The sequence below is a fragment of the Nicotiana attenuata genome, unplaced genomic scaffold, assembly GCF_001879085.1.
Source record: "Nicotiana attenuata strain UT unplaced genomic scaffold, NIATTr2, whole genome shotgun sequence".
Lineage (NCBI taxonomy): Eukaryota > Viridiplantae > Streptophyta > Magnoliopsida > Solanales > Solanaceae > Nicotiana > Nicotiana attenuata.
Window position 1 is genome coordinate 1,087,928 of NW_017670247.1, and position 72,089 is coordinate 1,160,016.

Genomic DNA, 72,089 nt, shown 5'->3' on the forward strand with positions numbered 1-72,089 from the left:
TCAGAACCAACAAAACGAAACCAGAATTGACATAAATTAAAGACTGAAAAGGCTAAAATATTATGCTATTAAACTTTAAACTAACCCTAAACCTAAATAATTTTAACATGAATCAGTTCTAGAATAAAGAGAAAACAGAAATCGACAAGAAACTACTACCAAAACGGTTCTCACCAAAAGATTGTTAAAACTTATTAATCGAACTATTAAGATGAAGACTAAACAGATTCTAACAGGCACAAACATATTATACTGAAATCAACCTAAATTAAAACATGCGAATTAAGCAAAGAGAACAAATATGGAAAAAGATATTACCCAGAAAGCAATAGGGAACCATGGAACTGAATTGGTCCAACAGCAGGTTTGGATAGATTCCGGTGGGCCTGTCCGAATCGGACGTTCTCGTAATGACTCAAAACTATCGTCAATTGATTGCTTTTGTTGAGAGCAATCTATTAACGTAAGGTTTAAGTTAGAACGAGTCGGAATCTGAACAAAATTAGAGAAGGAGAGGGAAATTAGGGTTTGCATTTTTTTACGTTTTCAGATCCGAAATTGGGTGGGTTTTGCTGGGTTTTAGGGAGGAATACCGATGGAATTGGAAAGAAGGGGTGGTGAGGATTGTATGGTTAAATTTTAAGGTGATTTGGAGGGATTGAAGTTAACGCCGCCGTCTAATGAGTTGAGAGGATTCTGGGGCGGCTAGGTTAGGGTTTCTTTTGGGTGAGACGGAAGGGGGAAATAGGGAGGGGTCTCTAGGTCTAGGGGGTGTTTAGGACAGTTAAATGGGAGGGGAGTTCCGGTCCGTTAGATTATCAAGGATGAAAGGCTAGGATTAAACGACGCCAAACGACGTCGTTTTGGTTATTTAGGGGCGCTGGACCGGGTTAACAGGGTTGGGCTGGGGCAGATTGGGCAAAAATTGTTTGGGTTTCAACCTAATTGGCCCAAATTGGATTTAAAACCAAGCTTTTCAATTTCCTTTTTCTTTTTGTTTGTTTTTTTTCTTTAATTAATTAAAAACCTAAATTAAATTCCTAAATTAATCTAAGTTGTAAAATTAAACTAATTATCAAATTATAAAATTTATAAAAATTAATTGATCCTAAATCAAAAGCGAAGAACTACTGATCTAGAATTAAAACTAAAAAAAATGTAAAAGTAAGCCAATTTTTTGTAATTTTCATTTTTAATAAAGCAACTAATTTACTAATTAATCCTAAAAATATGAAAATAAAATCTCAATGCAATGCATGGTATTTTTGGTATTTTCATGATTTAAGTAATCATGCACAGTTAATGCAGACAATTAATAAAATCCTAAAAAAAATCCTACAAAATGGCAAATAACTGGAAAAACCTATTTTCTTGAATTTTATAGGAGTAATTTATGTAGGGCAAAAATCATGTGCTCACCCTCCTCTTTTGTTTAACCGGATGGAACTTTGGATCCAAACTTAGCTTGTGAGTGGTTATCTCCGGTAGGATCCCTGTCATATCAAGATCGGACCAAGCAAAATAAGATATGTTAGTTTTAAGGAAACTAATGAGTTCTTTCCTGAGCTTGGGGGTCAACCCTGTGCCGAGGTATACCTTTCGATCTGGCAGGTGTTCAGTCAATATAACTTGCTCCAGTTCTTCGACCGTAGATTTGGTGGCGTCGGTATCATCAGGAGCTATGAACGATCTAGGAACCCCGTAATCATCCTCCTCATCGACTTCTCGTCCCTCCGGTCCGACCGGGACTGGCATCGGTAATTGCTTTATAACTTCGGCCTTTCTGGCCGGCTCCCACTTTTTAACATCGAAACAGCGGGTGCTGGGAGTACTTCATCAACTGCGAACATTTCCTTTGCGGACGGCTGCTCTCCGTACACTGTCTTGATCCCTCCCGGTGTAGGGAACTTTAATGCCTGGTGCAAAGTCGAAGGTACCGCCCTCATGTTGTGGACCCATGGTCTTCCGAATAGAGCATTATATCTCATATCCCCTTCGGTCACATATAATTTTATTTCTTGAATGGTCCCGGCGGTGTTCACCGGTAGGGTTATCTCCCCTTTAGTAGTTTCACATGCCATGTTAAATACGTTCAATACCCGGACTGCTGGCACTATTTGGTCTTTGTAGACCCAACCACTCTACGACCCTCGATCTGATGATGTTGGCCGAGCTACCTGGACCAATCAACACACGTTTAACTCGAGATTTATTTATAAGTACAGATATTACCATTGCATCATTATGCGGTTGTACGATGCCTTTGGCATCCTCATCGTTGGACAAAATGGTTCCCTCCGGGATATAATCTTGAGTTTGTTTTTCCCTTGTGATGGATACCTTAGTGCCCTTTAGCATTGGTCCCTAGGGAACATCGGCTCCTCCAATGATCATGTTGATGACGTGTTGAGGTTCTTCTTGTTCGGCCTGTTTGTTGGAGTTCGTGTTCCTGAAGTGATTTTTGGCTCGATCACTCAAAAATTCTCGGAGATGCCCGTTATTGAATAACCGGGCCACATCATCTCTTAACTGTCGGCAGTCCTCGGTTCTATGGCCATGAGTGTCATGATACTTACACATCAAGTTAGGGTCTCTCTGGGAAGGGACGGACTGCAAAGGCCGAGGCCACTTGGTATCCTTGATGTGCCTGATGGCAGATACGATGCTAGCAGCATCGATATTGAAGTTATATTCTGATAACCTTGATGCCTCCCTGGCCCTGAGTGGCCTGTCGAAATCATTTTTGCTCATGAGTCCCCGGCTATTGTAGCCTCGATCATTCCTATTTTCGTTCCTTGTAGGGTTACATCCAGATCCGTTACCCCTCCGATCTCCGCTATACGGTTGATACCGGTCTCTGTTCGGTCTTGGTTCATGATCGACGACTCTCTTAGACCTTTCATTAGTTATGATGGGGTAAACGGACCCGGAGAGGGCCCCGAGCTGATCGTCCTCGACTCTAATTTTTAACCGGTACCTGTTATGGATGCGGCCAAGTTATCACCGGGTACTCTATCAAATTTTGTTTTAACTGCTGCGAAGCCAAGGAGCTTTGGGGGTTAAGTCCTTGAGTGAACGCCTGAATGGCCCAATCATCCACAACCGGAGGTAAGTCCATCCGTTCCATTTGAAACCTCGATACGAACTCCCTGAGCATTTCGTTGTCTCATTGTTTTACCTTGAAAAGATCTGATTTTCAGGTCTCGACCTTGATGGCTCTGGCATGCGCTTTTACAAAGGCATCTGCAAGCATAGAAAACAAATCAATAGAATTAAGGGGTAAGTTGTGATACCATATCATAGCTCCTTTTGATAGGGTTTCTCCGAACTTCTTTAGCAAAACCGACTCGATCTCGTCATCTACTAAGTCGTTTCCCTTAATGTCACACGTGTAGGAGGTCACATGCTCATTTGGATTTGTGGTTCCATTATACTTCGGAATGTCGGGCATAAGGAACTTCTTCGGGATTGGCTTCAGTGTTGTGCTCGGAGGAAAAGGATTTTGGACAAATTTCTTGGAGTCCAGGCCTTTCAATATCGGGGGCGCTCCTGGGATTTGATCGACTCTGGAGTTATAGATCTCCACTTTTTTATCGTTGGCCTTAATTTTCTTCTCCCCCGTTCCACCCGCTTTGTCAGTTCCTCAAGCATTTTTATTATTTCCGGACCGCTCCCGAGCTCACCTTCACCCGGCTTTTTTGTGACTTGCTCACTTCTTCGGGTGTTTTTCCGGGATGGTTCAGGTTCAACTCTGCTGGAGGCACGGCTTTGATTCTGCAGTTGTGCTATCGCCGCTTGTTGAGCCTGTAGCATTTCGAAGATCACCCGCAGATTGATCCCGTCGCCTTCGCCTTCGGGCGTACCTCGAGTCGTTGTTCGGGTTCCTCCGCGAACGCTGTTCTCAGGGTCGGTCGGCAGGTTGTCGTCGATGGCCACTATCACACCCCTTTTTCCCACCCGTAAAAAATTATGTATTCGTGTGGATTGAAGAGTTTTTCCAACTTAAAGTGACAAATTTGAGTAGGGATTATTCGCCAGTTGGAATTAATTTTTGGGTGTTCCAAGTCACCTTTTTTTTATTGAATCCCTAGTCAAAGGAAAGTTGACTCTATTTATTATTGGTCTGCGAAAACAAAGTCCGAATAAGGAATTCTGTTGACCGGAAGAAGGTGTAAGGCATTCCCCGAGTCCCATGGTTCTAGCACGGTCGCTTTATTGACTAAAATTGGCTTGAATTAATTTTTGGATAAAGTACGTTTTATTTTCCTTGATTAGCGATCTTCTATTGTCACTTAAAAATTAATAATTAAATTTTATTAACTTTGGCCTAGGAGCGTATAAGCACACAAGGTCTTTTTTTGGTTATGTGCATTTAACCACAGAACGGATATGAACACATGGTCAAACATAATTTATTAATTAGAGAGTCAAGGAGCGGGAATGCACACATGAATATTTATTAATTAAATGCTGACCAAAGATTATATGTTGTCAATGCACCTCACTTAAACTCTTTCACATTAGACTTAACTTGTACAACGTATATTAAGATTGTAGAAAAATATTTCACTATCTATGTAATCTAACTACTTATATCTAATTAGTATTATTTTATATTTCATCAAATTAGATTTACTATAAAAACAGTACTCCTATGTTATTAGTATAATGTAACTTAGTGTGATAATGTAAACAACTTATATCCTTCAACGTAAGCTAAACTCTTTTGCATTTACATCTCTGTCTTTGTCTCTAACCCTCCCTCTCTCTTTACTCTTTAGTTAAGAACACATGGTCTAAATTTGGAACATGCCTAAAATTGTGCCGAAATTAATTAAAAGAGATTAACTTATTCAAGAGAAAAGAATATGATATTATTATATTTGTTTAACTAAATATGACACTAAAAAGATTTGGATTAACTCATGGACTATATCGACATGGGCTACTGAAATTATATTTTTAACTTGATACAAAGTGTAAGACATCTCATGTGACAAAGGAAGCCCTGCTCGTGACAGATTATGATTGAACAAGTCATGGCTATTGATTTATGGCCCAGTTAATTAAAATGCCACAGTCACATATATATAGACCAACGAGAACCTTAAAATCAGTCCAATGCATCACTATTGCTTTCAGCTTGACTTACATGAAACCACTTTCAATTATTTTGGATATCAAACACGTTAGTAAGAAAATGACGATCATTAGTTTCAATCAATACTTCATAAAGATGAAATAACTTAACCATGAAAAGAAATGTCATTTGGTGATTTTTCACAAAATAAATAGAAGAAAAAAAAATGGCAGTGGGCTATGAGACAAAATGTTTAAAGCTTGGTGTCAACCACAATGACACAAGAAGCTCAACATTCATTACACATGCTTACATACAAAGTCCTACACAACAGAGTATTTAAAGCTCAAAAGAAGCTGAAGAGCACTTTAAATCTGCTTCATTTCCATTCATTCTTGACCAAAACTACAATAGTTGTTAAAAAGGTTACCTGGATAACAGAAAGTAAAAGTGTTAGCAATGACTGAAGTAACAGAAACCAGCATCAACAACCAACAGCTTTTAAACCAAAGAAAATGAGGAGTTTCAGCTTTCTTTTTTCAGCTTACTATAGATGTCAAGTTGATCTTTGTTTTGCTCTCAAGTGGTGTTTTTTTTTTTCACTGAGTAAGGATTTATCTTTTCTTGAGTGAAAGATATATAGAAGATCTGAAGATGTGAGCTTGGACACGTCCAAGATAGGAGTTTGGATACATCTAAGGATGTGGGATTGGACGTGTCCGAAGATAGGAGCTTGGATGCGTCCGAAGATAGGAGCTTGGATGTATCCGAAGATAGGAGTTTGGATGTGTCCGAAAATAGGAGCTTGGATGTGTCCGAAGATAGGAGCTTGGATGTGTCCGAATATAGGAGCTTGGATGTGTCCAAGATAGGAGCTTAGATACGTCGAAACTTCAATTATAGGCTTCCATTTGCCATTTCAATTCTTGTGCTTGCCATAGTAGACTTTCACTGAGCATTCTGTCTTTTTCTTATGTTATTTATAACCTCTTTTTTTCTTGGCAAGCCATTCATTGGACCCGGGTCAAATGATTTGGGCTGCTGATTTTGCGCCATTTTGAGCCCAATTCGGCTGATTGAAGCTTAACTCAATCCATTTTCTCTCTAATGAAATTATAATCTAATACAATCCTAAAGATGTACAAATAGAATGAAAACCTTTTTGGTGTATAATTTAAAGATGTAAACTAAAATATACAAATAAAAAGTAAAGAATATTTTTGGTACTTTTTAATTAAGGAATTCACATAAAAATGCACAAATAAGTTTAAAGAAATACAACTAAAATAGCTAAAACCATCCGAAAGCTAGTTTTTGTTAGAGACTTAAAAGCGTGCAAAAATTAGGTATTCACAGCCACATGTGAGTTGGTATCTACTGGGACTCCATTGGGATCAGTAGGGGGCACCTCGTTGCTAGGTACTATATTGTTGTTTTCGCCATGATGGCCAGACTCAGCATCAACGTTCAAGTGAGCAGACTGAGAGTTTGACATTCTTAGGTAGATCTGAAATTAAAATCTCAAAGGACAAGCGTAAAATAGAGTGTGTTATGAAAATTTGTATCAACTACCACTATTATCCTCAGCCCCACGGTGGACGCTAAACTGTTTACCCTTAAAAATGGATAACAATTGAATTTATACATGGTTTTAAGTATATGTGGATTAATCGAATACAAGTGTTCAATAATGTCAGATGAGTAAATTAAAGGTAGAATAAATAGCCAAATCAGTAGTAGTATTGAGTCTGGGTCGGTTATGAGCTTAGCAATTAGCCTGCCTTCGGTTCGGAGCCAAATACTTATGAAGAACTATGAGTAGAAATAACTTTTAGAAGCATAGAAAACAAATGTATATTGTCTTGGTATGCGTGTTACAATGTGTGTATTAAACAATAAACTTTCCCTTTATAAAGTAGGGGAGTTTTAACCCAAGTACAATTCTAAGAAAGGTAAAAATCTTCTTTTTCGTAAATCACTGATTCGCTGTCGAAACGGGCCGAGATCCACGCCGTGATATCCGTTTGGGCGCGGATATCACGGCCCTTCGTTAGTTGTGTACAACCGTTTGGTTATGTCTTCCGAGGTCTTGGAGCCCGAACCAGATTCGGGAGGTTGTCTCGATGGCCCCGATGGTAAGCGCTTCGTACGGGCCTCAGTACAAGAGATTCCTAGCTTCGATCCCGATTCCGTGTAATTATGTTCTTGCTTCGTTTGCCTTACCGGAAAATTGGGGTGCTCACAAACCCCGATCTTTCCCGTATACAACATAGTCACCTTAAATTCAAATAGAGGTTCTTTTATTGAAAATTATTTTCTTTTTTTAAATTCCTTAACTAAATGGTTTGAAAATGGTTTACGAGATAGACTCTATTTTCGTCAAATGATGTCATGTATTAAGTGAATCTCTCACAAAAACCTTTTAAGTGCCAAAACCACCTAGAACTCGCTTATCTCGTCACGTCAAAAGAAGTTGTCTTACAATTAGGTGATTTTCTCAATTACGCAGAGCAGCTGAGATTAATTTGTTTAGTATTTAAACAGCTTCTGTAAGTCTCTTCATCCTATCAAGACCACTATAGAGTGTTCAAATTATGAATTCGAACTTGATTTACTTAAACCTCTAGAATTTGTGAAAGGTTCATAATTTAAGTACTATACTAAATTGTTATTTACCACTCCAACTAAAAACACCTTTTGTTCCAAAATGACTCTCATGTTTCATTTAAATTGTTCCATATTTACATTCACTAACTTCAAAGGAAATTATTTTTTGCCCCTTAAATACTTTGTTTATTCTAATTATAAAAGAAGTATTTGGAGACCTACTTTTATAGTATACAAATTGTCTCTATTTTTAAAGTCATTTTCATTTTACAATAAAATTTTAATTATTACTTTATTAATCGTGTCTAAATTAAATGCGAAACAAAAATTAGGACGGATCGGAGGGCATATTGTTTATAGTATGTTACAATATTGTATTAATTCACAATGATTGATACGAGCTAACAGCTAGAAAACAAACCAAGGCTGTGCATCTCACGCGCCTTTTCAAGCGCGTGATAGCATTGATTCTGAATATGAAATGTTAACAAACAAAACTGTCGGCGATTAAAGAGAGACTCAGTGTGTGTTTGCGTATGAATTCCCTGTTGACTGATTGAGTGAAGCTGTGATTCAAGTGCAAGAACCCCTTCCACTGCCAAAGGTGAGACTCACAGTCTCAGATCAGAATATACATCTTAATTTTATCCATATAAAGTATAGCAATTACATCAGTTCAAGTTGAAATCTTGTAAATTTTCTTCTTATTTGATTTGAAGAAGAGGGTGTTGCATCAATGAGCTTTAAAGCTAAATACCCATTTCAGAAATTAGTTTAGATTCTGTAATATTGAGCTAATTCTTTGATTTAATGATGGTTAATCAAGACCATTCATCTCCTAAACCTTCAAAACCCCATTTCTTGAAACACAAAGCTGCACATTATTCTGAGACTAAAAATCTTGACTTTTCCACATGGGTATCTGAGAACTCTGTTAAACTCACTGTTATTTCATTACTGACTCTTACTGTGGCAGCCCTTTTTTATTTTCGTACTTCCAGTGTACCCTCTTCACTCCTATGCTTCCAGAATTCCCACCAAAGCCAGATTAAAAAACCAGAGTTACCAAAAATTGATCTTGATTCAGTACAACCAATTTTAGATAAGTCTTCTCCGTTTTCGTCGTTCCACTCAGAGCAATGGATTGTTGTATCTGTATCAGATTACCCTTCCAGTTCACTCCAAAGTCTTGTTAGGTTAAAGGGTTGGCAAGTTCTTGCAATAGGCAATTCAAGAACCCCGAAAGATTGGAGCTTGAAAGGTGCAATTTTTCTTTCTCTGGAGCAACAAGCGAGTTTGGGGTTTAGAGTGGTGGATTTCCTTCCTTATGATTCGTATGTGAGGAAGAGCGTCGGGTATCTTTTTGCAATCCAACATGGTGCAAAGAGAATATTTGATGCTGATGATCGTGGGGAAGTGATTGGTGGGGATCTTGGGAAGCATTTTGATTTGGAATTGGATGGTGCCACTGCTAAGAAGCAAAGGATTTTGCAGTATAGTCTTGAGATTGAGAATAAGACTGTTGTCAATCCTTATATACATTTTGGGCAAAGGTCAGTTTGGCCTAGAGGATTGCCACTGGAAAGTGTTGGTTTTGTAAATCATGAAGAGTTCTATACTGAAGTGTCGGGAGGAAGGCAATACATACAACAAGGAATATCAAATGGGCTACCTGATGTTGATTCAGTTTTTTATTCTACAAGAAAGACTGGGTCAGAAGCATTTGATATTATATTTGATGAACATGCCCCGAAAGTGGCATTGCCTCAAGGTCTAATGGTGCCTATCAATTCATTCAACACATTGTTTCACTATAATGCGTTTTGGTCGTTGATGCTCCCAGTGTCAGTCAGCACCATGGCTTCTGATGTCTTAAGAGGTTATTGGGCACAACGGTTGTTATGGGAGATTGGCAGCTTTGTTGTGATGTATCCTCCTACTCTACACAGGGATGACAATGTTGAAGCATATCCATTTTCAGACGAAAAAGATTTGCATGTAAATGTGGGTCGCTTAATCAGATTTTTAGTTTCTTGGAAATCTGAAAAACAAAGGCTGTTTGAGAAAATCTTAGAATTGAGCCATTCAATGGCACTAGAAGGGTTTTGGAGCGAGAATGATGTCAAATTTACAGCTGCATGGTTGCAAGACTTGGCCGCTGTTGGGTATCAGCAGCCAAGTCTGATGGCAGTACAGTTAGATCTGCAAAAGGCAGCTGTTAAACATGGAGATAAAAAGGAATTTGTCCCCCGAAAACTACCTTCTGTACATCTTGGGGCTGAGGAATCAGGTACAGTAAATTACGAAATTGGGAACTTGATAAGGTGGAGGAAGAATTTTGGCAATGTTGTGCTAATTATGTTTGTTACTGGGCCCGTGCAACAAACCGCATTAGAATGGAGATTGTTATATGGAAGGATCTTCAAAACTGTGGTTATACTGTCAACACAAGCTGATGCAGACCTTGCTGTTGAGCATGGACAATTGGATCAAGCATACAAGTAAGTTAACTACATCATTATCGTCTATTTACACATTCATAACAATAAATCATTATTTACTTTATACAGTGACCATAGTCATACCCTGTCAGAATTTAAGTAGTAACTAGTATTGCCATCTAATGGCATGTCTTCTCAAGATTAACACAAAGTATTACTTCCCATCATTTTGCATCATATTTTGTATAACCAGCTAATTCTTCGATACATGCATTTTGATATCACTGAAAATACACTCCCTTCCAGGAAAAAATGGCCTACTTTCTCTTTTGGTTCACCCAAGTAAACTTGACATGTTTCGTTAAATGGAAATTTTTCTTCTCCCTCCAGCTTTCAAACTGTGAGAAAGCACGGGAGAAAATATATTATTGATGTATTGACATATGTTACAATGAGCCCTATATATATACACACATAACATGTCCTACTCCTAATATATATTGGATTAGGGTTATTTATTTACTCCTATTTACATGACTATTCTAACACTCCCCCTCAAGCTGGTGCATATAAATCATATGTACCGAGCTTGTTACATATGTAGTTAATACGAGGACCAGTGAGGGACTTGGTGAAAATATCTGCAAGCTGATCATTCGACTTGACAAACTTTGTAGCAATATCTCCCGAGAGTATCTTTTCTCTAACAAAGTGACAGTCAATCTCAATGTGTTTAGTTCTCTCATGGAACACTGGATTTGACGCAATATGAAGAGCAGCTTGATTATCACACACAAGTCCCATCTGACTAATCTCACCAAATTTCAACTCCTTGAGCAACTGTTTGATCCAAATTAGCTCACATGTCGCCATAGCCATCGCTCGATATTCTGCGTCTGCACTAGACCGAGCAACCACATTCTGTTTCTTGCTCTTCCAGGACACCAAATTTCCTCCTACCAAGACACAATATCCAGACGTAGAACGTCTATCAGAAGGTGATCCTGCCCAATCAGCATCTGAGTATCCAACGATCTACTCATGGCCTCGACCCTCAAACAATAAACCTTTGCCTGGAGCTGATTTTATATACCGAAGAATGCGAACAACTGCATCCCAATGACTATCACACGGAGAATCCATAAACTGACTCACAACACTCACAGAAAAGGAAATGTCAGGTCTTGTCACTGTAAGGTAATTTAATTTACCAACCAACCGTCTATATCTTGCAGCATCGCTAAGAGGCTCCCCCTGTCCTGGCATAAGTTTAGAATTCGGATCCATCGGAGTGTCAACCGGTCTACAACCTGTCATTCCTGTCTCTTCAAGAATATCTAAGGCATACTTTCGTTGTGAGATCACAACACGTGAGCTAGACTGAGCGACCTCAATACCCAGAAAATACTTTAGTTTGCCCAGATCCTTAGTCTGAAAGTTTTGAAAGAGATGTTGCTTCAATTTAGTAATACCATCCTGGTCATTGCCGGTAATAACAATGTCGTCAACATAGACCACCAGATAAATACAGAGACTCGAGGCAGAATGCCGATAGAATACAGAATGATCAGCTTCACTCTGAATCATGCCAAATTCTCGAATAACTGTGCTGAACTTACCAAACCAGGCTCGAGGAGACTGCTTTAGACCGTAAAGTGACCGACGCAAGCGACATACAAGGCCACGAGACTCCCCCTGAGCAACAAACCCAGGTGGTTGCTCCATATAAACTTCATCCTCAAGGTCACCGTGTAAAAAAGCATTCTTAATGTCCAGCTGATAGAGGGGCCAATGGCGAACAGCAGCCATGGATAGAAAAAGGCGGACTGATGCTATCTTAGCCACAGGAGAGAAGGTATCACTGTAATCGAGCCCAAATATCTGAGTATATCCTTTGGCAACAAGACGAGCTTTAAGACGATCAACCTTACCATCCGGACCAACCTTGACTGCATACACCCAACGACAACCAACAGTAGATTTACCTGAAGGAAGAGGGACGAGCTCCCAAGTACCACTCGTATGTAAAGCAGACATCTCGTCAATCATAGCCTGTCGCCATCCTGGATGAGACAATGCTTCACCTGTAGACTTAGGGATGGAAACAGAGGACAAAGAAGATAGAAAAGCATAATAGGGTGATGACAAACGATGATAACTCAAACCGACATAATGGGGATTAGGATTAAGGGTGGCCCGTATACCTTTCCGAAGTGCAATCGGTTGATTAAGAGGAGACAAGTCCGCAGTATTAGCAGGGTCAGGTGCAGGACGTGAATCAGCTGGACCCGATGCTGGGCGCGGACGACGATGATATGTCAAAAGTGGTGTTCCTGTGGCAGGGAGTCTAGGAGGAGCCACACTAGACTCCTCAACGGTTGGAATGGATAAGACTTCTATAGCGGAAGGTGAAGGAGGAGCTATAGGAGACTCGGGTAAGACTTCTGTGGCGGAAGGTGAAGGAGGAGCTATAGTAGACTCCTTAAAGGTCGGTATAGGTAAGACCTCAGATATATCAAGGGGGTCAGAAAGGTCAGAAGAGGTAAAGAAAGGTTTAGACTCAAAAAATGTGACGTCAGAGGACATAAAGTACCTACGAAGATCAAGTGAGTAACAACGATATCCCTTCTGAACACGAGAATAACCAAGGAAGACACACTTGAGAGCACGAGGAGCTAACTTATCTTTCCCAGGGGCTAGGTTATGAACGAAACAAGTGCTCCCAAAAACACGAGGGGGAACAGAGTATACGGGTGATTGGGGAAACAATACTGCATACGGTATCTGATTCTGGATGGGAGAGGAAGGCATCCGATTAACTAAATAACAAGCTGTGAGAACTGCATCGCCCCAAAAACGCAGCGGAACATGAGATTCAATGAGAAGTGTGCGAGCAGTCTCAATGATGTGCCTATTCTTTCTCTCTGCAACCCCATTTTGCTGAGGGGTATAAGGACAAGAGGTCTGATGAATAATTCCTTGAGAAGTCATAAACTGCTGAAATTGAGAGGATAAATATTCTAAGGCATTATCACTGCGAAAAGTGCGAATGGAAACACCAAATTGATTTTTAATTTCAGCACAAAAATTCTGGAATATAGAAAACAACTCAGAACGATCTTTCATTAAGAAAATCCAAGTACATCTTGAATGATCATCAATAAAACTAACAAAATAACGAAATCCCAAGGTTGAACTGACTCTACTAGGACCCCATATATCAGAGTGAACTAAAGAAAAAATAGACTCTGCGTGACTCTCAATACTACGAGGATAGGAGGCTCGGGTATGTTTCCCGAGCTGACATGACTCACACTCTAATGTGGATAAACTAGACAAACCAGGCACCATCTTCTGAAGCTTGGATAAGCTTGGATGTCCTAAACGTCTGTGAATTAGGTCCGGAGGATCTGTAACTAGACATGCCTTGGAGGATTTTAGGGAGTTAAGGTAGTAAAGCCCTTCTGATTCAAGTCCTGTTCCAATCGTCTGCCCTGTACTGCGGTCCTGCATAATAAAAGAATCATCAATAAAATATATACCACAATGGAGGGCACGAGTCAAACGACTAACAGATGCAAGATTAAAAGGACAGCCAGGGACATAGAGAACGGAATCTAGAGTGACAGAGGGTAGGGGATTCGCTTGTCCAACTCCTTTTGCTTTGGTTTGAGACCCATTGGCTAAAGTAACAGTGGGAAGAGACTGTGAATACGCAATATTTGACAAAAGTGATTTATTACCAGAGATATGATCAGAAGCGGCTGAGTCCACAACCCATTGTCCAGGAGGACTAGACTGGGAAACACAAGCAAAAGAATTACCAGCAACAGAAGTATTAGTCTGAGCAACAGAAGCTACTTGTGGAGATGTCTGCTTACTTGCTCGATACTGAAGGAACTCATTATACTCCCCTTCAGATAAAGAAAATCCCTGGTTACCTGTAGTCTCAGTCTGAGCAACATAAGCATTTTTGGTTGGGCGGCCATGTAAAGAATAGCATACATCACGAGTGTGTCCAAGTTTATGACAATAGGAGCACTTGGGTCTAGATCTTCCAAAACGACCTCCTCCTCGTCTATTCTCCATAGTATGAGATGCCCGATTGTCCACTGATTGGGATACGAGGACAGATGAGTCAAGTGTCTGTGATGAGCTCACTGGGTGACTAGGTGCTGCAGCAAGGCGAAGTAATCGAGAGAATAATTCATCAACTGTGGGGACGGTTGGACTAGCCAAAATCTGGTCACGTACTGAATCAAGGTCATTAGGGAGTCCAGCGAGTGTAAGAACTAGAAACATCTTCTGTCGTTGCTCTTGTTGTTTTTCAATACTAGCAGAAACTGGCATCAACGTCTCAAATTCTTCCATGACTGCCTGAACTTGTCCCAAGTAAGTAGACATATCTAATTCCTGTTTCTTCAAGCTTGTCATTCGCGATATTACATCATAGAAACGAGATATGTCATTAGTGTATAGATTACGAGCCTTTTCCCAAACTAAATAACATGTCTGGAATGGACGGAACAAGGGCATCAACTTGGAATCAATAGATCGCCACAGGATACTACATAACTGAGCATCGACCTTCTCCCACTGTGTTTTGGCCTTTTCATCACCTTCGCTAGCCTTTTTTGTTAAATGATCTTGAACTCCTTGACCTTTACACCACAACTCGACAGATGAAGCCCAATCTAAGTAGTTTGAACCTCCCATTAAAGGTTCTGAGGTAATCATAACACCGGAACTGCCAGAACCCGGGTTTCTAGACCCGAAAGCATCGACTCCCAAAGACATGGTTGGATTATCACCAAATAACAAAAAGAATCAACTGAAAATTCTCTGAAACAGATGAAGAAAACACTGTGTTTGCCGGAAAAGTACTGTAGCTGCCGGAAAAATCAGTGTAGTCGCCGGAAAAACTCAAAGTGGTCGGAATTAAAAATAAAAATATGGACAGGCTCGGAATTGCAGGGCGATCCAACTGTCCTGAAGGAGCGAAGCCGAAATCTGACACGAAGGGGTCTCACGCGCCGGCGCGTGGGACAGACGCGCCGCCGGAAACAGTGCTCCGACAGGCGCATGACGGCACGTGGGTGACTGTTTTCCGGTGATTTTTTCTGGGGTTTGGTCGGATCTCTCTTGGGAACCTTGTGGTGGTGTTGGATTTTGCACAACACTGTTAATTAGTGACTTTGACGCAATAAGTCACTTAGGTCACCGGAAAATTGCACGGTGACTGAGTTCTTTCTTCCCGGATATCGCTGGAATGACGCACAACGATAAATTTCTCACCGTAGCTCTGATACCATGTGAGAAAGCACGGGAGAAAATATATTATTGATGTATTGACATATGTTACAATGAGCCCTATATATATACACACATAACATGTCCTACTCCTAATATATATTGGATTAGGGTTATTTATTTACTCCTATTTACATGACTATTCTAACACAAACTATTCTATCAACTATGTCTCACCCATTAAGTTGGTCGGGTATATGAATCGTCTATACACTTTTTTCTCTATTTGGAACCATTTCATCACTATACGAGGTAATTTTCTTAAGACATAGTAGGGGTTATCTAAAACTAGAGGTTCCGTTAGTCATACATTTTTAGGTTCTCTAGATCTTGCACTTGTGATCCCTACATTAGTATATAGTCTATCAGTCTAGAAAGAGATTTTAGACTCCTGATAAATACCAAACATAACGTAAGTGTAACAACTAGAAGCTTTTATCCGACCTAGTTGGTATCACTTATATGGATCCTTTGCTTCCATTAGGTTTTATTCTTCCCTAGGTATGCATTGATTCCAAGACATTGTTGGTCTTTTGAGACAATCTTCCTCCATTTGCACCTTCAGTCGTCATAACATGGTACCTTTGGCTGGTGTATTGGGAAATGTACGATATTACCAAACAATCTTCGGTTTTCCTTGTCATTTTATCCCTTAAATGTGCTACTTGTATCATTTGTTTAGTGTGATCATTTCTAATCTTGTCCAATTTTGTATACCATACTACCAAAACCTAACATCTGTATTTTTACAACACTCATCTTGTGGAAATGGGCCTCTAAGGCTGAATTTCCATGTAACATTATTGGTTGCCTCTGGTCTATAACTATATCTTTCTTCCCTGAGGCTTGTATTCGTATGTAGATTGTTTTTATATTGAATTTTGAGGAGCAATGTGCTGAGGGTAGGAGATTACAAAGGTTTGCGCATTTATTAAAAAAGGCTGGGTTGGGAGCCCAGGGGTTGTATGAGCTGGCTAACAGTTATAGGTAGTATTCCTTAGTGAAGAATATGTTGAAGTCCTATTTATGGTAATCTAGTGACACCTTTGTATGAAACTGGTCCTTCTGCAAAATATTCTAGTATCAACACATTCCTTTTCTGGGAGTGAATGGTTCATGTTGATTTGCGCATTTCATTCTATTATATGCCCATATTCTGTAATTCATAATAAGACGTGTTTAATACAATTAGTACTTTGAATTTGTTTGTTACTTTTGTAAAGGTTGATTGGTTCCATGTGAATGGAGCTGGTTTGTACATTTGTTGCTGACACTCAAATCCATTCTCAGGTATCTTCCAAGAATATTCGAAAGATTTAATAGCACAGAAGGATTTCTCTTCCTACAGGACAATACAATTTTGAACTACTGGAACCTTTTGCAAGCTGACAAATCTAAGTTGTGGATCGCCAATAAGGTAACATATATGACCTTTGCATCATGAAAATTAATTATCCTAAAAACAAATATTCATCTCTCAGTCAATTGAATCAGGTGCCTACATCTCGAAACATGATCAACGGAAAGGACTCCTCATGGTTTGTCAAGCAAGCAGATATGGTGAAGAAAGTAGTAAGCACAATGCCAGTTCACCTACAAGTCAATTACAAGGAGAATGGCCCAACTGATCAGACCATCGCCTTGTGCGGCTCTGAGGTGTTCTATGTTCCTCAACGTTTCGTTCAGGACTTCGTTGATCTTGTAGACCTGGTTGGTGATCTGGATATACACCACAAAATTGCTGTTCCCATGTTCTTCATGGCCATGGATTTACCTCAGAACTTTGACACCTTGCTGAATAAAATGGTTTATAAGACAGGAGCGGCATCTACCAATTTGTTAAAACTGTATTCAGCTCAAGTACCAGCTGTGCACCCATTGGTTGTTTCCACTGAATCTGATTTTATAAAGTTAATAAGACTCATGGCAGCTGGTGATCCTTTGCTGATGGAACTGGTTTAGGATCTCATGTTAGTTTGATACTGAAATTTTAGAAGACAACATCATGTACAATAGAGTTACTATTCCAACTGCTCATTCCCAACTTGGAGGAAAAAGAAAAAGATAGAGTTTATAGTGAAATCTTATAGTTATTTTTTCTTCTTCAGAGATGGATCTCTATTAGTCTTTCAAGTGTGTATTCCTGGTCGTTCCTCTGTTTGTTATCCACCTGTATAAACCTTATTTGATTGATTTTTTATTCTGGACTTTTTATCTTCTGTGGATTTTGGGTATTAGCTGATATTGCCTCGGATTGGATTAAACGCCTTGGATAAATGATGGTGACAATATTGTTTCTGAACAAACTACCGTTAATGCAAAAATTATGTGGATGTATTTGACGAACGATTAAACTCATCTAGAATTGTCTTTCAGTTGTTTTTAGAGAGGATTGAAATCAGAAATTGACCTTCCTGTAAAGATGTTAGAACCTTGTAGAAAGTCATTATCACTTTAGATCATTATCACCATTATTACCTACAACTACAGACCTTATATGCCAATTAAAGAATCCCAGAGTTTTATCTCTAGTGGAGTTATAAGACAGGAGAGCCAAGGACTACATCCGTATATGGAGGTGGATGAAATTCCTGAAGGTACTTTAGTAGAAAAATTGGAGCATAATGTAACACCCCAGGCGAACAAAACACGGGAGAGATGATGAGAATATAAGTAAACAAGGCTTAGATCCTAGTGACGCATTTTAAAATCGTGGCCCAAAGCGGACAATATCAGTAGTGAGCTGGGCTGTTACACAGAATTCCTGTGTGTGTAGCCAGGGAGAAATTCAAAAATAGCCAGATTTACCACTGGTCGTTGAAAAATAGCCAAGTTTCAAAAGTCATCGAAATTTAGCCACTTTAAATCTGAGCGAAAACACTGTTCAAAATCCGAAAAAATACGCCCGCAAATTTTACGGGAGTTCCAGCATAAGTATGCTTGAACTCCCATAAATTTTACGGGAGTTCCAGGATAACTATGCTGGAACTCCCGCAAATTTTACGGGAGTTATGCTTGAACTCCCGCAAATTTTACGGGAGTTCCAGCAAGTATAATTGTCCAGTATAATATACTGGAGTTTGGAGCACTAGTGCTCCAGTCTCCCGCAAATTTTACAGGAGTTAGCAAAGTATACCGGTCCAGCATAATATGCTGGAGTTCGTACACAAATGCACCAGAACTCCCGTATATTATACTGGACCGGTCCCTGTTGCAGCAAAATAGTGGCTATTTTTCATTGACTTGATAAACGCTGGCTATTTTTCATTGACCAGTGTGAAAACTGGCTATACCATGATATTTTAACTCATTTATTTACCCTCAAGAATCTATGCATGCAATGACTAGGTTGTATGATTATAGGAAAATGAAAGTTAATGGATTTGTAATAGGGAAAGTTGTTCACATTTTGATTGAAACAGGAAGTACTCACCAACTTCCTAGAGCTGAACACTGCAAAAGAGGGGGTGTCCCATGAAAACTATAGCTCTCTTTGCAATATCAGTTGTTGGGTAATAAGACAATTATACAAGTGAAGGGTTTCCATTTTTGTTCATGTTTGATTGTGGAAATGGATAATCTCATCTCAACTGAAATATTTCTCAAATAGATCAGTAGCAATAGCAAGGGCGTCTCCTTGAGCCTTCACAGGGTAAAGCTCTCTACTTTCTTGCCAATTATTTGAATATGCTATCCACTCTCTTCTCCATTCCTCCAACTTGAAGTCCACTTTTTCTTCTAAGCTTTTAGAAAGGAGCTCGAAATACATTGATGCTCGTGGAAGATAGTATGCTTCCAATAAGCCACTCCAAAACTTGTTTGCTGAGTGAAGACAAGTAAAATATCAAATTCTTAACAATTTTTATGATATGAAGTAAAAGTAAAGAATACGAATTACTATCTGATGGGGAAAAAGCTTACCATAATCATGAAGTTGACTCTGATTGTACTTTGTGTTGTCGAACCACATAGTTATTTGTGTCCTTGCGTTCCATTCGTACTAAAAATAAAAAACCGAAGGATCAGTAGACAGTCATGAAGAACTCATTACATTATTACTGTCCGATGATTCATGAGACTGAACCTCATCAGACATGGAAAGTTTGTTTGGAACTCGGGATCAGTTGAAAAATAATAAATGAGAATTTTTACTGGACGAAGGATTACCTTATGTTGCATTTTGCAAATCTCCTACTACTATTCATGCCATTTCCATAAACTGGAAAAATAACATCCTACTAATGTAATGGAAAGTGTTCTGTCTGAGCAAGCTTTTCTCATGAGGCGGGTCATGGGGTCGGTCCGATAGAAGGAGACTAATAAGATTTTCGATAAAAGATTGTAGCTTAGTGATGTGAATCACAGAGAGGGGACAATTTGGTGCCAAAAGTCTAGTTGGTGGTTTACCATAAATTCCTAAATTATGAAACTAGATTACATACAAAGTCTACGACCAGCAAATGGAGGAGAAGCTACTTTCACTTGCTTGTTTCTTTTCATCGTCTGTTTTTCTATTATTCTACAAAGGCAAGGAACATGCTAATACACTGCCAACTAAGTTATTCAACTTAACAAGTTTCACTCTAGTTCTTCTTTTCCTGTTAAATCAAGTTACTCAAATTGACAGAAGTTACAAGAATCTTCATTTCGCTCTTCATAAAATAATAAAAAAATAATCTTCATTAAGCTGTTCTGACCTGCTTATTCTCATCAGAATTCATAGCCAAATTTTTGGCACTCTCCAACCACGTTCCAAGTAGAAAATTATCATCAGCTGCTAGAAGCCTGTCAATGTCCTTGATGAGTTGAAGGAATTTCTGACTATGCAGACTCAATGCTTTAGCATCCTCATGACGGAAAGCAGATATTGCATCCAAGTAGACCTGGTTTGCAAGCTTGGAAAGTGACTGTCTGCTTAAATCCACCAAATCATATCTGTTGAAGCCAAATACACAAGTAGAGTGATTCTCACATTTCTGATCATTTTCATTGTGTGCATGAGAAGAATAACATTTTAGCACCTCCAGTGAATTTCAAAGTTGCAAGAATTTCATAGAGTTCAAGTTTTTACATTTTGACATTCTAATTTCTATTTACTATTCTCCCAATGCCTTTCTCTTTGTTAAGGAATTTTGAAGTTTCTCTATGAGTTTTAATAACATTTACTCTCTCTATTCCATTTTATATCACAATCTTTCTTTTTGTTAGTTCCGAGAAGATTAACAGCTTTCTATATTTGGTAACTCCTTTTTTTTTAATTAACAATAGTGTTTGGGCTAGCTTGCACACAACTCAACTATTCCACCAGGTACCTACTACCTCCCCAACACAAGCACCAGACAACTCTACCCGCCAAGGATTAGGCCGATGAGAAGAAATTACCTAATGTTTTATGTCTCTATTGAGATTTGAACTCTGCTCTCCCCCGATTTTCACCCACTTCACGACTGTTATACCACACCCTTCGGTACTTTTATATCTGAAAACTCTTTATTATTAACATTCTCATTTTGTTTAAATAACATGCACTCATGAAATTGACATGGTATATTGAAGACAGCTAGAATATAAGGGTGCTTTTTTGTACATAATATATATTTAACTTATATGTCAGCAATCTCTTATTTTCTTAAGCTCCCCATTAAAAAAATGTCATATAAATTGAAACAGTGGTAGCAATTCCGACTAATCAGAAAGTGCATGCTCTGTGATGTGAAAGACAATGGGAAGCCCACAAATACATCAAATGGTCTTGAAAAATAGGTTTTGGAATTTAACTTGTATTACCCGCTGCTAGAAATAGCATATATACACATCCCTGACTTTCCGTTTTTCATTTCTTCATGAGTTGTAGGTTCAATGGAAACAGTACTTCACAGATAATAATTATTTATCAAAATGTTCTACTCCTTCCTCCCAGTTTAGATGTCACATTTGTTTAGGGACGACTATTAAGGAAAGTATTAGTGTCATATTATACTTGCGGAAAGTGGATTCTGTGGAAATGAAGTTGTCTTTATAAAAAAAATTGTAATCAGTTTTTCTTGAAATTGAACTGTTTTCGGTATAATTATGGAATACATCTATAAAATATTGCTAACATACAGGATCATCTGGGGTAGTGGCTCCTCAAAAATGTCACATAACCAATGGATTTTAGCAAAAATTGTTTATGTGATTCTTAAAAAGAACGGAGAACAATAAAGATATTATCCAATCGCGGGTTCCACTCGAAAATTCTGCGCGTAAAAGGAAGCTGCTAAAATTATTTTGCAACTGTTAAAAGAAAGCCACTAAACAGAACAGACACTTTCTTTTAAAAATCACATAGACCCGTTATTCAGAATATTGGATCATTTTAAGTGTGTTGGAGAAGGACAATGGCAGAGTGAAGCTCTGATTGGCGAAGGGTAAAGCCAGCAGATGCAGAACATCAGGAGGCTTGTTTCTGAAAGTTTGTTGAAGCCATCAGTCACACGTTATGAATTCCATACAAGAAGGGGGCCGTCTAGAAAGATACTTCACCAAGACTTTGCAAAAGAGTAGTGGCTTCTTACATAGAAGCTGCTACTCACATTTGCAGTTTCCCTTGAGCACCAATGTCACCATTGTACAATACTTAGATTTTTTTAGGGTGCTTTAAAAACTATATAAGTGGCTCTAATTTTCTTTCATTTCGATATCACTAAACTTGACAATATCCTGGCGTAGATTGCAGGAACAAAAGAACCACTTGTTTTTGGTAAGTTGCTTTTCTCTTTTGCTAAATTATATAACATGTCTAGTATTCTGGGTTATACTATCCAATAGTAGAGTCTTCTTATGTGTAACAAAGGTTTCATGCAAATTTTAAAGCTTCAACCGAACTGACAAATTTGGATCAACTTTAGTGATGCAGATGCAGAGGTTTTCTTAGAAATATTAGTTTTTTAACCCCTCTTTTTAAGAATTAGAATGAATAGACGGATAAAATATACAGGTACCTGAAATAAAGGGATAAAAAGTCATTTTTGATCAGTTGTGAAAGTCAGAATCAGCCTTTACCTATACGTGAGGCTTCCAGAAAGTTCTGTTCCTGCATCAATGAATAGCCTTAATGCCTTAATGACATTCTCTGTAGAATACCATAGGTGAGGCTTTGGTAGACTGGAGCTCTTTTCAAAGAAAAGGAACCGTCTGTTCCACTGGAACCCTGCAAGTTTTTGCATCTGATTCTGACTGGAACTATCAGGCCCCGAGATATCAGTTCCCGTCTTCCCTGAGGGGTCCCAGTCAGGGAATTCCACAATGTAGTCTTTGTTGTGATCCTACAACATTGCACAAGGTAAAGGGCCAGGGTGAGGAAGAAGCAAATGCCATTGACAAACCATGAAAACTGGGATGTAAACATTTAGTGCTTCCAAAGAATTTTCTTTCAGATATATGATCTCTCTCTTTTCTCCCGAATAGATTACGATTATGAAAGACATGCATTTTTTGCTGAAGATCGAAATTAGGTCTGGAGGTTCGTATAGTGTTCAGTAATAAGATGCTGAGAAATAAAATGAGCAGCTAATTGCATCATAGGTTTAGCTAGAAACATATTGCCTAGTTATCAGTTAACCAAAACATACAGAAGATGTAGAATTAAATGTTTATGCACTGACAATTATGAAGTCCTGATATACAAGACATGATTATACCATTCTCCTTACTATCAGAAGATGTAGAATTAAATGTTTAAGCACTGACAATTATGAAGAACTTACAGCGATTCCATCCGTGCAATTGTAAATTGTATGATAAAGGATGTCCCAAGCAGCTTCAATTTGATCGTTCACTTTACCATAACGTCTGCGAGAATAGGATTTCAACCAACCCTATGCAGCAAAACAAATAAATTATGATGTGAGGGAAGGCATTAAGAAATATTTCGCTTTAAATGTTTCAATAAAATGCCAAACATTTGAAGCAGTAAAAAAGAGTTTTAGGAGATTAAACAAAGGGGAGGCCAGTGAATATGAGTTTAAGAGACAAATCCACTGCTGCAGGCCTTTTTGAGAAGTTTTATTCAGACATTGTCCCTGTTTGCCTTTTTAATCACTAGTATAAATTTTTTTTACTTAATCAAGGAGAAAAGAAGACAAGTAGGTCGCTCCAATGGCAAGAGCACACCACTTCCACCCAAGAGAGTTTGGGGGTTCGAGTCACCAAGGGAACAAAGTGAAAGGGCCATTGTTGACTCCTGGGCAGGGGGTTTAGGCCTTACGGGATAGGGTTAAAGTGACACAAACTTAAGGCATGCTATTCAGGGTAGGGTTTACCAGATTGAAATAAATTTAATGAGATAAGACATGGCAAGACGCATCAAATACACACTGGTCGGCACAACTCAGGCTTCCTTTTGAAGCTGACACCAAAGATGATAAACAATATCATAGGCACAGATATAACACTGTTCTAATGCTTTTTGTTATATTTTATAAGGGAACACTGTTCCAATGTTTTATATGCTTTCAGTTTCCAATTTTAGGCAACATAGTGATATGACATAATTAAATGGTATAGTAATAGTGTATTCAAAATCAATCTTAAAACTGCACATCCTCATATGATAAAACCACATTAGGAGTTTTTTGGTTTCTCCCAAAATAAAACTAGCATAATCTTAGATGGATTGATATTGAGCGCAATAAGTATGCAGGAAACTGCACCAGCATAAATCATCTTTCAGTAAAACAGCTAAAAACTACTGAATTATATCACACCCTTCAAGGTGCATCTGATAAGTGGTAACAGCTTGATATAGAGAAATAGATGAGATATTATTCCCGATAAAATATGTCTAAAAGTCAGTAAAACTCATTAAAGATAACTAAGCTTAATTCCTATTTCTGCATTCATAAAGGGAAAGGAATATAGAAACATGAGCCTTTTGACAAAAAACGGATATGAAAACAACAGAGAGTCCAATCTGTTCAAACTTCATCCTCAAGACACCGCTACTGCTTGTTTGGTGTAGCAAATAGTTTGTTATCTCGAATATTTTTCCTAATATCAAAGTTAATCTCTACCATTAAGATTGAAAATCATCTTTGGTCAAAATCAACATATTTTTACAAGGTTCGAAATATTTTGTAGTTTCAAAAGATTGCAGGAGAAATTTATAAAAAGCAAAAGAACACAGCAAAGAAAAAGAGACAAAGAGTTCTTGACTGAAAGTTAATTCACTTCTATTTTTGAAGTAAGTTAACTCACTTTTATAGGTTTTACACTTTTGTGTTCTAAAGTAAAAGTTTATCCTTTTGCAAAACTTGTTGTATAACGAGCTTAGAAGGGATATGGTTAAAATAGGGAGCAGATTGAATTGAAAAGGCCCTTACAATAAAATGAACAAAAAATTTCCTGTGGTGATAATTATCGTCAATCCTAATGACTTCTAATTGACAAAAGGTTGTTACCTGAAGTTGAAAATTATCCCCTCTAAATGCCATTTCGGACATCAGCTCATAGACAACCGGATTGTGTTCTATTCCTTCCATGCACATACCAACACCAACCTGCCATAGAGCACCGAGCAAGAAAAGTAAATAGTAACGGACATTTAACAACTTCAAGGAAATGGATTAAAAAAACTCAATTACATCATAATAGCATAAGAGGGATATAAAATCATTAATAGTTTAAAATTCTGAATAATAACTTCAGAAAGAAAAAAGAAAAAAAGTTTTGCGAAATGATAGACATTTTACCATTGTTGAGTTCTCACTAATACGGGCATCAATAGGACCAGAAGCCACAGCATCTAACACTCCATACATTTCGACATTGCCTCCAAAGTTGTGCAGCATACACCTTTTATATTTTGTTGCAGTAACATTGGGGAGAAAAATTAGTTGACATTCAAGCTTCAACAACAAGTGAAAATAACATTTCCAGTAACCAATCTATATACAGTTTTGACATAGAATCCTCCGATTACCAGATATAAGGAGTGCCATAGAATTCAGAGGATGATTTCCATATTGGTTTGACATCAGCAAATAGATCAAGAACTATCATCTTCCCGCGTGGAACAGAATGTAGAAGTGCCTGTACAGAAGCAAAAAAAGTTAAAATATGCAAGAACAATCCATGTTAATTATAACGGGAAAACTGGGGGTGCAATGTTTCATTTTGTCGTTTTTGTTAATAAAGGTTGACTGTACAAATATGGCACAAATGAGGAGATCATTTTGTCCTCAAAATTAAGTATTTTATAGCATTAGAAGAATAAGTGCCTTCCAGTCACGTAGGTAACGTGAGCAATAAATTTCTTCTGAATAGGTAAGTAGTACCACGTAAATGACAGAAAACCTGTCAATCCCTTAGATGTTCAGAAAGTGTCATTTAGTACTATCTGAGTACGCTGCATCAGTGAACAAGAAAAGCTCCCCATGGTATCCATTTTTGTAATGACCGACATCAAGAGTATGATACTATCACATACCTTTTCTTTGATAAGTGATACTATCACATAACTAAAAAGGAGATAAAGAAATGTAAGAACCTCACACTCACATATACTTCAAATCATAGATATTCTATTTCTAATTTTCTCCTGATACATCTCACGCGGTGTTTCAGTGGATATATGCATATAAGCAGTGACAGAATCAGAAGCGCAGTTGGAATTGCGTGTGGGTCAGTGAAATAGCATGAAACATTTAGTAACGCCTTTCTGAGTGGTAAGTTGTGAAAAAAATAAGAGGAGAAGAAATATAATGATAATATCATAACTTGAGGAAAATAAGACACCTATATATATAGGTGTCAAACACTGTCCCAAGTGGGACGATATGCAACTTAAAATATTCTGACATTCTAACACTAACAGTTAAATTCTAACAAGCACCCTAAAACTGAAATGTGGGGAAATCAACTGGACTTCACTTATTTTGTTAACACAGAGAATTAAATAACCACATAATAGTATTGCCAGGACAACTATCAGAAATTTTCCAGAAAGTCGTCGTAAAAGTTATGGTCGAAGGAATCTCGCTGGAAAAGTTTTGATTGCAAAAAAATCGACGAAAAGAACATAGGAAAGTGACTGGAGTAGTAGGTGCAAAAGGCAGTGTCACCTCAACGGCAACCAAAGAAAAGAGGCATTGGTGCCACCAGAATGGTCATTAAAATATGCACTGTCACCGGAAAGCGGTGCAGTGCGCTGAAACAATCATCGGATAACCGCAAAAGAATTACCAGACAAGAGGCACAGTGCCAGTAAAGCAGTCACAGAAAATAGGTGTGGTGACCCCAAATTGATCACCAGAGTGATCACCAGAAATAGGAGTAGTGCCTCCAGAACAATCGCCAGAAATAAATTAGAATAGGTAAACTATGAAAAGAGTGTTATAAGATTATGAAAAGAAGGAAAAACTTTGCCCGTGCAGAAAACATAAGATTGCCATCCACTAAGCACAAGGACAGAAGCTACTTGGGTCTCAACTAAAACTGCAGAGACTGATACCATGTGAGAAAATAAAGAGAAGAGAGAAATGTATTGATGACTGGATAATTTGAATACAAGACAAACCTATTAATAAGTATCAAATCAAATACATATGATATTATCAAATGTCGGACAATATATAACTTAAGAATTTACGATAAAAAAATAACTTAAGAATTTAATATTCTAACATTCTAACAATAACATTTAATGTTGCAACACAACTCACAAAAAATTATGAAAAATGGATATACTAACTGAAAGTACAAAATGACATGGCGGTCTGACCGTATCATAAAAGGAAATAAGATTAATTTCTCTACAGAAATGTACCTCCATCTGCGGTGGCTTCCAGTATTCGGAATCAGAGTAAAATAGCCAACCCTGCATATTGCCAATTAAATAGAAGTTCGTTCATGACTTCATGCAGCAATCCAGAAACACAAAGCTAACTTTTAATGTAGACTAGAGCAAAGAGGTCAAACACAAGAAAATTTCGTCTCAAGGCAAATTTTTATACAAAAGTCAATACCAGGTGAATAGATTCATTGACAAATGAACTCTCATTCACCACAAGATTCAGACCTAACGACATAATAATCCATCTGCAGTTTGCTAAAAACTAATGAAAGAAAAGCTCCTGTAATTGATTCAACTTTCACTCTAAGCTACTTGGATTCAGGATTCACATGCATAATGATATGTGTAGAAGTAACAACACAATGAACCAGTAAAATCCTTAGATCAACCTTAAACTCAGGACAATTTGAGCTAAAATGTTAAAAGTATGAGAAACCAGCTAGCTTCAGGCCTTCCAACAAACAAAATTCTTCCGTAAAAATGATCCCATCTAAGCACTAACTTGATTAATAATACAGTCCCAGCAGTCAAAGGCACTTTGTTTCCTGATAAGGTAAATACAGTCAATGGCACTTAAATCCAGGAAATTCCTTGAGAAAATTCACGAAATAAACCATAAATATGTACTGTGTCAAATTTGTTAAAATAGCAAGGATTCACACCTTGTAAATATTAAAAGTATCTAGATCCCTATAACCATATAATTAGGAGATTTCTAGGGATGTAATTAGGTGTTTTTCCTTTCTAGATTACGTGTAAATACTAATTAAATCCCAATGGTGAGCTCACGTTTCTTATGCCAAAACATTTTTCTATACTACTAGTTTTAAGATTCCAAAAATTAACAACAGATCACGATAGAGCTCAATTAATGCTACATATTATTACCTTATAAAAAATTAATAACAATTATACTAGATATCATTGAATAAATCAGTAGCCAAGTAAGAGTATTAGTGGTAAGAATAAGAAGTATACTTGCATCAACCACACCGCATTGTTGTCTGCTTTTGACATTGCTTTGTACACAGCAGAGCCGAGAGATGAAATATATGTCGGATCATCAGTAGGTGGAGTATTCTCATTGAAAGTATCACTGTATAAACATGCCAGTTCTCAGATTTTGATTCATAAACCAAAATTTGAAGTGAAAATTTTTATTTGCCTATTCTAGGCACTAAGAATAATCCTTGACTGGAAGTTAAAAGAATTCCAAATTTGATGCCCTAAAACAACCATATGGGATCCCTAAGCTAGGCATTAATGTCAACATCAAGAAGTTTCAACTTATTCAGCAAGACCCTGTTACAAGTTCCACCATTTATATTCTGATAAAAAGGAGTTGTGACTCTCCCTTCTTAAATGGATCATCTAGGAGGAGAGATTAAGCTTCAAGAAAAAAGAGAACAGTATTACTAGTACTTGCTGCAAAAAAGGTGATGTTCATACATTTAAGGGTATAACAATTAAAGTAGGACAATTGTCTTTAAGTTATAAATCTTTATAGCCCCATATCGCTCCTAATCAGATTAACTGAAGTTTCAGTTCAATAAATAGAGTCAGACAGGAAGAGCGAACAATACATAAAAGATACGAGCAGTAAAATCAACTTTTCCAGGCTTCAAAAAGTAAAAAGCCTTCAAACATACTTTGTTAGAGCCTAAAAGAGAAACAATTTGTCACCTGCTTTAGGCGTTTATATAAAACCAGATAATAAGCAACACGCATTTGTAAACAAGATCAAAGTGAAAAAATGTTTTTTTTTTTTTTTATGATAAAGTAGATCAAAGTGAAATACTTGAAACTGCTTGCGAATTCACTGTACTTAATTAGGCCAGATGAAGTAGTTTAGTGGAATGATGGACTACCAGTTGTAAATATCGGTGATGTCTCCGTATTCTGCAGTGAACATAAAAAACATGAATCACAAAAGAGTCAGTTGAGATCAAATGACAGGAAATATACAATTATAGGCTGCAAAACATTAACGCTTTTTTTTTCCTCAAAGAAAGGCCAAGAATAGACCCTACATTGACTTGCCAAACAAACGGTTGAAGATATAATTAAGTAAATAATAGTGTGCACTCTCTAACAGTCTAAGCTTTTAGATGAGACGGTGTCACACTTCAACATGGTATCAGAGCAGATAGAGGTCCTGGGTTCGACTCTCACCGCCACCCAATATCAAAAAGAAAATTCACATGCTTAGCTGATTAAAAGAATCAAGCCCGCACGTTAAGAGGAATGTTTAAGACATAATTAAGTAAATAAAAATGTGCACTATGGTCACACACTTCAACAATATAGATAATGATTCACGAACTATAACCAACAATATGACTGCATCAATGAAATTGGATATTTGCATCACACCCAATCCCCCGTAAATATGAACATCACAATAAAACTAGACCTACTACACCATATGTGCTTTGCCTTCTTCCTAGGTAGGAATTGAGGTCAACAAGGTATTTTGATCCATTAAAGCACCTTATAATGCAGTTCAACTAAAATATAGGCACTGGGAGAGAGAGAGAGAGAGAGAGGGGGAGGAGAACTAGATGTTGAAAGCTGTACTAGTTGAGGCATGGGAATTAAATCACCGATTTCATTTTATTTTCTTTTTCTCGTGAAAGGAGGTCCCAAGTGGAGCAGAATTGTCAACAAGCAGGAGCTTTCTATTCTGAGCTTACGTTTATTTTGGGGAGTCAAGTGATAGGACCATATTTAATTCACACACTAACAGATTGCAAAAACTAGCAACCTCTAGCACATACTATCAACGAAACAGTAATATTCAAGTATTTTGAGCTTAATTGAAGTCAGCAATGATCATAAAAGTCTATTGGTATATTGATGATCGGCAGGACCATCACCCTCATCGGCTTTCTGATACTTACGCCAAGATATTTTTCTCCGTCAAGGTGTCTGTCAGAATAGAAAATGCATCAAACACTTTATAAGCTTCCCCCTTCCCTATAATGTTATTTAGATTTAACTTAAGTGCATTATCAAAACCATACAATCATATTAGATTTGTTGCTCTGAAAATGGTTGTGTGTGTCAAGGATAGAAGGAAACAATTACACTTGAAAATGAAAATAGAGAAAAGAGGACAGAAGCCACATTTTAGATAAGCTTTCATTAGGCAATGACTGATAAAATACAAGTGCTAATTGTCTCATGATTTTAAAGGCATAAATACAAAGCATGCCATCCTCTTATTTTGGAGTGGGCTTATAAATGGGGGAATGCTGAAACTGGACTCATGTTATATGACTAGCAAAATCCAGTAGAACAGTAAATACCAAACTCAAAAATTCTCACTAGGAACAAACCCATGTCCCATCAAATATAATAACAGACTGACAGAATATAACTCCAGAAGTAACATAGCACGGATTTAACATAAATTATAGGGTCCTAATTCCTTGGGAACAAACATGCAGTCAGGGTCAAACACGTTCATCTTGCTGGAGAAATACTGATTCAAGTGCTTTCCATTTGTCGCTTTTCTAAAGAAGTGCTCAGTCATGTATGTGAATTTTGCCTTTCTATAAGCTTCATCATATTTCTGTGTTCTAAATGTACCAGGTAGGCAAGAGTATGTCAATGACTATTTTTAAAATTCTCTTCCATTCCTTGCATATCTCAACTTAATTTAACTATCGCTGGCGTTACCAGGCATATTTTTGCAGATTTACCAGGCTATTCTAAATCTGCTTTATGAGTAGTATTTATACGTTTAGAAAATAGCCGCCCAACTTGTTTGAGATTGAGGCGTAGTTGTTGTACTAGGATATTCTAAGTTGGAAAAGTTGCTTGTGACAATGTGGAAACCTGAGTTTTCCAAAAGCTTGTGCAGTGTCATCTCTGCATACTGTCTTCTGCTCAAGATTTTACGGTTATAAAGCTGTGGGGTGATATCTTGTTTATTCTAATTCTTTCCATTAGTTCATTTAACATAGAATCGGAAACAGAAAAGTGTGATATCTTAAAAAGCGTTGGCTCCTCATTGTTCTATGTTCAAAATGGAAAAAGATAAAGCACTATAAGTCTAGAACAAGAAAAAAAGAGGTTAAGAAGTTTCACAAAGTCTAAACTCCTTTTACATTTTTCAAGACCAAAAAACTTATGTCTGTATTCTGTTTATTAAAGGCGAATCCTTTTCAACTGAAAGACAGAAGTATAACTCACCCTCAATCTGTTTCCGGATAAATGCCTCTCCAATGTCAATAAATAAAGGATCGGAAGGGGCAAGGAGAAAAGTACAACACCATCGAGGGTCACCATTAACAGTGTTCCTAAGAAAAGTATAAACTCCATCAGGTTCAAAACAAGCAAATCTTCCCAGTATCTGACAATAAATTTTCAGCCAAGTTAGATGTACTTTCTTAGGGAGCACTTCAGAAACATGAAAATATTAGAATTACCAGGGATAGAATTTTTACTTTCAGAAACAGAAAGCTAAGTGAGTCCTTAATACTTCTAGCTCTTCAAAACAAGAAAGGTTAGTCGGAATTCGTACACTGCTCTATACGAATTTCAAATTCGAAAACTATCGTTCCTTTTTAGATTATAGAAGAGAAGTTGGTCAAAAACTAGGAGGGTAAAGGACGCATCTCACTAGCTGTCATAAGCTTATCATCTAACGAACATCACAGAAATCGAACTTATGTTTAGAAACATGTTGAAGAAAAGTTCTAAAACTTAGCATGGAGAGTGAAGCGAAGGGAAAGAAAGAGATTGTGAAATATTTGCATATCCTCAAAATAAAAGCAATAGAAAACAATGTTATGAAAAGGACCAGCAAGATGGAACAAACATCAAAAATTGACATACCAGTCTCCAAGTCTTGTAATATTTGCAGACGGGAATATCGTTTTTAATGCAGCTGGAACATTTCCAGAGAATGATGGAAGCACTAGCAGTCATTGGAGAAAAATGAAGACAAGAAAATTAGTTTGAGCAATCACATTGTGAATTGAAGAAGTAAATAACAGAAACATCTTAAACTTAATTAAACACCGGCCTACGAGAAGCCCTGGTCTGCTAATCAGAATTCGAACATAAAGAAGAAAGACAATATTGTTGAAAGATTCCTTTAAAACCAAAAACAATGGCATACCTGGGGTCATGCCCAACTCTTGCATCCGAGATAATATCTGTTTCTGCAATGCTAACTGAATATTTAACCAGTTTTGAGATAAAGGTCCACCCCATCTGCAGTGCAATATAGATTTGGAGTGTAAATATCCAAAAATGAAGCACAATAAGATACAGAGAGCAATCCGCAGCAAACTTTGAAGCATAGATAACATGAGAAATGTAATACAAATAGGGATGAATTTGGTCGCATCTGCTGTATGAACAAGTTAAAGTGCAGATAAGGACCCAAGGGTGTGGCCTAGTGGTCAATGAAGTGGGTTGAGAACCTGAGGTCTCAGGTTCAAATCTCAAAGGAGACAAAAAAACTAGGTGATTTCTTCCCATTTGTCCAAGCCTTGGTGGATAGAGTTACTAGATACCGGGAGATAGCAGGTAGCCTGTGGAATCAGTCGAGGTGCGTGCAAGCTGGATCCGACACCACGATTATCAAAAAAAGGTCACTAAAGATGCATGCTTTCATCTTCATCCTCAAAAAATACAAACTCTAACAAGGAAAATGTTGGATTGTGCTAAGACAACTAATCCTCGTGAGGGTAAAACATGACACCTTATCTTTCCTACCTCAACACAGAAATGGTAAGACACAAATAGCAAAGGATAATAGGCATCGAGGGAAAAAGCATGGAGGCGAATCAGTTTAGCTTTGCAAAAAATTGAGGCACAAACGATTCTTCAAGCTCTTACAACATTGATAGCAAATGGACCTTACATATGACTCCCATCTCAAAAAGAATCTATTAAGAACAAGAGGCCACAATAGGATGGAAAATTTTATAAGTAGACCTAGCCTATCACCTGTTGGCCGTCCAATCATATGAGAAGGATTACATGCATCAATCAGATGACAAGTAAATTTAGAATTCATTATAGATCTTATAGGCGAGCTAAACTCACTTAGATGTAGCTGAACAGCCTAAGATAGGCCTGCTTTAACACATCTGAAATATCCTCCTTTCTACTGAACCCTTTAACTTTGAGCACCATATACCGAATCAAAGTCAATTTACCGCATGACATTTAATTCACAAAATCTTTACAAAATATATGCCCCGGTCTCACAAGATACCTGAACCAGATAACATTTGTTACAACATATGGTTTGCCAGCATTTGTTGTGGCTGGAAATGCCCTTGATTGAAAAGACAAGTTAGACATAAGGGACGGGTTATGGTACTCACGCGTGTAGGTTTCCCATGCGAGCCCAAGCCAAGAAGGCAGGTCCACCAAAGAAATCATTTAGATCTTGAGTAGTAATATTGTAATCCTGATCATAAACAAACATGAATCAGAAAGTGCTTGTAAGCGTCTAATGAAGCTTCTTATACAACCATATCAGGCTGTATCATGAGCGACAACTAATCAAGCACTATGGTATTTGTCTCCTACGCACTATCAGTAATAAAAATCCCAAGGTAAACATCAAGCAGATATAATCTCTGTAGCAACATAAGATATGGATATAATGACCATAAAAGAACTAGGGAAGTAACATTAAGCAGATATTGGCACATTGCTTTTCAGCACCAAATAAAATAGCCAAGAATTAATAGCATGAAGGGATGTATTTTCAGTAAATTTCAGAGAAAATTGCTGCATTCTCAGAGAACAAGATTTTACCTGATGGCATATGAAACCTTAGTCCTTAACTACTCGGCACAAACATTTTAATCAACAAACTTTATCTGAAATAAAGCCCAAGTTCTGGCCTACTTCATAGAGGTAGATTCAAGACAGAAGTGCTAAGTTTAGCAATATAGAAGCAATGCATATGTTAGCAGAAAGATAGGTTTATAGCATTTGTACTACCACGACTGATTCCGTTAACATATACAAAACTCATGCTCTTGCCCAAAGGTATCAAACAACTTGTATGACTTTCCTATTTGAATATGAGGCAGAAATTGCCATGGCAACAGCCATTTGGCTCTAAATTAAGCTAGGGGAACCCACAAAATCCAAAGCTATAAGAATACCAAGAAAACTTTTTGCCAGATAGCTTCTTGTCCCGTAAACGCTAAAGGTAAGTTGATTCCTTGAAGTGCCATCCAATCTATTTCTTTCTCCCACCTTTGCCAATCCCACCAAACAAATGAATCTGCATGGGAAAGTAGGAATATGCTAAGCTGTTACACTAGCAGCGTCTCAAAAAACCAATAGAAAGTAGAAATATGCGAAGTTGTTATACCAGCAGCATCTCAAAAAATACCAACAGTAAACATCCGTAAATAGAAAACTAGTGATTCTCCTAAAGCAGGCAGAGTAGACTTATCAAGTAAAAGGGTTTTCGATCAGTCTCAACCCAAATCTGAACAGCTTAAACCTACTGGAATAGTTCAGAAAAATCGCTGAAATCAAGAGGTATTTACAGCTCTATCACTTATTATAAATGCTTTGATATATGAACTTAACATTCTTGATAGACATGACTTCAATGTCAAAACTCCTGATAAGTTGTCCATGACCGGAGTAAGGCTGATTACAGCCTTAGAAAAGATAAGGATGACAAACCGTCAACTAGACCTGATTTTCTTCTGTATTTTGCTCTTTGGGCATCATCTTATAATAAGTTTGGGCACAAGAGAGCATTTTACTGAGAGAACCTTCGTTTTGCATAAGATATCCAAATGAAAGCCCTCAAACACCACATCCACATGAATAACATACAAATAATATGTGGCTTTAGCAATGCAAAAATATGCGGAGGAGGATTGAGGAACATCGTGAATTGTGGTTTCATCGTCCTATTATCAGATGAGAAAAGGACTGAGTTCTAAAGACGACAAGGAATAATCACTAGAAAAGAATAGCAAAAGAAGGCATCAATATTACTAGCACAAACACAGTGAAATTACAGTGGTATAAGGCTTTCAAACAGGATATCAGAAGATAGATGCTCACACCGTAAAAATCAACTAAATACCGCATTATTATTTATGTTTTGAGGGAAGACCTACTACCAGTATTTCGGTGATGGTGCATTTTTCACTGCACTTTAATATGAGACAACAACTATGCATAAAAGGTTTTGTGTGTGTGTGTGTGTGTGTGTGTGGGGGGGGGGGAAGAGAGAGAGTTGTATTCTTACAGCTAGATGTGACGACATTTTGATAGTAGTTCCATGGTACCGGCCGTTGGATCGTCACTCCATCTGCTTCTACAAGAGGCAGTGATCCTGGTTTGGGAACTGAAGCTAACTGAACACCCCCTGTCTTGTCCCATGAAATATGAGCACCACACCTATACTTCAAATACCAGTGTAACCCCGATGTGATTTCAACGGCTGTAGTTCCTTGAATCCTAAGAGAAAACAAATCAAAGAGAGATTCATCACCTAATTTAAGCCTCATTTAGGTTGAAGCAGAAGTAGAGGTGCAGCAACAACTTGTTCAACTGTATCTGCTCACCGGATAACAAAGTTTTAAATATTTTAATTTTGTCTTCTTATTTGACAAGAAAATCTGGACTACAGATGCCAAAAGAGGCTACGACAGTCAGCTGTCAACCCTTAAGACATAAATGTAATATGAAGAGTGCCAATTGACATCAAATAACTAATCTCTTTAAGAACTTCGCAAGAAACTTGCCCAAAACAAGTCATATTTAGCAGAAATCAGCAGCCACCTAGTATGACGGCAAAGTTGGCAATATTATGAACCAAGGACATAAACCAAACAACAACTAATTAAACAAAGTGCAACTGGAAGAAGTAAACTTATCGACAGCCATTGCCTGCTAATAGGAAAACACAAATTTTCTACAGTAAAAAGAACATAAAACTTTTAGCAATCAAAAAGCAATAGATGTCAAAAAGTGTAACATAGTGAGATCCTTGTAACTATTCGTTGACATACAGTATCTCAGGTGAATTTCTTCTTGAACTCTTGTAATTGGTTATACGAAAGCAGCTTCTTCCACCACAAAGATCCTACATTTACATAAGAAATGTCATTTATAAATTGCAAGTAGCAACTAGCAAGCCAGTTTGGCGAGAACAAAATGCAGCTATAGTAACGAAAATGTAGGAATATATAAGATCCTAACTTACAGCAGCCTAAGACGATACTTCAACATCATTATAGGAAAGAAAAATTAAGAAAAGCCACTTAAATACAATTTATTACCTTATACTTATTCAAGCAAAGATATCGTATCCTATATACACATTGATCATATAAATAAGGATCACTTACGAATTCTGATGGCACTAACAAGTGTAATAGTAGAATAATTATTTTATCACAAAATATTTGTGAACCAATTAATAGTTCACACAAAGGACATATACTGATGCCATTTGTGTTTATAACTAAAACAGTCAACTGGTTCTCAAAAAAAATGATATTTTTTCAACAATCTTGAGCATTTATGGATTAAACCAAGAAAAGCAGTAAACTTTAAGTTACAGACATAATGAATTACCAATTCCAAAACAAAAAGGGAATAAATGAATTTGAAAAACCAAGGAGATAATTGTTCAGTACCTTGGAAACAATCTTAAATTCAAAGCTGTGCAAATGGGCAGGAAGTAGCCTCTGCAAAACACCCTTAGCTGCAGATTCTTGCACTATTGGTTGTGCCTGTTTGCTATGCAAACGCCTCAGCACAGACTCTATAGCATCTGATTCTACTGCTGATGCTTTACAAAGAAACACAGAAAGAATTGCGAGTAGAAACCAAGACTTCAAATTGACCATACTTTTCTTGGAATTTGGAGCTTTAGAAACGAGTCAAAATTATTGTTGAACATATAATGTTTAATTTGAATAACAAATGGTGGAGTGTATAATTTGTGTCTTTTTGTTTGGTAGGTTTTTGGCTAAGAGCAATTGGATTTTTCAACTTAAGGTTTACTAATATGGAATCTGAACATTAAAGAATTAGACCCATTTTGGGATAAACTTAATTTAAAATTCTTATTGTCTTCGTTTTCCTTTTTGGATTTAGATAAACAATTCTAATAAGAACTGATGATGTTGACTATTTTTGACATAGATCAAACTGAAAATTTGATTATATTGTCTACTAATAAATGTGAGTATGGCTGTATGAGAAGTTTAAATGTTGTAAAAAAGAATTGCACAAGTTATTCCTTAAAAAGAAGTCAAATGAACTTTTTCATAAGAGTAAATTTTTAAGTTGAGGAAAGTTAATAGCCAAGCTCAGTTTATTTTGAGAGTGTTTTTTCTCGAAAGTATTTTTTTCAAAAGTACTTTTGGTTAAAATCAATTTGTGTTTGATAAATTTATTTGAAAAGCACTTATAAGTAGCAATTAGTGTTTGGTCAAGCTTTTAAAAAAGACTTTTAAGTATATTTTTCTTAAAAGTGCTTTTCAAAAAATGCTTTTGGAGATAAGTTATTTTTTTCTGCTTCTGCTTCTACTCAAAAGCACGTTTTTTCCTCTAAAAGCTTGGCAAACTTCTCAACTTTGAAAAAAAAAATACTTTTTTGGGGAAAAAAATGTGCTTTTGGCTTGAAGAAACTTGGCCAAACAGACTATTAATCTCTTGCAGACGACTTTTGCTTTTCTTAATCAGTTTCGTCTCTTATAAATCTTTTTACTAGTAATAAAATTTTATTTGTATGTTTATAAATTCAAGGCATGCATATGCCTTTTATACATAAATTTATCATTAATCATATATATGTTTACTTTAATTTTAATTGTTAATGTTAAATTTCTTGATTGGATGAAAATACCATACACGAGTAAGTATTTACCTTTACTTGTTAATTTGGAATTTATATTGTAAAAATAATTCCATTTCCTGGTGAAAGGAACACCAAATCCTTTTATTTTATATTATATTGTTGGTGATTTTACCAGTTAAGTTGACGTTTAGATTGTGATCTTACTAGTTAAAAAAATATCAAATCATATTTACTTTTTATGTCCATATTATTTGTAGATTTTAATTTTGTATCTGAACACACCTTAAATATAAACTCATTAGGAAAATTGATTTGGATAAGAATACTCTCATAATTGTTTCATATAACAGGATATAGCTTCCCAAAATATCATTATTGACCTAAATAAAGATGATTAATGACAATGAAACATATATAAAGCCATAAAATATGGTACGTAAGGGAGTAACGGGACAATTAATGGAAGGTATCAAAATGTAATTAGCAATTAAGATTATCTAAAAGATCGTGTTAACACGACCTAGCACATGAGATATTCAAAGCCAAAATGCATGAAATCTGCTACTTGGGGCATTATCGTAAATTTCATGATTATTGGTCTCTTTCTCAAGTGCAAACATTCCCTATAAATAACATATAAAAACTATTATAAAAATGTTGGAGCACTTCTATGACCTATCTTACACAACTGACAATCAAGTTTGACTCTTATAAGGAACATCATGATTCTAGTGTCACCCTAACATAATTAATTAATTTAGGAGTGTGTTGGCTAGCTTATTCCATAGCAACAAGTTCAGGCCTCCGGAGAAAGGATAGGCAAAGCAATTGTAAAAGAGATACAGACTAATTCAAGTTTCGGACAATCTTCATCCAAGACTAATCCAATGGAGACCAATCCTCCTCACAATGTTCAAGAACTAGGAGGAGGAAAAATAATAGTGGAGAAAGAAGGATTTCTTCCACCGGGCAGGTAATCGAGGGAAAAATTCTCAAGCCTAAACGAAGCCACGAACAAGTTCTTAAAGGAGAGGCAAAAGAAGAAGCACATCTTCAGTTGTCCAGCTGCACTGTGCAGGCGCGCCGTGGACATAAAACCACTACAAGACTCGATGATAGTAAAACATGCAGTGACCTTAGTTCTCCTGATAAGGGAAACCATGCCTTCGCCTTCGGTGGGGGAGAACACCAACAGTCAACTCCATCTTGTGATGATGAATCGACAATCTAATTTTGTTATCTGGAATGTTCGTGGAGCGAACAATAAAGACTTTAGGAGGAATTTTAGAGAGTTAGTTGACACTCACAAACCATGCTTGGTAGCTCTCCTAGAAACCAAGATGGAGACTCACGCCTCTCTTATTAATGATTTTTATTTTGCTAAGATAATTGAGGTTCCCGCGAAGGGTCAGTCTAGTGGTATGGCTATCCTGTGGAACCACAATATTCTAACTATACAGGACTTTATGAGAAGAGTACAAGAGATCCACCTTATGATAGAGGTTCTCCCTTATCGTAAACCTTGGCTATTCATTGATGTATACGCTAGTACAGAAAAACTAGTCAGAGATAACTTGTGGAAAAATCTTAAAGTCATTCATAATTCCTATAAGGACCCATGGCTCGTAGGAGGAGATTTTAATAATGTCCTTACGTCAAGTGAAAAATTAGGAGGAAGACCTATTAGCCTAGGCAGAACCTCAAAAGTTTGGGAATATATTAACAATTGTAACCTTATTGATTTAGGATTTAATGGATGCAAGTTCACCCGGTCTAATCATAGGAAAAGGAGGAAAGGTTTAATTATGGAAAGACTGGATAGGGTTTTGGCCAATGAAGAGTGGCTTTTGATTTTTCCTCGTGCATCTGTTACCCATCTACTTAGGACTTATTCAGACCATAACCCCTTATTAATCAATCTTAACTCCTCTAATAGTGCCACCTCGAAACCATTTAGGCTCAAAACTATTTGGTATACTCACCCGGATTTCATTAACGTTGTTGCTTCTAATTGGAAAGATAAGGACTGAGATTATGCTATTAATACCTTTGAGGAGAGAGTGATATATTGGAAGAACAATTCTTTTGGGGACCTTTTCCGTAGGAAAAAAACTGCTAGCTCGATTAAGTGGTATCTAGAATTCTAGCAACTATCCTACTAGTATGTTTCTTCAGAACCTAGAAAACTCCCTCACGTTGGAATATAATAATATTCTCAAACTAGAAGAAGATTACTGAAAGTTGAGGGCTAGAGTTTCTTGGTTAAATGATGGGGACGCAAATACAAAGTTTTTTCAAATAACAGCCACTAACAGGAAAAGGAGAAATACTATTACTTACGGTAAGAGTGACAATGGTGAATGGATAGATGATCACAAGGCTATCATGGATCATACATTGAATTACTTTAAGAAGATGTTTACCACTTCCCATAGTTTTACTAACTGGAACCATATTCTCACAAGTCCTAAAAGTTTTGATAATCTGGACCTCTCTGCCTTGGATATCCCTCTTACTAATAATGAAATTACTGCAACTCTTTTTTCTTTTAAACCCTTTAAGGCTCCCGGTCCAGAAGGGTTACACCCCTTTTCCTTGCAAAAATATTGGAATATAGTTGGTCCATCAGTTACGACTCTATGTCACCAAGTTTTTAATACCCAAGCTATTCCTTCCACTTTAAACAACACATATCTTTGTTTGATCCCTAAAATCCCCAACGCCAACAACTTGAAGAATAGTTTATGCAATACTGTCTATAAAATTATTACAAAAATCATTACCAATAGAATTAAGCCTTATCTTGAAAAAAAATAATTAGCCCTTTCCAGGCTAGCTTCATTAAGAATAGAAGGGCTAGTAATAATGCTATAATTATAATTATTCAGGAGATCATGTCCAGATTTAGAAAATGTAGGAGTATGACAGCCAACATGATCCTAAAGATAGATCTGGAAAAAAGCTTTTGATAGATTAGAGTGGTCCTTCATTTACAGAACCCTCCTATTTTTAAGTTTCCTGCTAATATTACTAGGTTAATTATGTCTTGTATTTCGACTAGTAACATCGCTATCCTTTTGAATGGTGCTAAAATAAATTATTTCTCCCCTACTCATTGGATAAGGAAAGGTGATCCAATGTCACCTTACATCTTTATCTTGTGCATGAAAATGTTGTCCAGATATATTAGCCATCATGTAGACATTAATAATTGGGACCCTATAAAAGTTAATCGTAGAGGCTCCTCCTTCTCCCATCTATTTTTCGTAGATGATCTCACTCTCATGGCCAGGGTTAACAATAAATCTAGTGAAACTATTCTAGAGTCTTAACCTTTTTTGTGAGCTTTCAGGTCACAAGATTAACTATGACAAGTCTAAGATAATTTTTCCAAAAATTATCATAAGGATACAATGAAGGAGATCTCCAAGTACTTTGGTATCAAGGTTAGTGACAATTTTGGAAAACACTTAGGATTCCTAATCCTTCAAGCCTCCCCTAAGGCTAATGACTTCTACTTTATTTTGGATAATATGTGTTCCAGGTTATCCAATTGGAAAACTCAATGTATGAATATAGTGGGCAGAGCTACTCTTACTATCTCAACTGTGGCTACTATTCCAAATCATGCCATGCAATTTACACTATTGCCTAGTAAAGTTTGAAGGAAATTGACAAACTCCAAAGAAATTTTGTTTGGGGTAACACTAACCAACAGAAGAAGCTTCACCTCCTGAATTGGTCTACTATTACCGGCTTGGGTATGAAGAAGGCCCAGTCTAAGAACTTGGACTTGCTAACTGGCCTATGTTGGAGACTCCTTAACTTTCCACATGCTTTATAGTCTTAATTGCTCATTAATAACTATGCTAGCGGAACCAACAAAGCCTATTTTTCCTTCATATGGCGTAGTATGTAAAAGGGATGGTACTACTGCAATATGGGGACTCTATGGTATTTGTAATGCTAGATGGATCCGAAATAGTTCAACTCTTAGGGACTATCGAAGGCCCCTTGAATAACATGGACCTAGATATGAAAGTAAAAGACCTATGCAATAGTGATAATAGCTGGGATCTATCCAAGATATCCTTCATTTTACCACCCAATATCATTGATAATATTAACTCTATTCCTCTAAACATATGTCCCAATGCTTTTGACACTCCGGTGTGGGATATCAATAATAGTGGTTGGATCTGGCGCCTGCACATCCCTAATAAAATTAAGTTTTTCTTATGGTTATTCTACCACGATAGAATTCTTTATCGCTGGTACTTGAATTATATAGGCATGAACATTAATGTTACTTGTCCGGTATATAGAGATTCTCAAGAAACTATTACCCATATATTCCTACACTGCTATGTTGCTAAGAATATTTGGAATAATTTGAGTGTTACAATAGATCACCAGGTAGCCGGCACTGATGATAAACATTGGCTTCTAGGAATTAGAGATCTAAATATTATGATCAGTAATAGTTATATATCGTGGAAGGATCTCTTTCCATTTATAATTTGGAGCATCTGGATGAATAGGAATGGAAATAACCTTAACAACACAAATAATACTTTGAGTTCCAAGACCATCATAAATCAGGTCGTGGAATATAAGCTTCTTACTGATAGAGAAAGCAACATAGCTAAAAAGATTCATATATGAATCCAATGGCATAAACCTCCTATCGGCTGGTATAAATTGAACACTGATGGCGTTTTTAAATGAGATAGACTAGTTTGTGGCATGGACGAGTGATAAGAAATATCAATGGTGATTGGGTTGTTGGCTTCTAACATTCTTCACAAGCAGTATCTCCACTCCACGCGGAAATCTTGGCACTCAGACAAGGCCTTCAACTAACTTTGGATAAGAATCTCACTCCTCTAGAAGTGAAAATTGACTCAACCGAGGTAATAAAATATCTGGATCAAGGATACCCTACATACAACACTTTACTTCATGATTGCAGGTGGCTAATATCCAGAATAGGGAAGCTGAAGGTCATGCATAACTTCAGAGAAGGAAATGAAGTAGCTCACTTGTTAGCTAGGGAAGCAGCCTACGAGACTAATATTAATAAACCTATTTATTTAGAAGTACCACCTCCTCTTGTTATGACCAGGATGCTGGCAGAAAAAAACGGCTATACCTCTATTAATCATGTAGTAGACGATGCTTGTAGGATGTTGGCCAAACTTGGCAACTGTAATGCCTTTAAGAGTATTAGTATTTTGTGTAACAATGTGGAAGCACCTTAGTATATTCTAATAAAAGTTCCAGATTCTCAAAAAAAAAACAAGTTCAGGCCTTTCGTACAATGTGGGAGCACAAGAAGGACAGTGGGAACACTTTTTTTTTGGCTGATGTTGCTTTTCAAGTGGAGCACAAGTTTTTTTTTTTGTGACAAAAAGAATTTGAGCTTTAAGCGTGATAAAATCAGAAAGAAAGAATAATTCTGGACATAATCCAACTAAATTCTAGAAGAGAAAGCTATCTGACTTCAAGAAAATTAAGGACAAGAGTAAGATGAACTGCTCCAACTCCTAAGTATTGGTCCCGTAGCTAAGTGAATGTGCCGCTCCAAAAAAAGGAGCGTTTAGTATTGCTAGTGTCATGTTGTATATGTTTTAAGAATTATATTTTTATGTGGTATCAATTTAGCTAGATTAGTTTGTGTATACCTCGATAATTGTATGAGGTATTTGCTATCGCTCACCAACATATATATAAATTTTAAAATTGTTTTATTGACTACATCTTATCATGTATAGACTAAACTAAAAGCCACATATTATATATATGACCAGTAACTAGATGGGTAGGAGATAGGGCACGGGATGCGGACGGGTTTAAACTATGATTTTCTGGGAGCAAGGGAGGCAGGAACGAGGTTGGCATTTTGGTTGCTAAGGACCTCCAGGATTTAGTGGTAGAGGTTAGGAGAGTGAGCGACAAGCTGATGAGTATTAAGCTAGTTATTGGTGGATTTACTTTGAACATAATCAGTGCGTACGCACCCCAGGCAGGCTTGGATGAGAAAGTCAAGAGGCGTTTCTCGGAGGATTTGGATGAGATGGTGCGCGATATACCGCACACTGAGAAGCTTTTTATTGGAGGATATTTCAACGGCCACATTAGAGCGACGCTTGGGGGTTATGATGATGTGCATGGCAGTTTCATTTTTGGAGATAGAAATGGAGGGGGAACTTCACTGCTGGATTTTGCCAGAGCGTTTGATTTGGTGATATCAAAGTCGAATTTTTCGAAAAAGGTGGAACACTTGGTCACATTCCGTAGCTCGGTGGCTGGGAACCAGATTGACTATCTTCTCTGCAGGAGGTCTGATAAAGGTCTTTGCACGGATTGCAATGTCGTCCTGAGTGAGAACCTCACAACCCTTCATAGGCTCTTGGTCATGGACCTTGAGATCACGAGGAAGAAGAGGAAGAGGGCGGTATATGGCCAACCTAGGATCCAGTGGGGAGCCTTGACTGAAGACAAAGCGCAGGAGTTGGAGGTAAGTTGTTGACTATGGGAGCTTGGAGGAGTAGTGGGGATGCGAGCCTGATGTGGACCACGATGGCGCAGTGCATTAAGGAAGCTGCTAGAGAGATTCTAGGGGTCTCGAAGGGTTACAATAGTGGTCGCAATGGATACTGGTGGTGGAATGCAGAGGTCCAAAGAAAGGTGAACACCAAGAAAGCAGCGTATATGAAGTTAGTGGAAAGCATTGATGAGGAGGAGAAGTTAGCAGTTATGGTGGCTAAACTGCAACATTTAGTGGTTTATATGAAGAACTTGAGGGTAAAAGCGGGGATAAGAGGTTATTTAGGCTAGCCAAGATGAGAGAGAGAAAGGCCCGTGACTTGGACCAAGTGAAGTGCATCAAGGACGAAGAAGGTAGAGTTTTGTTGGATGAGGCGCATATCCGTCGGAGATGACAGACTTACTTCCATAGTCTCTTGAACGAGGATGGGAACAGAGACATTGTTCTAGGTGATTTGGGATCCTCTGAGAGTCGTTGTGACTTTGGGTATTGCAGGTGGATTAGAGTTGAGGAGGTTGTGGGTGCTATGCGTAAGATGAGTAGGGGCAGAGCGACCGGGCTATAAATCTCGGTGGAGTTTTAGAAAAATGTGGGCAGGGCGGGATTGGAGTGGCTTACTAGGTTATTTAATGTCATTTTTAGGACGAAAAAGATGCCTGAAGATGATGGAGCACAATGGTTCCTTTGTACAAGAATAAGGGTGATATCTAAAATTGTAAGAACTATCAGGGTATTAAGCTGCTTAGTCATACTATGAAGGTGTGGGAGAAGGTGGTGGAGCTAAGGGTGAAGAGAAAGGTGTCTATTTCTGAGAACCAGTTTGAGTTTATGCCGGGGCATTTGACTACGGAAGCCATTCACCTTGTTAGGAGATTAATGGAACAATATAGGGAGAGGAAGAGGGACTTGCATATGATGTTCATCGATTTAGAAAAGGCTTAGGATAAAGTCCTGATGGAGGTTCTGTAGAGATGTTTAGACATGTATGAGGAGCGAAGACCTGTGTGAGGATAGTGAAACGGGTCTCACACCATTTTCCTTTCATGATGGGGTTGCATCAGGGGTCGGCACTCAGCCCCTTTTAATTTGCCCTGGCGATGGACGTACTGACTCGCCACATCCAATGGAAGATGTCGTGGTGCATGTTATTTGCAGACGACATTATTTTGATTGACGAGACGCGAAGTGGTGTTAACGCGAGCTTAGAGGTGTGGAGACAGACCCTGGAGTCTAAAAGTTTCAAGCTGAGCAGAACCAAGACAAAATACTTGGAGTGTAAGTTTAATGGTGCTACTCAGGGAGTGGAAGTGAAGGTGAGGCTGGATTCACAAGTCATCCCTAGGAGGGGAAGTTTTAAGTACCTTGGGTCTATTACACAGGGGAATGAGGAGATTGATGAAGATGTCACACATCGTATTGGGGCGGGATGGATGAAGTGGAAACTTGCTTCTGGTGTTTTGTGTGACAAGAAGGTACCACCAAAACTTAAAGGTATGTTTTATAAAGCGGTGGTCAGCCGGCTATGTTGTATGGGGCGGATTGTTGGCCAGTCAAGAGCTCTCACATCCAGAAGATGAAGGTAGCAGAGATGAGTATGTTAAGATAGATGTGCGGGTACACTAGATTAGATAGAATTAGGAATGAAGTTATTCGGGACAAGGTGGGTGTAGCCCCTATTGAGGACAAGATGCGGGAAACGAGGGCTGTACAGTCTAATGAGATGGTCGAGGGTGAAAGACAACCCTTCGACCTTGCTCACGAAGAATCGGAGAAAAATAACGATGCGCCAAAAAGAGGGGTGGATTTGGCCTAGGGTTATTCGGTACTGGCAATAAAAATCGAGGACAACCAGATCGACGGGACCCAGCGTAAAAGGGTAAGTGTAAACACTTAAGAACCATTCTACGTAAGTAGTGATGTCCTCTTCAAGTGTCGGAATCACCACCTCCTTGTTTTCCCAACTGTTGATACCCTATTTTTCCCATAATATTTTCAAACTATGCTTTGGCACCAATTAGTATTTTTCATACAACTTCTGTATTTTTAAAATATTTTAATTAACTTATCCCAGCATTTATTTATAAAAATAATCACTGATTGCATCACAAAATAGTTTTATAATAATTTTTGTGGCTTAATTTTATCATTTGCATTTGTATTAAGTTTCAATTATTGCACAAATAGTCACATTTGCATTTTTAGGATGCGATTGCAATTACTTTGCAATTATAGCCTATGCATGAATTATTAGATTATTTTTACCGGAAAATAGCCTTTTATATTTTTGAATATTAAGTAATTACTTTAAAACATTTCCATGCATGAAAATCATTTTTTGTAATTTATTCACCATTTTTTAAAATTGTTTTGGCAGTTAATACGTATTTAACAAATAGCCCCTTTTTCATTTGAAACCTAGCCTATTAACTAGCCCAATTTTAACCCAAAATATACCCAGCCCAAACCTAGCATCTACCCGACCCACTTCTTGCCAAATCCTGGCCGTTGATCATTTTGATCAACGGTCCAGATCCCCCCTTCCTAAAATAAACCAACCTATACCCCCCAAAACCCTAATCATTCTAACACCCTCCCCCGCCGTCACCTAATCCCCTCTTCTCTCAAATGTTCTCAAGTCTAAACCCTAATCCATCCTTGCCGGCACTCATCTATGGCCATTCATGGTGGTTTCTCACCACCCCAGGCCTCTAATGGCCTCTCCTATGTTGGTATCACCGTCTTCAGGGTCCTCAAGGGACCAAGGTTAGTCTGCTTACGCCTTTGGTCTTTGCTCGCCTGTTTCAGGCTGTTCCGGTTCGATTTGAGTAAGATCTTCCTATGTCTATGGATTTCTAAGCCTGCTTCTTCACCTCTGTGTTGTTCTTCTCGAAACCCTAATTTTTACCCTTTGAACTTCTCAGATCTGTATAAGATCTGAGATGGATCGAGCCTATTTATATGAGTTTTACAAGAACCTTCTGATTTTCGAATGATTTTCCATTTTTTCTAAACTAGGGTTTCCCGAAAATTTCTTTCTCCTAAACGTTTGATAATTTTGAGTGTTTAATCTTCTGTTTCTTATGTGTTTTAACCGATTTCGTAAGGTTTGCTCTAGCCCTAACTCATTTATGCTAAAAATCCTAAAATTTTTTCAACATATTTTGTTTGGTTTTTGAGTTACTTATGTACTGACTTTGTCCTATGCTTTAGTTCCTGTAATTGTTCTTTAGCCTAATTCGATGTCTTGTGATTTTTATCCTGATGTGCCTCTACAAAGGTTCTTGGTTCGACTTTTTTACTGATTCTATGTGTCTATATTCATTTTTTGCCTATTCATGGTAAACCTATTTTCACCCTTTAATCAGTGTTGATTTGAATTCCTGATTTATCAATCTGTTTCTTGACTATTCCTTTCTTGCCTTATTCGAAAATTGTCTGCGATACTTGCTGACTCTTTGCATGATTCTTTTATTAATTAAACCCTTGACTCTCTATTCTGAAGTTCTTTATTTTAATTTGAACTCCTTTCCTTAATAAGATCTCTGATTCTTACTTCTCTACTCGGTCTGATTGAACCTATTGCCTTAATTAGTTCCTGTCATTACCGTTGGTTGATTTTCCTTAATTAAAGGAGAAAACTATGTTGAATCTTCGTGTAATTGATTCTGAAATTTCTTAATTACTGATTTTTGATTGTTTTACCTTATTTGCTCTACTCTTGAGCTACTATATAAACTCTCTTTATTTTAACCTCTGCACACGAACACTAGTTCCTCCACACTCTCACACTCACGAAAGCTCTCTATTCTCTTCTGTTACTTGCAATTCTCACTAATCCAGCCGGCTGTAAGCCAAGGCTGGCTATTTGCACCATCTTTGCTCTATACTCTGTATTCTCTCCTTGACTGGTATGTCCTGATTCAATTCACATTCCAAAACTATGTGTTTTCTTTGTTGCTGCAGTTCAGTAGTTGTGATTTCCAGTTCTATTTGCTATTCTATTGTCATATGCTCAATGTGTAACCAGCATGCTTAGATTACACTGCCTAATTACTGTACCACTCAGCATGTTTAAGTTTGTTATGTTAAAAGCTATAACTAGTATACTATTTAGCATTCCCAATCCTGCTTTAGATGATTGCGTGAATCCTATTCGTTCACTAGTATGTCCAAGCTGCATTGTTTGTTTACCGTCTCACCCAGCATGTCTAAATTCTGCTTGTTCTATATGTGATTAGTATTTCTAAAACTTTGAATGCTTCATGAAGTGTTTGTCTAGTTTGTTCATCTAAGTCTTACCTACTCTACTTCACTAATGAGATCCTGTTAAGACATCTAGCCCTTCCAGAGGTACTCAAGTTGTGTGTATTGGTCATGTCTAAGACCTATGTGTTCTCAACATATCTTTGCTGTAATCTTTGTAACTAACTTATCAGTTCCACAACTTCTTGAGGAATCTATGTAATTGTTTGCTATCACTAAGGTGCATTCCATGTATACCCTACCCCTTTCTCCTTGTGTGAAGTTTGTTTGCCAAAGTGTTTTCTGAAACTGTTCTGGGACTGGTATTCTGGTTTCAAGATGTTCTTTTTCATGCTTTTCCAACTACTGTTTTACTCAAACCAGTACAGGTTTTCAGAAAACTCTTTTCAGTCCTAAGACCTTCCTTTATACTGTTTACCAAAACTCTTTCAAATCGTTATGCACTCTCACATTACTCTTAGATTACTAAGTCCTGCCCCTCTGGTATGTGTACTGCTTTGAGACCCTTGAGATATCTCTGAACTCGGGCATATCAGGGTTGGCACTTCCACACTGCACATAAATCAGTTCTTATTTGAGAAAGGTCTGGGTGTGAGCACTGCCCGGGATCCTTGAGGTCCTTAGGGAGCTCTGACACACCTAGACATGAAATTGGCTATGACACTTTGAGCACTTGAGACTACTGAAGGCTTGGAAACTACTTTGGGCCTACTTCAGGCTCCCTATAGTTTAATGTAAATTTGTATTTATGTAATTAATTCAATTCTTGGTCTGTAATAATTAATTATAAACAAACATTGGGGTGACTAGTGAAAGGGGAAGTAGTTGTATATTGTGGGTAAAGTTGGGTAGATAACATGCCTATAGGGTTTATTTTGATTTACATATGCTGTATTAGACAATCTGCCTATAGGATTTCTTGGTTGAAATGAATTCTACCTGCTCCATTTCATATAATTAGATATCATGCCTACAAGATCTAAAATCAGCTTTAATAATTAAAGATCATGCCTATAAGATTTAAAATCAGCTTTAATAGAAATCATGCATATAGGGATTTCGCTTTGGTCAAATAAATTCTGCTTGTTTCACCTTATGTTTAATTAGAAATCATGCCTATATGATCTAAATCAGCTTTAATTAGGTCTAAGATTAGTTTAACTCGCATTTGTAGGTCTGAATCAGTTTAATTAACTAATCTATTCGTTTCTTTAATAAGTTTTCAACGCTGCATTAATTAACATTACTAGAGAGCATGCCTATAGGATCCAAATTGCCCATTTAAAATTGTTTATTGTTCTACTGCATTCCTGGTCAATGATTAGATACCATGCCCATAGGACATCACTATTATACGCCTAGGCAAGCCTGTAGGGCGACTAAAATTCTGCAAACTATAAAACTACGCCTTGTTATTTGAGGCTGCTCATATTCAACAGGTTTAAAAAAAATCAGTAGGTAAATGGATTCAGTTCTTTTACACTTTGGTCTTAACTCAATATTGCATGTTCTCTGCTCACCTAGATATCCTGTTCTATAGTTCCTCATAGATATCTGAAAACTGTTATTTGAGACGTGCACTTACTTGTTCTGTTTGTCGAGGTAAAATGTGAGCCTTTAGTTGTTCCCTCTTTAATGCAGTCCTAATTGTTTTTGGTTGACGCCTAGATTTTTCTCCTTTAAGTACCTTAGGATGGTCTAGAACTACCTAAATTAGAGGTCCTAAATACCTCCAGGGCCACAAGGAAGGGACGGGTAATGCACGCATAGGATATCTTTCAAGGTTGCTAGAACGTTTTAGGCTATGACCAAGGGGAGGGAATTGGGTAATATGATGACTACGCGCTAATGTCACGTGTAGCCCCTCATTGAGGAGTGATTACCGGGCATTGTGTGGTATGATCCTGTAGGCTAACCAACCTAGCACCCCTCTTTCCCAACTCCCGTTGTTTAAATGAATTTACTTTTCTTTACATATTTGCAAGTTGCTCAAACCTCTCTCTTGCTCCCATTACCTGAATCATACCTGTGTTTAGAATGTAAAAACATGCTTTTATTTGTGAATATTTGTTGAAATTGCTTATTTGCTAAAAGACTAATTCACATAGTTTAAGTTCGGCCGGGACCCACCGTTGTGGACTGCTAGGGGTGCCTAACACCTTTCCCTCAAGGTTATCTCGAGCCCTTACCTTAATCTCTGGTGAAGCAAACTAGTTACATGAGTTAACCGCTCTAGGTGTCCTAACGCACCATAATCCGTTAGGTGTCGACTCTTCAAATACCCAAATCCCAAAAGGAAATGAGTCGATTCCCCATGAGTGTCGAAACTCGGACTTTCTTCGCGAGGAGGCAAAAAAAGGGGCGCGACACCAATAGGAATCTTTTTTCACCTGCTTAAGATCACCATCGGTTATCGAGCATATGTATCTCGACATTGGCTCGCAGCGTCCAAGTACCGATGAGGTTTTCTCAACTTTAAAATCGGAGATAAGATCGCGCGACCCGGGAACACACTCTTCGATGCGTGGCTCCACCAGCATTTTATCACCGGCCAACCGCGATGAAGAGGCTTTTTCCTTTTGAGGAACGTTTTTTGATGTTTTCCCCATTGTTATATGAGTTTAGAGAAAGAAGAAGATAAAACTTGTTGTTTAGTGAGAAGGTTGGCAAACGGCAGGGGTGGGCATAATATCGACCGAACCTAAAAAACTGGCCGAACCGTGAATTTCGGTTTTTCGGTTTCTGTTTAATCGGTTATTCGGTCAGTGTGCGGTTTTTAAATTATTAAATTTTGATATTCGGTACGGTTTACGGTTTTGGTGTTTCGGTATTCGGTTAAACCGAAAAACCAAAATTTTGGGATGCAATTGTAATAAACCTCAAGAAGTTGTTCTCGTTGAGCTCTTTGATAATTCAAGTGACTAGTAAGAGATGCAATTGTAGACAATTTCATGACCAATAATAGTAAGTCTGGTACTCGATTTGGTGGTGTGATTGTTGACATGTTTAGTGACAAAATGATAGAAGTAGCAACTGAACTTGGTTTACCGAGCTACGTATTCTTCACTTCTAGTGCTGCTTTTCTTGGCCTCATATTTTATGCACAGACGCTTAAAGATGATCACGATCGTGACATCTCCGATTTAAGGATTCGGACACGTTACTGCCCGTTTCGACTTACTTAAATCCTCTTCCAGCTAAGGTTTTACCAAGTACCATGCTGGATAAAGATGGTCGTTTGCATCTACCACTGTCTACTGCTCGAATGATATGACAAGCAAAAGGGATCATAGTTAATACTTTCTTAGAGCTTGAGCCACATCCAATTAAATCTCTGGGTAATGAAAATGGGGTTCCGCCTTTATACCCAGTAGGGCCTACAATCAACTTGAATCAAGAACTTTGAAAACTGAACCTTGAAAAAACCGTTAATAACCGAAAAACTAAATCGGAAAAAACCGAACTGAACCATGAAAAACCACACCGAACCGTAAATACTTTGGTTTGATTTGGTTATTAATATTACAAAATCGAAAATTGATAAACCGAAATGTACTTTCGTAATAACCGACCGAACCGGCCGACGCCCACCTCTAGCAAACGGAATGTGAAGAATTGAAAAACTTGAAGGGAGAAGTGCTTTGAAGATTAGAAGAGATTTTGGAAGTAAAGTTTGACAAAATTGTGAAGATGGTGTATTTATATGTTTGCCATGACGGTTCAAAGGCACTAGTGGCCGACCACCAGCCGGTGCTAATTAATGATCTTGGGAATCGTACCGATGCGACGCTTCAGTCGTTTCTGTCGCATACGTCATAAGAGTGACATCATAACTGGTCGAGGTATAACATCGAAGGCTCAGTTCGTTTCTTCTCATTACACTCCAAGAAACGAGGGGACTATCTGTATACAGTTAAAATAGGGCTTGCTCGATTTTGCTATTTAATCAAGACTAGGAGATCACATTGAGGGTCAGCCTCATAATGGATCGGGCTATAGCACGAAGACGAGGTTCGAGTTCAAGAATCGAGGTGTCCTTCAAGACCGAGGCCAGCAACAATCGAAATTGAGTATGACCGACTTCGAGTGAAGTGCGATAACGGAAAGGCGAGATATCCGTAACCGTTCGAAGATCACGGCAGAAATCTCGGAACAAATCAAATCAAGGGCAGTTGTTTGTACCAATCATAGGATTTACTTCCGTAAATAGAATTGTACCATAATTAGGATTCCTCTAGTATAAAAAGGGGAGTCCCCGTCATTTGTAGACACTTTACATTCATACAGATCAAAGAAATATAATATTTCTCTTTTTCTCTGGTTTATCAACTCGTTGTTCTTTAATTGTTCTTACTTTACTAAGCTCGAGGGTTCACAGCTCGAGGGCACTGTCCAGGCATTGGTTTGTTTTACATTCTTGTCAATTCCCATCACTTATATTTAAGTTAATCAATTGGTATTAGGTGAAATCACGTATCCTTGAAACCACATTACAAGTTTAATTGTTATCCAGTTTTTAGGGTAAACAGTTTGGCGCCCACTATGGGGCTAAAGATAATAGTGATTGCCTAGTATTAATCCTCATAACACACACTGCTTTTACACTTGTTCTTGTAAGTGCCTTTGATTTCAGGAATCAACATGTCAAACTCTCAAGTAGTGACCACTCACACAGACACCGGCCTTGGTCTTCATTGCGAGAACGAGCACATAGTCACCCCGGGAAACGGAGTACCTCCAATCAATCCCGATAGACCACAGGCCGTAAATCCAATCTATGTCAATTCTCGTGTTGCGCTCATGGAAATTTAGGCACCGACCCTAAAAATAGCGTCCGTAGAGACACCTGAACACCCGAGCGGAATGCACAGAGCGGTGAAGAAGGCGGGATTAGCCTTCGAATGATATTTGAAATGTTACAACTCAGCAGGCTACAGTAGCGCAACTCCAGAATCGGGCACCGAGCAGAATCGAACTCGATACATTACAGGAAGTTGTTCATAGGGTCGAACTTGTACAGGAGAAATTGAACGATAATGGATCGGGAACTGTCCCTGCCGTCATGAAGATGCTTGAGGAGCTCACTAAACGGATAGAATCACGTGAAAAGAAAATCGAGGCTAATGACAAAAAGGTAGAAACATACAACTCACGAGTTGACCAAATACTGGGGACACCTCGATCCTAAAGGGTTTGGATTCGAAGAAGTTCGTGCAGAAGCCTTTTCCTCAAAGTGCGGCTCCGAAGCCCATTCCTAAGAAGTTCGTATGCCGGACATCCCCAAGTACAACGGGACCACCGATCCTAATGGACACATCACTTCGTACATGGTCACGCCCAACTCTAGTCCTAAAAAGGATAAGCGGTCGCTGCAAATATAATCCGGTCTAAAAGTCCGGAGTCGAATCCCACAGAGAACTAAGGTTTCACTATAACTGTTCAATATCACTCGGAAGACAAGCTCGAACATTTCCTAAGTTATAATATTAAGATTTTTATGTCTAACTAATTAATTAGCAAATACTAGACAGCGGTAAAATTATCAACTAACGAGACAAAGGGTTGGAGACTAAATTAAGAAGGTCCAGAGTTATGATTTCCCCAATTGTTGGAATCCTTCTAGCTATGTCTTCTATAATTTCGCCTAAGTATTCTCTACCGATCGTGAGTACTCTGAGTGTCGTAGCTCTCTCTCGAGCAACTACCACAATTTACTAGATGTATTCTCTCGAACTACACGAGCTAGCACTAACTCACCGCTCACTATGATCGCACCAAGGGTTCGTTATCTCTAATCCCGCCTTTAAACCCTCCGTATTGATCTCTCACATTCGTTAGGAGTGATGTTATTCAACAACTACCAAAATATGTACTCTCTCTCGAGCAGTACACACTAAATAGGCACAGTCAATTGATGGCCATTCAATCAACAACAACAAATACGTAGTTGAACAAGTAGAGAAATCCAACGACTCAATTATATAAAAACATAACAATAATTCATACTACAAAAGGTTCCATCAAAACCCTAGATAACAAATTAGCTATTCATAATAGTATGTATAACTACAATACTAGAATTCATAACCAATAATGGAAATAGGAAGAAGGAAGTTAAGAACTCGTGAAAGAATTCTCCGCCTTGCTCCTAATGTGTTCTTGCCTCCATAGGTCGAATCCCCAGTCTCCTTAGCCTCCTTGGGTCTAAATTATGTCAAACGTCTGTCAAAGGTGCTCAAAATACCATTTTTCCATACCAAGTAGGGTCGGGCCCAAACAATTATACCTTCTCCCACGCTAAAAAGGACACTTTTCCAGGTCAGGACATCCGTGGCCGCGGATTCGACCGCGGATTTTGCATAGTATTCTGCCCGCGGCCGCGAATTCGACCGCGGGTCTGACTGCGGACTGTTTGGAATTTGGAAAAATGTAAAACATAAAAGTTGTAGCCCTTTGAATTAACCTTCCAACCATATATTGTGGAGCCCAAATGGAGTTCTGAGCGAAAAGTTATGTGCATTTTACTAGACAGTGCACAATATGCCTACTCGATTCTTTGTTTCGTTGCTCTATCATCCGTTGATCCCCGAACACGATCCCGACATAATTCCTTGGACTTTTACTCAGACTTCAAAGCTCCAAATCACTTGAATTCGTTCCATAACATCTACATAGCTTAGAATCACTCCTACAAGGCATAAAAACACAATTAGTGCAAAACACTAGCGATTAAAGCGCAAACTCAACTGAAGTGCAGTGAATTGGAATGTAATAATCGACTAAAATACGTAATTATAGCCTATCATCACTACACAAGTGGAATAAAGGGAAATGACTTAGAAGATGATGAGATTGAATCCGTTTTGCTGAAAAAATATGGAGAAACTTTATCGAAGGGGGCAATGATATGGTACCACAATTTGCCGCCCAATTCCATCGATTCTTTTGCCATGCTCGCCGATTCGTTCGTAAAGGCACATGCCAAAGCAATAAAGGTCGCGACCAGGAAGTAGGACCTCTTCAAACTGAGACAAAAGGACAATGAAATGCTAAGGGAATTCGTATCTCAATTTCAGATGGAAAGCATGGACCTACCCCGGTTACCGATGATTGGGTTGTCCAAGCCTTTACTCAGGCTTTGAACGAGCCAAGTTCGGTAGCATCACGTCAACTAAAGCAGAATTTAGTTTAATATCCAACGGTGACCTGGGCCGATGTGCATAATCAGTACCAGTCAAAGATCAGAGTCGAGGACGATCAGTTGGGAGCCCCGTCCGGTTCCGTTTACCCAAATAGATCCGAAGGCAGGATTCAAAGAGACATCGATAGAGAGCCCCGATTGAACAGAGATCGGTACCAACCATATAGCGCAGATCATAGGAACAACGGACCAGGTTCGAAATGATCGAATGAATGATCGAGGTCAAAATTCCCGAGGGCTCATGAGTAAGAGTGGCTTCGATAAACATGTCGAGCCTAAAGAAGTGCCAAGGTTATCGGAGTACAACTTCAGCGTCGATGCTTCAGGTATTGTGTCAGCCACTGGAAGAATCAAGGATACTAGGTGGCCCAGACCCCTACAGACTACAGACTGATCCAGCTCAAAGGAATCCGAATAAAATGTGCAAGTACCATGGAACCCATGGTCACAGAACCGAATACTATAGACAGTTAAGGGAGGACGTAGCTCGTTTAGTCAATGAGGGTCACCTTTGAGAGTTCTTAAGTGACCGAGCTAAAAATCATTTCAAAGACAGGGACGCAAATAGGAAAAACGAACAGGAAGAACCGCAACATGTGATTCATATGATCATCGGTGGAGTCGATATTCCTCAAGGCCCAATATTCAAATGCACCAAAGTGACAATCACAAGGGAGAAACGTACTCGGGATTACTCACCAGAGGATACCTTATCTTTCAACGATGAGGATGCAGAAGGAATCGAACAGTCTCACAATGACGTACTGGTAATATCTATCCTTATGAATAAAATTCAAGTTAAACATGTGTTGGTTGATCCAGGCAGCTCGGCAAACATTATCCGATCGAGGGTCGTAGAGCAACTCGGCCTTCAAGATCAAATCGTGCCTGCATCTCGAGTGCTCAACGGTTTCAAGATGGCAAGTGAAACCACCAAAGGGGAAATCATGTTGCTAGTGAACGTGGCTGGAACTATCCAGGAAACAAATTTTCATGTAATCGAAGGTGATATGAGATACAACATGCTCTGCTCGGGAGACCTTGGATCCATAATATGAGAGTGTTACCTTCAACGCTTCATCAAGTATTGAAGTTCCCAATGCCGGAAGGAATCAAAACAGTTTACGGCGAACAACCAGCAGCTAAAGAGATGTTTGCAATTGATGAGGTGATACCATTATCGACTCTAACGACAAAGAGAACAGGATCGAAGGAAAAGCAGGAAGTCAAATAGCAACCACAGTCGCCGGCCTCGACCAGATCGGAACAGCAGGAAACCATCGAGAATGATGATTATATGATACCTCGGACCTTCGTAATCCCTGATGATTCCTATGCCACGAAGTCAACGGTTGAAGAGCTAGAACAAGTCATACTGATCGATCACCTGCCCGATCGAAAAGTATACATGGGCACAGGGGTAAACTCCTGAGCTCAGGAAAAAACTCATTAAATTCCTTATTAAAATATGGATTGTTTTGCTTGGTCCCACCTTGACATGACAGGGATCCCGCCGGAGACTACCACTCATCGACTGAGCTTGGACCCAAAGTTCAGATCGGTAAAGCAAAAGAGAAGGCCACAGTCCGAGGTTAAGCATGCATTCATCAAGGATGAGGTAACCAAACTTCTCAAAATAGGGTCCATTCAGGAAGTAAAGTATCCCGAATGGCTAGCAAACATAGTTGTAGTCCCTAAGAAAGGGAATAAACTCAGAATGTGCATAGACTATAAAGACATAAACAAAGCATGCCCTAAAGATTCTTTTCCTTTGCTGAATATCGATCACATGATCGATGCCACGACCGGCCACGAGACCCTCAGCTTTCTCGATGACTACTCCGAGTACAACCAAATACAAATGAACCTAGAGGACCAGGAAAAGACTTCATTTACACTAAGTACGGTACTTACTGCTATAATGTAATGCCGTTTGGGCTAAAAAATGCTGGTGCTACCTATCAAAGCCTAGTAAATCGAATGTTCGAAGAACAAATAGGTAAATCAATGGAGGTTTATATTGATGACATGCTAGTTAAGTCCTTGTGCGTAGAGGACCATTTGACACAATTGCAAGAAACCTTCGACATATTGAGAAAATACAACATGAAGCTCAACCCCGAGAAATGTGCATTCAGGGTCGGTTCAGGCAAGTTCCTCGGCTTTATAGTGTCAAATCGGGGAATCGAGATCAACCCCGACAAAATCAAGGCAATCGAAGACATCATAATCGTGGATAGTGTTAAGACCATACAAAGATTAAAATGGCGGATAGCCGCTTTAGGCCGGTTCATTTCAAGGTCTTCGGATCGAAGCCATATGTTCTTCTCACTTCTCAAAAAGAAGAGCAACTTTACCTGGACCCCGGAGTGCCAACAGGCATTGGAAGAATTAAAGCGGTATCTTTCGAGCCCACCATTGCTTCATACTCCGAAAACGGACGAGAAACTCTACTTATATTTGGCAGTCTCGGAGGTCGCGGTAAGTGGTGTCCTAGTTCGAGAAGAGCAAGGTACAGAATTTCCTGTTTACTATGTTAGCCGAACGTTAGGTGAGGCCGAAACCCGGTACCCACACTTAGAAAAATTAGCACTTGCCCTAATAAGCGCCTCTAGGAAATTAAAACCTTATTTTCAATGTCATCCTATCTTTGTTGTAACCACCTACCCCCTTCGCAACATTCTGCACAAGCCCGAACTCTCGGGCCGACTGGCCAAATGGGCCGTCGAAATCAGTGGGTACGATATCGAGTATCAACCCCGAACGACCATCAAGTCTCAAATCTTAGCATACTTCATGGCCGACTTCACACCAGCCCTCGTCCCCAAGGTCGAAAAGGAACTATTGCCAAAAATAGGTACATCCTCGGGGGTGTGTACCCTTTTCATAGATGGTGCTTCATGTGAAGGGTCTGGGCTAGGCATCGTTTTGAAGCCACCTACAGGCAATACGATTAGGCAGTCTATCAAAACTTCAAAATTGACTAACAATGAGGCCGAGTATGAGGCCATGATTGCAGGTCTCGAGCTAGCGAAGAGCTTGGGAGCTGATGTCATCGAGGCCAAGTGTGACTCCCAACTTGTGGTAAATCAGGTCAACAGAACTTTTGAGGTTCGGGAAGATCGGATGCAGAGGTACTTAGACAAGTTACAAGTGTCTCTACATCGATTTAAAGAATGGACGCTACAACATGTACCTAGGGAATAGAATGGCGAGGTTGATGCCCTCACAAATTTGGGGTCGTCGATCGAAGATAATGAACTGAGCTTGGGGACTGTTGTGCAACTTTCAAGGTCAGTGATCGAAGAGGGCCATGCCGAAATAAACTCCACAAGCCTAACTTAGGATTGGAGGAATAAATATATCGAGTATATGAAAAGCGGGAAGCTTCCATCGGATCCTAAGGAATCAAGGACTCTTCGAACAAAGGCCGCACGATTCACATTGGCCAAAGATGGAACATTATACACAACGATGTTCGATGGACCATTGGCAGTATGTTTAGGCCCGGGAGACACATATTACGTTCTACGAAAAATTCACGAAGGTACTTGCGAAAACCATTCCGGCGCCGAATAACTGGTTCACAAAGTCATCAGAGCGGGATACTATTGGATCGATATGGAAAAAGACACTAAGGAATTCGTTCGAAAATGTGACAAATGCCAAAGGCATGCGCCGATGATCCACCAACCCGGAGAGCAACTTCATTCAGTCCTATCCCCGTGGCCATTCATGAAATAGGGGATGTACATCGTTGGTCCTCTTCCATCGGCCCCAGGTAAAGCTAAATTCATTTTATTTATGACTGACTATTTCTCTAAATGGGTTGAAGCACACGCTTTCGAGAAAGTCAGAGAAAAAGAAGTTATAGACTTTATCTGGGATCACATCATATGCCGATTCAGAATACCCGCCGAGATAGCATGTGACAATGGGAAGCAATTTACCGGCAACAAGCAAATGAAGTTCCTCGAAGATCACAAAATAAAAAGGATATTATCGATGTCGTATCATCCTAGTGGGAACGGACAGGGCGAATCAACAAACAAGACCATCATTCAAAACCTAAAGAAAAGGTTGAACGACGCTAAGGGAAAATGGAGAGAAATTTTGCCCGAAGTCCTTTGGGCGTGTCGAACGACATCAAAATCTAGTACGGGGGCAACTCCTTTCTCCCTAGTGTATGGGGCCAAAGATCTGATCCCGGTCGAGGTCGGGGAACCTAGAGTCAGGTTTCGATACACAACGGAAGAGTCGAATCACGAGGCTATGAACACAAGCCTCGAACTGTTAGATGAAAAACGGGAGGCCGCCCTCGTTAGACTGGCAGCACAAAAGCAGCGCATCAAAAGATACTACAACCGAAGAGCCAATCTTCGCCACTTTCGAATCGAGGACTTAGTTCTGAGAAAAGTCACCCTCAATACTTGAGACCCAAACGAAGGGAAACTCGGCCCAAATTGGGAAGGGCCATATCAGGTCATAGGTGTCATCGGAAAAGGATCTTACAAACTCGGCACAATGGATGGCAAATAATTGCCAAATAATTGGAACATATCACTCCTCAAACGATATTATTACGAAGGTATGACTTTCTCCCTTTTCATTTGTATTCGATACTAACTTATCGCAGGTGTTCGATCGAAGATATCGAGAAGATCTTCAACACGAAGACCTTAGGTTTTAAAGCACGCGATGCACTCTTTTTCCCTTAGATCGGTTTATCCCAAATGGGTTTTTTCGGCGAGGTTTTTAACGAGGCAACAATTACCTGTGCAACCTAGGGACAATTCAACAGTATCCGAGGCTTCTTTACAATCAACCTCGAATACTGGGGGGCATCACCCTCGGATGTTATGCTCTCAAAAAAGGTATTCCGTATCAACAAGTCTCGATAGGTAAAAGTTTGTAAAGGGCCAAACGGTTGAATGAACCGTGTCCTTGTAGATTACTTGAGCTCCGATGACAGAACATGTACGCATGAATGATTATTGAAAGAAGTACTTTTTCCTTATCAGATATTCTGTGCCTTAGTGAAATTTCTACTTACAATTTTGTACTTACGATATATTGCGGAAACCGGCTCAAGAGCCAACCGCAACTAAAGCTCGAGCAATTAACCCCGTACTCGGGGACTGTCCGAAATCAACATGCTCGAATTATTAAACTTCGAATCTTAAGACCTTAAAAAGGCAATCCTCGATTTTATAGGCCACGACCACCCCACTCGGAGACTGATACTTTGAACAAGTTTCAAGTATAATCGAGAAACGAGCCCAATGGGCAAATAACAAGTTAAAGTCTATGGCCAAACTAACACGGTTCGGAGACGTCCGAATTCCGTAATCAAACGGGCCTTCAAATATCTTCATAAAACCGGTTTAAAAAGGGCTACCCTCGGCAAATTTACATAGGGTTTCGATAACATCAACCCTCGAAAACCTTAAGAGGTACCAAATTGTTTGAACTCTCGAACAAACTTATGCTAAGGCATAACAAAGTTTTTCGATAACACTGAATCCTAATGGGTACAAATTTATATCATGCTAAGGCATAATAAATTTTTATATGATTAAACTTTTAAGCCAAAAAAGGGGAAAAAACCACTCTTTTGAGGCCATATCGGCCCGATTCAAGAGCATAAGAGCCATCACATTGTTGAGCTCGAGGACCCGCCCTCACTAAGCCAAAACCTAAGGGTTTTTACTACTCTAAGTTCGAGCAAGTACTCACTGGATTATAGAAACTATAGCAATCCGATTCCAACAAAATTTGCACAAGGTAACAAAGTGAGTCAAATTTTTCACAAGACCTAAAGTATATCAGAATTATCATAAGGCAAAAGCAAAACAGAATTTCCACAAAACAGAAATCAGAGGCAAATCGGAAAGAAAAAGTATCTTTCATATATGCTAAAGTATTTACAAAGACCACTCAGGGTCTTACACAAAAATCCAAAAAAGAAGAAAAAATTCTAAGTGCCTAATCTTCCCCGGGAGCTTCATCTTCATCTTCTCCGCTCTCGGATCCGCTCGCACTCCCGGATTCATCATCATCAGAGAGCAAAGCTTTGGCTTTGTCCTCTAGCACTTTCGCGTTTTCGATTTCGACAGTAAGGTCAAAGCCACGAGCATGAATCTCCTCGGGAGATCTCTCTCCGAGACTGGAATTTGCATGCTCAGCATCATAAAATGATCGAGCCTGAGCAGCATCAGAAATATCCTTTGCTCGAGCGTGAGCGGCTTCGGCATCAGCTTGGTAGACGGCCACGACCACTTCCGCGTCGGCCTTTACTCTTTTTGCCTCAAATGTGGCCTTCGCAAGCTCAGCAGCCAACTGAGTCTCGAGCTCCTTAATTTTCTTGGCTCGGGCCAAGCTCTCCTCCTTCATGCTTTGGAGTTGACGCTCGGCCGAACATAGCTGGGCTCGAGCAGTATCTTTCTCCGAGGTGAGGCGGTCCCTGTTCTGCTTCCACCCCAAAGTCTTTGCCTCTTTCATCTTGGCCTCCTCGCGAAGCTGGTCGACCTTTTTGGCCTTCTCCTGAACCTGCATGATCAAAGTATTAGTCGTCATCCCCGGATCGACACACCAAAATTCTAAGAAAATTCTTCATTACCTATTCAATCAAGTTAGTCTACTCTTTGTGAGCTTTGGCAAGTTCAGTTCGGAGGTCCTTGATCTCCTCTTCTTTTTGCCCACTAAAGAGTTTGAGGGAATCTCTCTCCTGCGTGAGCCTTTTAAGATCGGCCTCACATCGGTTCAGCTCGGCTCGGGATTTGGAAATGCTTCCCGATGAAGCGTCATGGCCTATGGAGAAAGGAAGGAAATCAGGCAAAAGGAAATAAAGGCAAATGTAAAACTAATAATGGGGGATGAAGTCTACTTGGTTCAGGAGTCGCTGAGCCTCATCAAAGATGATCGATGCATCCAGATTGGAAACATCATCGACCCCCTGGAAGCAGCCACAAAATAAGTCATCCTCTTCGTGGTCCGTTCCCACGTCGGGGGTCTCCATAGCCTGGGCCTCCTAAAATTGCCCCTCAGAAAATGTGGGGAGGGGCGGCGAATCATCAATGTTTATTTTCCCAAGCAAGACACTTGGGGTGCTCTCTCCTTTTCAGAGGGCATCGGAACCGGACCCTTCAGGCACACCCGTCGACTGTTCGTCACGGCGGACAGGCACACTTGCCGATTGTTCGTCACAGAGGGAGACATCTTCAGCCTCCAATGACTCGGGGACTTTGGTCGGACCATCTTCCGAGATCTCCTCGGTCCGAAAATGAGCCTCCTCGACCATCATTGCCTCAGCTGCCTTTGAAGCTTCGGCGCTCCCCCTCTTTCGTGCCACCAGCTCATAGTCTGCATCTTCTTTATCCTCTTCTTCATCTTGTAGTTTCTGGACTACGTCGGCAGGTAGAGCGATATTGTCTTTCTTTGACTTACGAGCCTTGCTCTTTTTAGGCTTTGGAGTATTGGAAGGCGAGCCCCTTTTCCTCTTCTTATCCTTAGCCGGTTTCGGGGTCTCCTCTTCCCCAAGTGGGGGAGGCCTCATGACAGCATTGTCTCTGAGACCTGTATAGGAGGAAATCAAGTAAAAATAAACAAGAAACATTTCATAGAAGGGCATCTAACAGGGATAGAGAAGCTTACCGTGATTTTTGGCTTCCCATCGGCCCCTTGCCAAATCGCGCCACGAGCGCTCAGCGTACGAAGAGGTCGAAGCCAATTTCCGAACCCATCCTTCGAGGTTTGGGATTGCACCGTGCACCCAAGAAATTGCTGCATCATAGGAAGGAACATCAATGAGAAAAAAAGCAAAAAGAACGAGACAATAAATGGAGGTCAAGGGCGGGGTTTATGCTTACGCTCCATGTTCCATTCTTCGGGGAATGGCATCTTCTCTGCCGGGATTATGTCGGAAGTCCTCACTCGGACAAACCGGCCCATCCATCCTCGATCTTTGTCCTCGTCTATGCTCGAGAACAGCACCTTTGTGGCCCGGCACTGAAGCCTTATTAATCCGCCTCGATAGAGACGGGGGCTGTACAGTCTAATGAGATGGTCGAGGGTGAAAGACATCCCTTCGACCTTGCTCACGGAGAATTGGAGAAAAATAACGATGCGCTAAAAAGAGGGGTGGATTAGGCCTAGGGTTATTCGGTACTAGCAACAGAAGTCGAGTATAACAGGATCGACGGGACCCAGCATAAAAGGGTAAGTGTAAACACTTAAGAACCCTTCTACGTAAGTAGTGATGTCCTCTTCAGGGGTGGAAATCACCACCTCCTTGTTTTCCCAATAGCAATCTTTTTTCACCTGCTTAAGATCACCATCGGTTATCGAGCATATGTATCTCGACATTGGCTCTCATCAGCCAGGTACCGACAAGGTTTTCTCAACTTTAAAATCGGAGGTAAGATCGCACGACCCGGGAACACACTCTTCGATGCGTGGCTCCACCGACGTTTTATCACCGGTGGGCCGTGATGAAGAGACTTTTTCCTTTTGATGAACGGTTTTTGATGTTTTCGCCATTGTTATATGAGTTCAGAGAAAGAAGGAGATAAAACTTGTTGTTTTGTGAGAAGGTTAGCAAACGGGATGTGAAGAATTGAAAAACTTGAAGGGAGAAGAAGTGTTTTGAAGATTAGAAGAGATTTTGGAAGTAAAGTTTGACAAAATTGTGAAGATGGTATGTTTATATTGTTTGCCATGACGGTTCAAAGGCACTAGTGGCCGACCACCAACCGGCGCTAATTAATGATCTTGGGAACCGTACCGACGCGACGCTTCAGTCGTTTACGTCACAAGAGTGACATCATAACTGGTCGAGGTATAATATCGAAGGCTCAGTTCGTTTCTTCTCATTACACTCCAAGAAACGAGGGGACTATCTGTATACGGTTAAAATCGGGCTTGCCCGATTTGCTATTTAATCGAGACTATGAGATCACATCGAGGGTCAGCCTCGTAATGGATCGGACTATAGCACAAAGACGAGGTGTCGAGTTCAAGAATCGAGGTGTCCGTCGAGACCTAGGCCAGCAGCAATCGAGATTGAGTATGACCGAATTCAAGTTAAGTGCGATAACGGAAAGGCGAGATATCCGTAACCGTTCGAAGATCACGGCAAAAATCTCGGAACAGATCAAATCATGGGCGGTTATTTGTACCAATCATGGGATTTACTTACATAAATAGAATTGTACCATAATTAGGATTCTTCTAGTATAAAAAGGGGAGCCCCCATCATTTGTAGACACTTTACATTCATACAAATAAAATCAATATAATATTTCTCTTTTTCTCTGGTTTATCAACTCGTTGTTCTTTAATTGTTCTTACTTTACTAAGCTCGAGGGTTCATTAGCTTAAGGGCACTGTCTAGGCATTGGTTTGTTTTACATTCTTGTTAATTCCCATCACTTATCTTTAAGTTAATCAATTGGTATTAGGTGAAATCACGTATCCTTAAAACCACATTACAAGTTTAATTGTTATCCAGTTTTTAGGGTGAACAATGATTTAAAGCCAAAATTTATTATGAGGCCTAAATTTTTATATATTTCAGAAAAAATTACCTTTTAAATGAAAAAAATCTACTTTTGTACTAAAAGTATTAAATATACTACTATCTGTACCCGCGCGTTGCGCGGAGAATATTAAACGAAAATTCTTTTATAAGAAAATGTTACCTAAAAAATATGGTAGATATAAAGGAGTTTGCAAGTGCGATTATTTTATGAACATGTAAATCCACTTGATATTCATACCTTTATGTCATAAGGAAATATATGTATCCATTAGAAAATAGCTAGTGAGGAAAGTATTCATAAGAAAATGCGTCTTGGATCATATTCTGATTCTCAAATTTATTAGTACCATTCGAAAAAGGCCATTTATACTACACTATGTTAGTACAAATTAACAAAGTTCCTCTTAAAGGCACAAAACAAAATCTTCCTTCGATCCAGATAGAACTTCAAATATCAACCATTGAAAATAGAATAAGCTCTTGCTTAACAAATTCAGTGTATGAAATATACTTTTCTTTCTTGTATAGATGGGTATCAAGCTGGAAAGTATAAAAAATAGAGAATGATGAGTCAAATTAGGAATATTTGGACGTAAGCTAATCAAAACAAAATAAAAATATTAATGGTCCCAACCTCAAGTTGTTTAAGCCAATTCTTTCTTGCTTATATCTTCTTGTGAATGAAAGCAAGTTCAATGGATTCCTCATCTTAATATTACCCGCCCAGACAATCTTTGCCGTGTTTTTAAAGATCTTGAAAGTACTCATTTCTTTATTTTGAAGTACTTGTTCCCGACTCTTATCAAAGAAATAAAGAGAATAATTAGTAGAAAGCCAAGTATGATGATTTTATAAAATGTTTGGTTGTAAAATCTTGTAGTACTTAATGGACCAACCACTTTAATTGGCACCCAAACTATATCTTCATGACCCATACAAGACATGGTATAAAATGACAGTATCTTCACACTTGTGTAATTAGCATCAAAACGCCTTATAATGACTGATCAATCCATGAAATAATTATTTAGCTATAAAAGATACATATAATAAATAGGGATTTAAACTTAAAGATAAAATTATGTCCTCGGATGAACTAAAATAGGTACAGAATGTATCGTCAAATATTCAATATGATTCCATAAGATCTAGTTTCGTTCAAGTAACGGATTCTAGCCAATTGAAAGGATCTTCTAATCAGTCTAGAGATCATTTGGATTCCATTAGTAATGAGGGTTTGTTATGCATAATAGAAATGATATAATCAAATATAGTTGAGAAGAAGACTTCAGTCTAATCCAATATATTAGAAGTAGTTATTTGACCGTGAAGCTAAACACTTTCACATCTACTGAAAAAAAATTATCTTTTTATTTAAATTCAAAATTTTCTTTTGTTATTCCACTTCAAAATTATATTAGAGTTTTTATAAATTTTCTTTTCTCATTCCACTTCAAAGTTATATTAAAATTTTTATTTACTTTGTCCTAATGTTTAAAAATATTTTATAATGCATGAAAATTCTCTTGAATATGAATTTTAAAGAGAAAACTAAAATCATAGATCATAATCTACAGAAAAAAAAAATTATTGAGTAACCAGTATACCCCTGTTTAGTTAAACTTAAAGCGTCAATATTGAATATTTTTATAAAATATATTACTATACCTTTTTAGATTGTGATTTAATATTTGTTATTGTGACATAATACCGTAAAAACTATTTTTCTTAGTTTTCTTTAATTCTTTATTCTTTCTTTATACTAAGGAATTACTCAATTAACCAGTATTGTGAAGGAATACAGAAACATACTTTGTTGGTATCAAATAAATTATGACTAACAAAAAAAGGTGTCAGAATAAAGGACTTTCAGAATCAGTAGAAAATATACCGTACATGAGTAGAGTTTTTCAAGGAAAATGAAAAAAGCATAAGTTAATCAAGCAAAGAAAAATCAACGTACATAAAATAATTATTACTACTGAAATCGATATTTAAAACAGTTAAACACAAAATAAAATGTCTTACTTAGATGGGCAAGTTAATCTAAAAAGAAAACATATAGTTTTCAAGCCTTCCATCAGCTTCTTCTCTCCCATGGAAAACAAACGCCATCATTCCATGAAAAATTTAGAAAGAAGACTTTTAAGAACCTATATAACAGAATCCTTAGAAAACTTAAATATAAAAAAATATTAAAACATCTACCACAACTGCTCAATAATCATCTGGCATATTGTTAAGTGAAAACTTTACCATTTATCGGCATAACTGTAAATACTATAAAATTTAATTTACCATTCAAAATGCGTCATAAGTATAAAATTAGAATAGTTTTCTCGATTTTATTACTCTATAAAAAGAAACAAAGAAGAAGAAATAGAGGACAACAGAAAAGAATAAAGTGAAAAGAGAAGGAACAGTTACCAACAAAAAAAGACATAAAAACAATGAATACTTCAATGACAAAACATTATTTACAATTCTATATTTGGATACTCAATCTCCTTCTTATAACCATGACCAAACAAAAGAAGAAGATAAGTAAGAAAAAAAAAAGGGATTAGAGAAATGAAAACCATAAAAAATGTCCTGAATTGGTAAAGATTCTTACTGGCACAAATTAATAATTTTACTTGAGTTAGAGCTCCAAATTTTTTTCTAGCCACGACCTCCTATACAAATCACTCCTTATCCTAAACACAAATATAGAATAATCAGATTTTGGATTAAGCAACCAATCATTAACCAAGTTGCAATATAAATTTTTTTGTGGGTTCAGTTAGTAGTTTCCAAGTAACTTAGCCAATGGAACATAACTAACATTTACACTTTTCAAAGCAATTGTTATAGTTACTATAAAGACGAAATAGAAGCACAAATTTCAAGCAATAGGGAATTAGAAGTGTATGCGAAAGAACAATTATGAGATGGACAGATATAATTATAGAAGCCTCAAGATGAAAAAATGAAAAAAGAAAGCTTTCTACCTTCAGATCATCTTCATCTTCCCTGAAAACATATGTATTTGGTTGAAACGACAAGTGAAAACATGAAGGCTTTGGCTTGAATAGCACTTCAAGAGGATTGTAACTGTTGCCTTGTCTATCTCCTTATTATTAGGAATTGTAACTGTAATTAAAGTAAAACCGTGAAGGCTTTGACTTAAAACAGTACACTTGAAGAGGATTGTAATTGTTACCTTGTAGGAGTTGTAACTATAATTAAGCGTGAACTTTTAAGATAACTGATTGATTATTCTTAACTAAAAAAAAAATCTAATTTCCAATTCTGATGAATAAGTAAAATAACTGCCAACATGGGAGGCAGTATCCATTGTGAATAATTTTGTTCCTCACGTTTGAGACCACGATCAAATCGTGGAGTTTTTTTTTTTTTGTTTTTTTTTTTTGCTTCATTACTATTTCTATGTAAAAAGTTTTTTGATGAATTTTTAGGTTTATAACAGTAATAAATTAAATAAAAAAACTGATGAAAAACGTGGGAGTCTGGAATTGGAATAAATAGTTTTCAGTTTTTAAAAGTATTTGCCAAAAAACGTGGGACTCCATGATGTTAATTAATAACTAAATTGGTTAATATTAAAATTTCGTAATTTCTTTTCTATTTTAAAATTTTTTGTGTGTCCAAAAGTATTGGAGTTTTGTCCTAAAATATGACATGTGTTAATATTTGGTGTTGACACTTGCATTAATTTCATGGATTTACTTCTCCTTTTATATGTTAACTAGTATTAGTACCAGCGCGATGCGCGGATACAAACATGTGATTTGAGTTATTTGATTTATGTGTAAATAACTTTAAAATATTAATCTTTCAGATTAAAGTTATATATAATCATTAAAAATATATTAATAAAAAAGCAAAAATTTCTCAAAAAGCAGAAATTTCTCAAATTTCTTGTCCATATTGCATTACCCATAACTTAAAATTAATATATTCTTGTCTGTTACTTCCATTATAATACATTATAAGTAAAAATATGTTTTTTTTTCTTGTAGTAAAATTTTTTATTTACTTTTATTCTTTTATTCTATTGTTCCTATTAATGTATAAATTTATCATATTTTCTAAAATACCTATATTATTATCTTTATAATTAATTAAGACAAAGGTGTTGTTTTTATCTTTTAATTTATTTGTTTTTTTAAAATTTTATTAATTAAGATAAGACAGACAATATCTTCACAAAAATATTCACTTTCTTTTCATTAAGATTCAAAAAAAAAATTAAATTCAAATTAAGTATTAGTATTAATATTATCCTAAATTGCCAAGTAGTTTTATAGTAGTTTGTCACTTAGCTTAACCACAATGCAAAGTTTATTCGTTATTCTTTAATATACTTTCTCTTCTCAAAAATTAAATAAGTCTTATCCTTCCAAATATTTCTACATTGAAATTATTTATTTATATTTTTTTCTCTTTTTCTTTTAATTTGTGTAATTCTATTGTTCATATTAATGTTTAAATTTATCGTATTTTTTATAATACCTATATCTTTATCTTTATAATTAATTAAGATAGAGGCGTTGTTTTTATCTTTCAATGTAATTTTTTTTAAATCTTATTAATTAAGATACGACATTCTGATTTGAAAAAAAATATTTTATTTTAAATTAAGTATTAGTAATAAAATTATGCTAAATTGCCTAGTGGCTTTATAATAGTTTGTCACTTGGCTTAATCACAATGAATTTGGTTTTATAAATTTGTTCGATTTTTCAAGAGTAAACAATATTACAAAAAAGCACGGCAGGCTTCAAAAAAGTCTTTCGATGTTACCCTGTTCAATCATATTTCTTGCAAATACCTTTTAATGCCTAAAATTAAAGCGGCAAAGTAGTTTTAAATAGGATTTACAATGTCCCATAACTTTAGTCATTTATTACTTATTAGTCCAATTAAAAATGAAGATTTTCCAAATCTTCGAATGTGATACAAAATTACAACATTATATTTTCTTCTTTTATATATATATATATATATATATTATATATATATATATATAATATATATATATAATATATATATATATATTATATATATATATATAAGAGAGAGAGAGAGAGAGAGAGAGAGAGAGAGAGAGAGAGAGAGAAGAGAGAGAGAGAGAGAGACTACTATATTAGAAAGAAATCACTCCTCAATTTAAAATGGCAATTTTTATTTTATTTTTCCATTTTTTATTTTTAAAATAATTTTAAACTCCAAATTGAAACCATACCCAATTTGAATTGGCAATTTTTATTTTTTATTTTAGTTTTTTATTTTAAAATAATTTTAAAACTCGAAATTGAAATAATTCCCCAACTTGAATAGGTAGTTTTTTTTTAATTAATTTTTTGCGTTTTTTTATTGTAGCTATATTGTAATTTTTTAATTTTTTCATTTTTTTATTTTAAAATAACTTGAAACACCAACTATAAACTACTCCCAATTTAAATGGGTATTTTTTTTTCGTTTTTTTAATATAGCTAATTTAATATAATCTATATTTTATTAATTCAAAAAGAGACTAACTAATTCAAAATTTAAAAAAAAAATTTGGTTAAAAAGTCAAGACAAATAATTAATTTTTTGCATTTTCTTTATTGTAGCTAATTTAATTTTTTATTATATAATTGCATTTTTTATTTTAAATAACTTTGAAACACCAAACTATAAACTACTCCCTACATTTGAAATGGGTGTTATTTTTTTTTATATTTTCGTTTTTTTAATATAGCTAATATATATATATTTATATTTATTAATTCAAAAGGAGTAACTATTAATTCAACAATTTTAAAAAGTTTTTTAGTTAAAAAGGTAGTTGTTTTTTGTCTTAACAATGACACTATGGCTTTTTGTTGATTATGCACTTGGCTTTTGTGATTATGGGTAGTTTTTTTTTTTTTTTTTATATTTTCGTTTTTTAATATAGCTAATTATAATATATTTATATTTATTAATTCAAAAAGCAGTAACTAATTAATTTCAAAATTTAATAAAGTTTTTTTGGTTAAAATGGTAAGAGAATAATTAAATTTTTTGCATTTTTTTATTGTAAGCTAATTTAATTTTTTATTATTATTCATTTTTTTTTATTTTAAAATAACTTTGAACACCAACTATAAACTAACTCCCAATTTTGAATGGGCAGTTTTTTTTTATTTTTCGTTTTTTATATAGCTAACTATAATATATTTATAATTTATTAATTCAAAAAGAGTAAACTAATTATTTTAATTTTATAAAGTTTTTTTAGTAAAAAGGTAGTTTATTTTTGTCTTAACATGACACTTAGCCCTTTTGTGATTATGCCACATGGCTTTTTGTGATTATTGGGTAGTTTTTTTTTATTTTATATTTTCGTTTTTTAATGTAGATTTAATAATTATATTTATATTTAATTAATTCAAAAGAGTACTAAATTAATTCAAA

At 37.6% G+C, this 72,089-nt stretch overlaps 3 protein-coding genes across 3 annotated transcripts; 2 read left to right on the forward strand and 1 right to left on the reverse strand.

The window, feature by feature from the left end:
* The first annotated feature begins 8,125 nt into the window (after window positions 1-8,125).
* On the forward strand, window positions 8,126-17,663 carry LOC109236626 (probable glycosyltransferase STELLO1). Its single transcript, XM_019402820.1, has 3 exons — window positions 8,126-10,188; window positions 16,729-16,855; window positions 16,933-17,663. Exons 1-3 carry the CDS (start codon window positions 8,498-8,500, stop codon window positions 17,398-17,400), a joined length of 2,286 nt encoding a protein of 761 aa, XP_019258365.1. The 5' UTR covers window positions 8,126-8,497; the 3' UTR covers window positions 17,401-17,663.
* Window positions 17,664-18,774: 1,111 nt separating this feature from the next.
* Window positions 18,775-37,341, reverse strand: LOC109236627 (alpha-N-acetylglucosaminidase). The gene is made up of 19 exons (XM_019402821.1): window positions 36,922-37,341; window positions 36,292-36,365; window positions 35,526-35,737; window positions 34,414-34,535; window positions 33,619-33,704; window positions 32,400-32,494; window positions 32,114-32,195; window positions 31,469-31,575; window positions 29,140-29,170; window positions 28,250-28,367; window positions 27,245-27,295; window positions 25,400-25,509; window positions 25,170-25,272; window positions 24,879-24,977; window positions 23,187-23,297; window positions 22,483-22,745; window positions 20,136-20,373; window positions 19,360-19,438; window positions 18,775-19,260 (listed from the first exon to the last, which is right to left on the reverse strand). Exons 1-19 carry the CDS (start codon window positions 37,132-37,134, stop codon window positions 19,025-19,027), a joined length of 2,430 nt encoding a protein of 809 aa, XP_019258366.1. The 5' UTR covers window positions 37,135-37,341; the 3' UTR covers window positions 18,775-19,024.
* A 6,711-nt stretch (window positions 37,342-44,052) lies between these two features.
* Window positions 44,053-45,582, forward strand: LOC109236603. Its single transcript, XM_019402792.1, has 3 exons — window positions 44,053-44,610; window positions 44,682-44,897; window positions 45,400-45,582. Exons 1-3 carry the CDS (start codon window positions 44,053-44,055, stop codon window positions 45,580-45,582), a joined length of 957 nt encoding a protein of 318 aa, XP_019258337.1.
* The last annotated feature ends 26,507 nt before the right edge of the window (window positions 45,583-72,089 follow it).

Bases quoted from the DNA above. Each gene is read 5' to 3' on its own strand.
- LOC109236603 (XM_019402792.1), top strand. From the start codon at position 44,053: ATGAGTATTAAGCTAGTTATTGGTGGATTTACTTTGAACATAATCAGT. The intron at 44,611-44,681 runs GTAAGTTGTTGA...ACGATGGCGCAG, and splicing joins ACAAAGCGCAGGAGTTGGAG to TGCATTAAGGAAGCTGCTAG. The intron at 44,898-45,399 runs GTAAAAGCGGGG...CATACTATGAAG, and splicing joins TTTATATGAAGAACTTGAGG to GTGTGGGAGAAGGTGGTGGA.
- LOC109236627 (XM_019402821.1), bottom strand. From the start codon at position 37,134: ATGGTCAATTTGAAGTCTTGGTTTCTACTCGCAATTCTTTCTGTGTTT. The intron at 29,171-31,468 runs GTGAGTTATACT...TGTTCACTGCAG, and splicing joins TATCCGGAAACAGATTGAGG to AATACGGAGACATCACCGAT. The intron at 25,273-25,399 runs GTAATCGGAGGA...AAAATATAAAAG, and splicing joins TATGGCACTCCTTATATCTG to GTGTATGCTGCACAACTTTG.
- LOC109236626 (XM_019402820.1), top strand. From the start codon at position 8,498: ATGATGGTTAATCAAGACCATTCATCTCCTAAACCTTCAAAACCCCAT. The intron at 10,189-16,728 runs GTAAGTTAACTA...ATCCATTCTCAG, and splicing joins CAATTGGATCAAGCATACAA to GTATCTTCCAAGAATATTCG. The intron at 16,856-16,932 runs GTAACATATATG...CAATTGAATCAG, and splicing joins AGTTGTGGATCGCCAATAAG to GTGCCTACATCTCGAAACAT.